A 72,089-nucleotide genomic window follows, 5' to 3' on the forward strand; every position below is an offset into this window, starting at 1 on the left:
AGGCTTCTTGCTAACTGTTCTTACAGCTTAAATTAATCCATTTCCATTCATCTATACCTTGCCACATGGCTCGTGGCTTACCGGCATCTTTACATGCTGTTTGTCATCTTGGTGGCTGGCAGTGTCTCTCTGACTCAGCCTTCCACTTCCCAGCTTTTTCCTCCTCCTTGTCCCGCCTACACTTCCTGCCTAGCCAATGGCCAATCAGTGTTTTATTTATTGACTAATCAGCAACACATTTGCCATACAGAACATCCCACAGCAGTGTATAATGCCAAAGTTCAGGGTTTATCTCAAATCCTTATTCAAGTAGTCTTTGAGACTGGATCATCTCAGCTAGCTCTCTCAAAATTGCTCTGAGCACTTTGTAGTTCAAAGCTGATCTGTAGATGATGAATAAGTATCAATAGTGTGGTGTACATATTTCAATTTTCCAAATTCTGCAAAGTGAAACACGTCCATCTGCCAGATTTCATTACTCTGAGTACCCTTTGAGTTACATCCTGCTGGTAATGGCGTTTGATTGTAGAAGGAACAAGTAGGACATTTCTTTACTATTTCTTTGGCTTGTTGCCAGGTTATGGAAAAATCCTTTTTTAAACCTTTACTATTGACACGATGTTTTTTATGAAATTCTGAGGCCTCTAGCACATTTCCTCTCAATAATTTATCAATCTCATCATTGCCTTGTGCTAGAGGGCCTGGCAGACCAGTATGGGATCGGATGTGAGTTACATATAAAGAATGACTCCTTTTTCTGAATGTATCTTGTAATTGAATAAATAGTGAAGTTAATTCTGAAGCATTGTGGATAAATTCTGCAGTCTCAATATGTAATACTACTGTTTCAGCATACTGAAAGTCAGTTACAACATTGAGAGGTTCTGAAAAATCCATTAATACCAACAGAATGGCCTACAATTCTGATTTTTGAACTGAATTATAAGGACTTTAAACCACTTTACTTAAATTTTCTGATTTGTAACCTGCCTTTCCTTGTTTGTTGGCATCTGTATAAAATGTACGAACTCCAGATATGGGTTTTTTCCTCACAATTCGAGACAAGATCCAATCAGCTCTCTTTATAAGATCAATTCTATTGCTTTTGGGATATTTGCTGTTAATTTCTCCCAAAAAAATTACTACAAGTTCTTTGCCAAGGTTCACTTTCTGTCCATAATTTTTCAATGTCCTCCTTAGTTAAAGGTATGACAATTTCTGCTGGGTCTATTCCTGCTAATTGATGAAGTCTCAATTTTCCTTTCCAAATCAAGTCAGAGATTTTTTCCACATAAGTTTTTAATTTTTTATTTGGTTTATTTGGTAAAAATATCCATTCCAATATAATATCTTCCCTTTGCATTAATATTCCTGTTGGGGAATGCCTAGAAGGTAAAATAACCAAAATGCAATCCAGCTTTGGATCAATATGATCTACGTGCCCTTTATGTACTTTCTTTTCTACCAAGGCCAATTCTTTCTCAGCTTCAGGTGATAATTCTCTTGGACTATTTAAGTCCTTGTCACCTTCTAAGGTTTTAAACAAATTATTTAGTTCATCATTTTTTACCCCAACAATAGTTCTTAGATGAGAAATGTCTCCAAATAATCTTTGAAAGTCATTAAGAGTCTGTAGTCAATTTCTCCTAATTTGCACCTTTTGAGGTCTAATTTTTTGAAGTTCTATTTTATATCCTAAATAATTAATAGAATCTCCTCTTTGTATCTTTTCAGGAGCAATTAGTAATCCCCAGCAAGGCAAAATTTTCTTTACTTCTTCAAACATTCTTTCTAAAGTATCTGCATTTGAGTCAGCTAATAAAATATCATCCATATAATGATAAATTATAGATTTAGGAAATTTTTTACGTACCACTTCTAATGGCTGTTTTACAAAGCATTGGCACAAAGTTGGGCTATTCAACATTCCCTGTGGGAGAACCCTCCATTGAAATCTTTTAACCAGTTGAGAATTATTATAAGTAGGCACTGTGAAAGCAAATCTTTCTCTGTCTTTTTCTTGTAAGGGTATTGAAAAGAAACAGTCTTTTAAATCAATAACTATGAGAGGCCATTCTTTTGGTAACAGAGTAGGCAAAGGAATTCCAGATTGTAGAGAGCCCATTGGCTGAATTACTTTGTTAATTGCTCTAAGGTCTGTTACCATTCTCCATTTACCAGATTTCTTTTTAATAACAAATACAGGAGAATTCCAAGGGCTGGTTGATTCTTCAATATGATGAGCATTTAACTGTTCTTCCACCAGCTCTTGTAAAGCCTGGAGTTTCTCTGTTGTTAAAGGCCATTGCTGAACCCATACAGGCTTGTCTGTTGACCATTTTAAAGGTAGAGCTGTTGGTGTTTTTGGAAGATTATCAGTTGTTGTGCCCTGTTCTTGTATGACATGGATGGCTGGTGAGCACTCATTAGAATAATATCTTTTAATATTTCTCTCAGAAACATGTACTAATTTATGATTTGTTTCTGAGATTGGAGGGATATTAATCTGAGTATTCCACTGTTGTAACAAGTCTCTACCCCACAGGTTCATAGCTATGTTAGCCATATATGGTTTTAATTTTCCTTTCTGTCCTTCTGGACCTATACATTCAAGCCATCTTGCACTTTGTTTCACTCGAGATAATGTCCCAATTCCTAACAGTTGTACGTTTACCTCTTGAAGAGGCCAAGTTGGATGCCAAAATTCTGGTGCAATTATGGTAATGTCAGCACCTGTGTCTACCAGACCAGACAACAAAACACCATTTATCTTTATTGTTAGCTTTGGTCTTTTTTCATTAATAGAAGTTTGCCAAAAAATTTTCTTTGTTTTTTTTCCTGTATTTCCTATTTTCTCTGTTTCATCATCTCGACTAACATGATTTATTCCAATAGACATTTGGTTATTTAATTGCTTTGAGTAGGGGTTTCCCCTACAACTGCAGGAAAGGTTTGAACTGGATTTACTGTGGGGGCCTGCCTGAGGCCCCTCTGGGAGTTTCCCAAAACTCAAGGCAGAGGATTACCCTGTCTGTCCCTTGTTGATCTACATTCGTTGGTCCAGTGTTTTCCCTTACCACACCTTCTGCATACTCCAGAAGGAAGGGGCATTCTGTTGCCAGTGTTCCTTGAAGAAACATTATTTCTAGGAATGACCTGCTTACAATCCCTTTTCAAATGTCCTTGCTTTCCACATCCAAAACATCTAACATTTCTCAAACCTTTTGAAATTGCTTTTCCTACCCACATATCATCATGGTCATAAGCCTCAACATTAACTGTGTCTCTAATCCAATCTTCCAAAGGTGCAGATCTTGCCTTTAACGGCCTGATTATTCTTTTGCATGCTGCATTTGCATTCTCAAAGGCCAAAGATTCAATTATTAACTGACTAGCCTCTGAATTCGGGACCATTTTCTGTACTGCTGAAGTCAATCTTTGTAAGAAATCTGTGAAAGATTCTTTTGGGCCCTGTATAACCTTTGTAAATGACTCAGATTTTTTTTTCCTGGTTCTTCAACTCTGCCCCATGCATTCAAAGCTGCTGTTCAACATAGAACTAGGGTTTGGACATCATATGAACATTGTGTTTGTACTGAGGCATATTGGCCTTCTCCAATAAGCTGATCCTGGCAGACTTGTATTCCATTATCCCTCCATTGTTTTTCTATATTTTTAGCCTCATTATTGAACCACATTTTCCACTGGAGATTTTGTCCGGGTTCAAGAACAGCCTGTGCCAAATCCTGCTAGTCCTTTGGTAGAATCCTATTACAAGTTGACCAGGTGTTTAACATTTGCTTTACATATGGGGAGTGCATGCCATAAGATGCTATTGCCTCCTTAAATCTTCGTAAGTCTAACATTTTAACTGGAACCCAAGTATTTTGTTCATTCTCTTCATCAGGTAGCTGCTGTATGGCTACCAGATAAATTAAGGGTGATTGTGTGAAAACTGGCTTTCTTTCTGTAACCTTATGATCCAATTTTGAAACAATTTCACTATTTATTTCTTCTGTCTGAATTTGAATTTCTCTATAATTCATTTTTACTGGTTTAACAGGTTTTTCTAAGACTGTTATCCTGGCACTTAAGTTGACTCTTTTTAAATAGTAAAATGAGGATAAGAAAAGTAATAAACTGAATAATTCGATCAATATTAATCTTTTCATATAGTTGTTCCATTGTCAGAGTGCCTAAAATTTCAAACAAAGCCCAATTTTCTTCCAATGTACACATAAAGCCCATTTTTTTAATGTAGAAAAAAATTCTCTTTTAAATAGATATGTTAATTGACTTACCAAGTCTGGGTAGAACAGTAGAATCCCAGGGAATTTCAAAACAGCCACCTGGTGTTCGAGGTGTGAATCCAGAGAGAGAGAGAGAGAGAGAGAGAGAGAGAGAGAGAGAGAGAGAGAGAGAGAGAGAAAGTGTAGCCACTTGAGCTGAGTCAAGCCTTGGCTTTACAGGCAGGGGCCCTGTTCGGCAGGGTAGGCCTGAGTTGTTTGTAGCAGTTGCAAGTAGCTCCAGCTGTGGGTCAGTCAGGCCTGGGCCCGAGCTAGGGAGCTGAGGCCGCCCAGGTTGGAAACCGGGCCTGCCGCCAAGCCAAGCCAAGCGGTTTTTAATGGATTCATGTCATGTTGGGCACCAAATGTAGATGTAACCAACCTTCTTATTAAATAAGAAACACAGAACCAATGCAAAGAAGAAAGCCAAGAGGTCAGAGCTAAGAGCTAAAACCTTACCCTTCCTCCTGCGGTGGTCCTACCTCTCCAAACCAGAGCTACCCCTGTGTTAAAGTCTTTATATAGAGTTCCTGTCCTGCCTTCTCATTGGTTGTAAACCCAACCACATGACCGCCTCGTCACAGCCTGTCTGTATAGGCCTCCAGGTTTTCCATGATTGGTATTGAGATTAAAGGCATGTGTATCCAATAATGGCTGTATCCCTGAACACACAGAGACTTATCCAGCTCTGCCTACCAAGTGCTGGGATTACAAGTGTATGCCACCACTGCCCTGCTTTCCTATGGCTTGCTAATAGCTCTGATCCCCGGGCAACTTTATTTATTAACATACAAATAACATTTTAATACAAATAAAATATCACCATAGTTATAAATTTTGTAAGTAGACTCAACAATAAAAATCCCATGGGCATCTTGATAGATACACATGAAAGATGTTTGACAATAGCCAATTTTCTTTTATGCTAAAAGTCCTAAAGAAAGTTAGAATAGAAAACACATATATTAGCATAATAGAGGCTATATATGACAGACAAAACTGTGCCAACATTATATCAAATGAAGTAAAAACTCACAGCATTAAATCAGGATCAAGACAAGGGTCTACACTCTTTCCATTCTTAGTCAATATATGACTAGAAGTCTCAGAGCCATAAGACAAGAGAAACAAATAAGTTGGATATAAATAGGAAAAGGATAAGGCAAAGTATCATTATTTGCATATGATAAGAGACCCTGAACACTCTACCAAAATACTTTTAAAACTAGTAAATAGTTTCACAAGTGGCCTCGTACAAAACTAACATGCATAAATCAGTAGCATAGTGATATTTCAATAAAAACATGCTGGCAAAGAAATCAGGGAGGGGCTTGAGAGATGACTTAGTGATTAAGAGCATGAACTGCTCTTCCAAAGGACCCCCAGTAAAAATTCCCAGCACCCAAAACACAACCATCTGTAATTTTAGTCCCAGAGGATACATGATCTCCTTCTGGCCTTCATGGGCACCAGGCATGAACATGATGCACAGATGTACATGCAAGCAAAACACTCATGCATTCAAAAAAGAGGAGGAAGATGAGAAGATGAGGAGAAAGAAAAAGGAGGAGGAAGAGGAGGAGGAGAACAAGAAGAACAAGAACAAGAAGAACAAGAGCAAGAACAAGAGGAAACAGAAGAAGCAGAGGCAGAAGCAAAAAAAGAAGAAGGAGGAGGAGGAAAAGAAGGAGAATGAGGAGGAGAGAGGAGAAGGAGAAGAAGAAGAAGAAGAAGAAGAAGAAGAAGAAGAAGAAGAAGAAGAAGAAGAAGAAGAAGAAGAAGAAAGAAAGAAGAAGCAGCAGCTATCATCAGGGGAGCAATCCAATTCACAATAGCCTTACCAAATAAAATAATATCTGAGAATAAACCCAATGAAGGAACCTAAATATCCCTGGAATTCAAACTTTAAGGCACCAAAAAAATAAATTGAGGAAGATAATATGGAAAGATCTTCCATTATCACAGATATAGAGAATTAATATTATGCAAATGGCCACCCTACTAAAATCTATCTGCAGATTTGATGCAATTACATTCAGAATTCCCACACCATTCATGATCACTGAATTTGCATGGAAAGAAAAAAGGCTAGTGTGGTGGATGGGAATGGTCCCCATAAGTTCTTATACTTGAATGCTCAGTTATCAGTTGAAACTGCTTGAGAAGTATTAGGAAGTGTGACCTTGTTAATGAAGGAGATGTGTTTCTGGGGCATGGATTTTGAGGTTTCAAAAGCTTATGCCATTTTAAAGTGTCTCTTTCTGTTTCATGCTTGTTATCTCAACATGTCAGCTCTCAGATGCTGCTCCAGCACCATGCCTGCCTGACTATATTCATGCTCCCCACCATGATGGTCATGGACTCTACTGTCCTCTAGAACCATTATCATCAAATTAAATGCTTTCTCTTATATGTTAACATGGTCATGAACTATCTTCACAGCAATAGAAAAATAATTAAGACAACCAAAGTTAGCCAAAACAATCCTGAGCAGAATCCTATAGGAATTATTACCATACCTAGCTTCAAGTTGTCCTACAAAGCATGTCCTACAAAGTAATGAAAGCAGCATGGTACTGGCAGACACATCAGTCAACAGAATACAATGGTGGTCCCAGATACAAGGCTTGAATTTTGACAAAAATACACATTGGATAAAATACACAATTTTAACAAATGGTGCTAGAAAACTTCATGTCTTCATACAGTGTAATGAAACTAAATCCTTATATCCTACTGTGCTGATTAGTTTTTGTCAACTTAACATAGTCTAGGGTTGTCTGGTAAAATGGGGTAGCAAATGAAAAAAATGCCTCTACCAGATTTGCTTATAGGCAAGTCTATAGGGCATTTTTAAAATTAATGTTTTATGTAAGAGCACTCAGGCCAATGCAGGTAGTGCCACATCTGGGCTGGTGGTAGTGGGAGGCATAATAAAACAAATTGAGCAAGTCATGATGAAGAAGCCACCAAGCAACATTCCTTCACAGCCTCTGCTTTAATTCCTGACATGCATGACTTCCATTCATGATGGACTATGATCAGGAAGTGTAAACCAGAGTAACTCTGTATTAGTCTGGGTTCTCTAGAGGAACAGAACTGATAGAATGAATACATATGGGGTTTATTAGAGAACTTACAGACTGTCATCTATAGTGGCTAGTGCAACAATTGCTATCTCCTGACAGAAAGGCCAAGAATCCCATATTTGTTCAGTCCACAAGACTGGATGTCTCAGCTGGTCTTCAATCTACATTGGGATCCTGAAGAAGTAGGTTCTAATACCACTGAATGAATGCCTCAGCAGCAGGATCGATGAACTTAACAGCAAGAGTGAGGGCAAGCAGGCAAAAAGCAAAAGCTTCCTTCTTCCATGTCATTTTACGTGAGTTGCCACCAGAAGGTCTGCCCCAGATTTTGGGTGGGTTTTAGGACTTCAAATGATCCATAAGTAGGGTGAATCTTTTCACTTCAAATAATCCAATTAAGAAAAATCTCTCACATGTATTTCCAGCTCTTTGAGTTTTAGTTGATTACAAATTTTGACAACCAAGAACCTCAACATAAGACCTGAAACTCAGAAACTGCAAGATTAAAAAATAGTCATTTCAAGATACAAGTATAACTATAGATTTTCAAATTGCTCAATAAGTAATAAAGATAATTGAAAATTACATCTCACAGAACTAAAAAGCCTCATTAATACATTATATAATAATATGGCAAAGGAAACTGTCAGTCTGGTGAAGAGACACCCTACATAACAGGAAAAATATTTGCCATCTGTACATCTGACATGATTGGCATCTAGAATATATAAATAACTCAAGAAATTAAAGAAAAAACAGACAGCCGGGCGGTGGTGGCGCACGCCTTTAATCCCAGCACTTGGGAGGCAGAGGCAGGTGGATCTTTGTGAGTTTGAGGCCAGCCTGGTCTACAGAGCGAGATCCAGGAAAGGTGCAAAGCTACACAGAGAAACCCTGTCTCAAAAAAAAAAACCCAAAAAATAAAAATTAAAATTAAAAAAAACAGACAACTTGATTTTAAAAGTGAACTATGAAACTGAACAGAGAGTGAGCATTCTCAAAATAAGAACTACAAATAGGTACTAAACATTATTAAAGTGTTCAAATGGAAATTAAAACTACTTTACAATCTATCTCACCCCAGTCAGAATGGCAATCATCAAGAAAATAAATGACATCCAATGCTGTTGAGGATGTGGGAAAGAGGAACCCTTATTCACATTTCATGCAGCCACCATGGAAATAATTGTAGAGGTTTGTCAAAACCTAAAAGTAAAACTACCAGCTGACCCTGATATGCCACTGCTGGACATACATCCAAAGGCCCCCATATGCTACTAGAGAAATACTTGAATATCCATGTTCATTGGTGCTTCATTCACAATAGCTAGATAGTCATCAATTGATGAATGCATAATGAAAATGTGGTCCAATAGGCACAATGAAATTATATTCATCTGTAAAGAAAAATGAACTTTGCAGAAAATGGATGGAACTGGAAAATATTATACTAAGCAAGGTAACCCAGACCTAGAAATTCAAATATTACATGCTTTCTCACATACACAAATCTTAGTTTTAAAATTTTAGATTTATTTCATGAATTTGAAATGTCTGCAGAGGTCAGGAAGCTAGAAAAGGCCCATGAGAGAAGGAGGAGAAGAGGTCTTAAGTAGAAAGAGGACAGAACAGATGGTATGGGGGTAAAGGTGGGAATATGAAAGTACTACTGGAAGTTAAGTTTAAGTGAAGATAAGGTGGGGACATTTGGGGGGCAGGGGGTGGTAAGGAATAGGGAGTGGGTTAACTAAAACTAAGAATTTATGAAAAAGCATCATGGAAACCACTACATTGTAAGCTAATTCTTAAAAATATAACTTAAAAAAAGTTTGAATGGCTGTACATGAATAGGTAGACAATGCTTCCTCCAAAAGATATAGGTTGTTAAATGAAAATCTCAGTATGAGACACGGGATACATCCTTAAAAGCTACTGGTGTGGGAGGCTCCAGAGCCTCCCTCCACACAGTACAGGCTATTGTCATTGCTCTTGGAATTGTCCACCATAGCTAGATGGCAAGATGCTATTGCTAAAGACACAACACACTTTGGTTACAGAACACAGAGAAATCAAAGCTGGAGCTGAACTGAGAACTTCAGGTGCTATACAGGCTGCTGAAGGAGAAAATTTATCAAAGGACTTACTTGGGGATGGAATCTACTTGCTACAATAGTAACCTAGGAAAAATATGAATGTACTGGTAAAATAGTGGCGTGATTGTTATGAAGGTAACCAACTATTCCTGGTTGTAGGTGAAGCTTGCTCCACAAAAGGGATTCATGCTTGATACTGTAAATCTGGTCAAGATGTAGTCATGGATGCTGAGGTCATAGGTCTAGGGAGGGAGATCCATTTACTACTGCTGTTTTGCTAAATGTCAAACTGTCTTTTTGGCACTTGTGTTTATAGTCATAGCATAGTGTTGCTTTCAGTCTTAGAGAAGGTTCCTGTTGAAGTGAGTACAGTCAATGCACAGATTCATAGCTGATAATAGTACTGAGAATAAGTGACTGCTGGGTGCTCAGTTTAAGAAAAAGACATTTATAGTAGTATGCCCCTCACTCAAGACTTGGGGAACATTGCAGAAAAGAGAGTAGAAAGAATATAAGAGCTGGGGGTTGTGGAGAAGTGAGGCAAAATGTTGTCTTTGAGATATAACATAGTCCTTGCACACATGAACTTACAGCAGCTATGGCTCTCTGAAAAAGACTGACACACAATCAAGACAATCTATATTCCAGCATGAATGAGAGAGGAGCTTATGAGTCTCTCTCCATTTCTAGCTAAGGAGCTCCTGGGATTTGATGGATGTTGGGAAATGGAGAATCTTTTGTCAGGGGTTTGACCACTGGTAGGTTCTTCATGAGCCAGTGATTATGACACAGGCACATGCATGTAGGAAGCACTAACAAGATTAATGGGTAATAAAAAGAAGACAAGGGAGGAAGACATGAAGGTAGGAGGAAAATGTATGGGAGGAGTTGGGAGTGAAAGAGGGTGTTTGTATTGAATGTGATCAATATGTATTGAATACATGTGTGAAACTGTCAAAGACTAAATAAAAAATATTCCATTTTTCATAAGTGCATCTCTTGGGATGGAGAGATGACTCTGTAAAGATTATATTGCTCTTCCAGAAACTTTACATTGAGTTCCCAGGACCCATGTCAGGAAATTCACAACTGCCTACAACTCCAGTTCCATCAGCTTCTATCCTCCATAGGCTCCTGCACTCATATATAATTTTAAATACAATGTTTAAAATATCTTTTTATATCTATTAAAAAATACTTTGAGAGAAAAATATCAATTAACTCACAAAGAAATGAGTACCAGAATAACATGAGATCTCTTGTGGGTAACCATAAAAAGTCATGACAGCATAAAAAAAATGTATTTCAAAGCCTAAAAATAAATTATTGCCAATCAATAATGCTATGTCCACCTAGTTTTTAAAATTTAATGAAAAATAAAATATTTCAAAACAATAACATAGGTAGTTCATAACCATGAATCCAAGATGGCAGAAAACACATAAAGAAGTACTGTAAACAGAAAAGAATAAAAGACCATCTTCATCACAAGAACACAAAAATCAATTTCATGAGAGGAATAAATGGACAAAAAAAGAGGTAGGAATTGTTATGATGTTGCGCACGGGGGAGGGGGAACCCCCAGTTGGCCAGACCAGGGTGTCCCACACATGAGGGACACATACTGGGCAAATGCAGTGGTGGTGGTAAGCAGCAGCACATCATTCACAACCCAGGTGCTGCATCCATGCAGAAATGAGTTTATATAAATGGGAAATAAAGAAAAAGATAGGGAAAGAGGGAGGCAGAAAGAAAGAAAAGGTTGGGAAAGCAGAGGTGTGCACATCTTGTGGCAAAGAAGGGGGAAGAGAGAGAGGAAGGGAGGAGTTTTTCCTTCAAATGAGGCTTTTATGTCAGGATGCAGGGAAGCCCTAAGGGGTGGGTATCCAAGGGGTGGGTCAGAATATTAACATTCCTCCATTTTGATTATTATAAATGTGAGTTGTGGATAGCAAGTGGGGGAACAAGGGCACTGAATTCTTGAAACTGCTTCAAGCTGGCAAGGGGCAAAGTGGGGACGGGGAAACTGCATGGTGGAAGATTTCAGGTGTCTGTTCCTTGAGAGGGCTAAGAGAACAGGTTGCAGCAGTGATGTTCCAGGAGCTTGTAGGGAATGGCACACTAAATGAGGAGTACAAAAGCCATAGCATCTGCTATTTCTCTGGTGGTCAGGCGGGAAGAGTGAATCTGTAAGATATGCTCAAAAAATAGGTAGGGTCAGAAATGGGCTCTGGAGATTGTTAGTTTTCATCAGACCAGATTTCTTTATACAGTGACAGAACTTTTCCCAGGAACCTGCAGGTATCTGTAAGACATCTGGAATAGATTTACATCACAGCAAAGGAGTTAAAAATCCATAGAAATTTAAGGACTCTTAATAAGCGTTTGTAGTTAATGCTGTATCAGTTTATCAAAACTTCATTTATCAATATTAAAATTTTGAACCTCCAGAGTTATATCTGAGGCCAGTCTATCCTGTACCATGAAGTCTGTGAATGAGGCATACCTGTGTGTCATTTTAATAGGAAACTTATTAATGAGCTGTCAAAGTGTTTGTAATCTTGGGATTGGGGCTGTTAAACTGATACCCTAGTCATCAAACATCATCAGATCTGAGAAAGATAAATTTAAGAAGAAGTGAGAGAGCTTTCCTAGGTAGCAATCCCAAGTCTCTCCATGCTTGTTGTTAGGGATAGAAGTCCCAAAGGCAGCACTTGTTCAGGTGATAAGCCTAGATCTGACAGATTTTTTTCTGTGAAGTAGAAATTTGGGGAAACTGACCCACCTTGACTTTGTAGTATGGGTCAATCATTCCTTTATTGTTCCACTTATTCACAGTCTGGACAGGATCTTAGCTTTTCACTGGATGGCTGGACTTGCCATAAGCTTCCAAGTTCTTCTGTGGCCATCTATCTTCTTGGAGAAAATACAGGATGCTGCCAGGAGCTGACATGTCTCTCTATCATAAATAGCTTTTGTATTAAATGCCATATTCTCAGATCTCTAACGCTGTTTGAGGACTAGGGGAACAAAATATGTTGGATGTATAAACTAAATCTGAATATATATGTTTCCCATTTTGTTACAGCTTAATAAAGTTAGCAAGGGCAGGGTGGCTTACATTCTAAAGCCTGAATAGACTTTGAGTAAGGAGAGACATTTTCAAGCCATTGGCAGCGATATTTGAATCTATCTATTACTATTTTAAGGCCCTGTAGCTATAGTTCTGACCTTCGAGTACAGCCAGAATATAATCCTGAATGATTAACATAGAAATAATTATTTCCCAAGGTCATACAATACCTCCTTTGTTCTGCATAAAGAAGGTCAAGTGTCTTATCCTGTTGCAGAACCATTTTAGCTAATAAATATCAATTGACAATATTGGGTCCAGTTTTCTGGTATACCAGTGGTCATTTGGTAGCTAATTTGTCCCCTATGTCAGGGATTCCACCATAAACCCCACCTTCTAGCCTGTCTTGGGAACAAGGAACATAGGATGACACATTCTCTTCCATAACTGCTTCAAGCTGAAATGAGGTGCAGATGGTCAGGACCCTGGCTAGTCAAAGGCAATGAGGGAACCCAGGCAATGGGGTGTTTACCAGAAGTATGCGGCTATCTGACTTAGCTGTAGAGAAAGGAAATAATTAAGTTTTGCTGGACTGGTGTCTCAAGGTTGAAGTCAGTAGCCAAAGCCTGGATGTGTCAGTCAGCCAAATGGAAGCCCACTGAAATAAATACAGACTGAGACACGGGTTAAATTTTTATAAATTTATTTGGGACCTCTTGGCCCATGGTCTTAGTAATTGGGAAAAGGAGACCAGGATCTGGAGCTCATTTGACCTCTGTGAAGTAGAACCAATGATTTCTTTTGATCCTGTGAAGTTTATATGAATTTTTATTTTATAAAAGGAAATAAAAGTTTTAAATAAATTAGTATTATCAATCAGTACTGAAATCCACATCATAAGAGAGCAGACAATGGGTATCTGCAAAACAGAAGAAGTAGAAAATATCCTGAGTTCTAGCAGAATTATAGATTTATGTTAAAAGGTATGTATAACTGGTATTTGTATCCTGAATCATTTATCAAGAGACCTAAAAACTGCTCCCAAGGAAAGGTTCAAGATCTCTCTAATGTCTTCTTGCAATATCAAAAATAAAGTACATGTCATTTTAAAAAGATTTAAAATCTCTTAAGCATTACTGTTGTTACATTATCCTGGCATAGGAGCATGCGGCCCCCCACCCACAACTGAGTCAGGAACTGACTTCCTGGTACCCTTAGTAAAGATAATGGCAAGACCATATGACCTGTCTATTTTTACCTTATTTAAGATAGTGCCTGACCACGTGACTACCCTTATCAAATATGGTGACTGACCATGTTGTCATGTGTTTTTTTTTTCTGAAACAAAATGAACAGATAAATTGTAGCAGGAATCTTAGAAGGTCTTATTAATAAAATCAAACCTGAGGCCAGTTATTGGGGTGAATGCTGGAAGATCAGAGAGACAGAACAAGCCACAGCTAACCTCACCTGGCCAGTTTCTCAGCTGATCTTGTTTCCTCAGACTGGAAACCTCTATGTCCTCATCCAGAATGAATCCCAGATGAACTGTGCTACTCAAAGCCTAAAAGCTTAACCAGCCAAAATGCTTCTAGTTCCTGGTCTTCACACCTTATATACCTTTCTGCTATCTGTCATCACTCCCTGGGATTAAAGGTTCACTTCTTGGGATTAAAGGCATGTGTCACCATGCCTGACTGTTTCCAATGTGGCCTTGAACTCACAGAGATCCAGACAAATTTCTGCCTCTGGAATTAAAGGTGTGTGGAACCACTGATTAACCTCTATGTTTAATATTGTGGCTGTTCTCTTCTCTGACCCCAGATAAGTTTATTAGCATGCACAATATTTTGGGGAACACAATACCACCACAATAAATTGAAGCATTTAAAAGTAAATTAGAAGCACATTTATGTGGCCATCTCTGGAGTCCTGGTAGTGGCAGTAGTGGTAGAGAGAAGGTAGGTGGCCAGGGGCTTGGCTCCAAGCAGTGGCAATGACAGCAACAGCAGGAAAGAGAACGATGGGAAACAAGAAACAGAAAAACAGAACAATATGAGACAAAAGCATAATAGTGAAGGCCCAGGCAGATGCAGCGGAGAGAGATAAGGAGCAGTTTTAAAGGGTGCACATGCCACAAAATGGAGTAGCAGTGAAGCCACCCCTTTCACTTGGCCGCCAGTGGGGGGGTGGGGGGGCGCTCAGGTCTGCGTGCCAAGGTCCCAAGGGTGGAACAGGTAGATGAGGTTCTGGCAACAGAGTTAAGCAACAGAGAAAAAAGATTTAAGAGATAGAATTACAAGCAAGGAGAGGAATTAGAGGCAAGGGACAAGAAAAGAACAAGGTTTACATGTCACAGAAAGGAACCTGGCAACAGGTAATGATGTAATTGTTTAGCAGAGATTGGAGGAACATGGGGGAGGGGGCAGTAAGGAAGTTCCTGGGATACGAAAGGGTAGGTGCATTTTCCACAGTGAGGTAAAAGTCCAGCTGACTGACCTCTAGCATACCAGAAGGTCAGTGAGGACCAAGGAATGGCGCAAGATAGCCAATGGATTGTTGTACCAAAGGCCATGGAATTAACTGGGCACATGTTGTCTCCATATGCCATCACATAGGGACAGGGGCCGAAGGGCTTAAAGCCCAAAAGGCAAGACATGCTGTGTGGTGCCAGCACCAGAACTTTGGGAGACAATGATAGAGAGACGAGCGAATCCTCACATGTGGGGAAATGGCCAAAAAGGAAGAGAGAAATCTTACCGATAGGTTGAAGAGTCCCCAGCGGTCCTACAGTTGGAAAAATGCTGGGCAGTAAAGGGTCCTGAAGGTTCCAGGGCCCCTATCATGTCTCAGACTGCCAGCAGGCAAGAGAAATGTATGAGGAGGGCCTCTGCTGAGTCACCAATGTTATGATATTGCATGTGAGGGACTCCTGCCTGGCCAGACCAGGGTGTCCCACTCATGAGGGACACATGCTGGGCAGATGTAGTGGCGGGTGGTGGGCGGTGGCACGTCAATCACAACCAAGGCATTGCATTTGTGCAGAAATGAATTTATTTAAGTGGGAGATAAAGAGAAAGATAGGGAAAGAAGGAGGCAGAAAGAAAGAGAAGGGAGGGGAAGCAGAGGTGTGCGTACCTCATGGGGGAAGGAGGGAAGAGAGAAGGAAGGGGTTTTTCCTTAAAATGAGGCTTTTACATCAGGACTCAGGGTGCTCCAAGGAGCAGGTTTCCAAGGGGCAGATCAGAATATTAACAGTAATGATTCCATTCTGTCCAAAACAGTAAACCAGAAATCTTCTAATACTAATAATAGAGGAGACAGAAAACAAGAACAATCAAACCAACTAGAAAAACAACTACTAAAATTATCCATCAATAACAAAGTTAAGTATAAATGGCCTCAACCACCAATAAAAAGATACAGACTAGATATGTGTATTAAAACCAAAATCAGCTATCTGTTGTTTCCAAGAAACACAGGTCACTTGCATATATTAAATCAACCATAATGAATATCTTAGTTAGCTTTAACTATAAACTTGACACAGGCTAGAGTGGCCTAAGGGGGCCTCAATTGAAGGATCACATTTCCCTGTCAGTATGTCTAGGAGGATGTCTTAACTGTTGTTTGATGTAGGAGGGTCCATCTCACTGTGGGTAGCCCATTCCTTAGACAGATGGTCCTGGGATGTATAAGAAAGCTAACTAAGCATGAGTCAGCAAGAAAAGAAGCAAGCATCATCATCCATAGTTTTTGTTCAAAAACTGCATGATTTCCTGCCCTTCCTTCCTTCAACTATGGAACATGATATGAAAGTGTAAGTCAAATAAACCTTGTCCTCTTTTGGTGTGCTTTTGGTCAGTGTTTCATCACATCAATAGAAAGGAGACTAGAAAACACATTTTCAAGTTTTTCTAGACTCTATTCTTAACATTTCCACAAAGAAACCCAAAGTAAAGGGTCTCCTACACTTTTGTTTCAACTTTTTACATTTTTTGCAGTTTGAATATAACATGCACAGGTAGTGTTTTTTAATATTATTATTTATCCTGTTTGATATTCTCTGAGATTCCTGAATCTGCATTTTCAAAAATTCTCTGCAGCTGTTACTTTAATTTTCTGTCTCTCTCTGTCTCTCAGTCTCCCCTGTCTCTCTGTCTATATCTCTCTCTGTCTCTCTCTGTCTCTCTCTCTCTCTCATTCTGGTGTTTTGGGGCACTGTTTAGTTATGTATGCATTACAACTTCTATAATTATCCCAAAGTTCTTAGGTATGCTATTACCTTTTTCATTTTTCTTTCTGTGATTCAATTCAAGTTTTCAAATATTTATCAAGCTTGTTGGTTCTTTCCTTAGGCAGGCCCAGTCTTTTAATGAGCATGAGTAGGCATGTGCCATTGCTCATCTGACATGCCGTGGCATGAGTGGAGGAGAGATGTACCCCCTCCATCCTCCTCCTATCAATGCCTGAGACTAGTGGAGGAGCTGGCCCTGGAATCATGAGAGCAGGAGGGCTATTCCTGCCCCTCTCCAGCTGCAGTACTCAGGAGAGTGTCCTGCACTTCACCTGGGTAACAGAGCAGAGCTGGCCCTGATGGTGTAGGTAATGGGAGAGCTGACCCTGAGGGAGTGAAAGCAGGAAAACTGGCCCCACCCCTCACTCATTGCTGCTAAGGATGAATTAGCCAGGGCTACACAGGGGAGCTCACCATGGAAGTGAGGACAGGAGAGAACTGGCAGACTGACCAACCCTGCAGTTACCCAGCCCAGAACCAGGGTTATGACTTGGTCCACCCCAACATCCACCCCATCTATGACCTGCTGGAGAGTGTAAAGGAGCCTGACCCATAGACCCAAAGCTGCAGGATCTCCATAACACAAGGCAACAACAGGATATTCAAGAAGAATCCCTGAGAGGGCCCAGTATTGATAGTGTAATAGAAACCAGGGGCCTTGAACCGACAGTGTGACTCTTTGCAGTAACACTTGCAGGTAAAGATATATAAACAAAGGGGTTTACTGCATGACTCACGGTGTCACACTGCAGCTTCCATGACCATGATGAGATTTTTAATTTTTTTCCTTTCTTTTTTTTTCTCTTAAATTTTGTTTTATTTTAGGGGGTGTTGCAGGGTCTAAGAGCAGATGCGATGGGATGGGGAAATGAATGGGATCAAGATGCAGGATGTGAAAGACACATAGAATAAATAAAAATAAATTAAAAAAGAATTAAAGAAAGACCCATGTTAGATTTATGATATATAGAAGATAATACATTTGTGTTGCCTTAAACTAGGAGATTTGTGATAATTTGTTATAGTAACAACAGAAAACTAATATGGCATAATGGACCTCTAACCTCTTAAGCACATCTTGAGACATATTACAAAATAATTTTTCAAACTACATCTTGTACTCCAAACAATATAACTGTTTCCAATGGGATAAATTCAGTATAAGTATAATAGTTGTTATTGTTAATTTCCCCCTGTGCCTCCACCTCATCTTTTCCAATCCAGTTCCCATGATATTGTGAGTTATAATTAATGGTTAACTGAAAGGCCACAGAATGGAAAGAAATTACACATGCGTTTTTCTCAAATTTACTGGGCCTGGGGAAGCAGAGCCATGTGATTACTTTTTTTAGTTTGACCTAGTTAATTCGCTCTTTATTGAATCCCATATTTGGGACATACAAAGTAACAACATTTCTATTTTTAAAAAGATGTTAAGTTTTTGGATTAATGAGAAACATGGGCTTAGACATTAGAACTCATACTGAAAAGATTTTTAAGGCCAAATTTAAAAGCTGTTTTCCTGGAACCATGTCTCTTTGTAGTGAGCTTTCAGTTTTGTTTTGCTAAGTATCCAATGATCCAAATGTAAGTGAATGAAACCTAGATTAAAAAGTTGCTCTGCAAGAATGATAAGCAGTCTTAACCAGTGAGCAATCTCTCAAGCCTTCTTATGTGTGGCCTTTTCTTGCCTACTTTCAGTAGTACAGGCCACTGTGACAACATGAAGAAGCGGCAGAGACATCAGAGAAAGAAGTGAGTGCTAAGACACAGGGCTAGGTGGTGGGTGGAAAGCTAAATTCCAGGCCCATAGTGTTAATGACAGCATCTTGAGAGCTGAGGATCTGCGTGGTCCCCATTGAGGAGGTCCTATATATAGACTGCACAATAGAACATCCCATCCTGTGTTTGGCTTCTGGGTTATGAGTTCTTACCTGCGTTTGGAGTATAGAGATATGGCAATTGCTACTTGATAAATGATCTGGAAGTCTATGGTCTGTCGGCAAAGACCAGAACCCTCTCCCAAGCTGGAAACCCTACCATCAGAGAATAAATTTGCTTAAGTGATCTCAAATGTGCCTTGGTTCTATTCATTCTAGCTCCCAAACACCATTCTGACAGTGGCAGATACCTTGAGTTGTACTGGCAGTGGCCACTAATTTGTGAGAGAAATCAACAGTCAGTTTCCTGCCATAAAGTAGCAGAACAGTTCAAGAGCAGCAAGGCAGGAACAAGAGAAGCAGAAAAGTATAGAGAGGCTATTAGGGAACAAAAACAAAAACAAAAAACCTTCCAACTAACACTAATCATAAGAAGCAAAGAAAGAAACTTCAATCGTTTTTCTCTAGAGTCTGAGTAAGTCCTTATGATATTTCAAAATGTCCTCCACAACTGCCCCCTCACCTCATCTAGCTCTGACCCCACTTCTAATACCCTAGCTAAGTCTGTCTACCACTGTGTGTGCTACAATCAACCTCTAGGTTTCTGCCAGGATCTACTCTGCCTGCCCATGACTCACAGGCTCCTCAAACTCTCCACACAGTCAGATCCTGAAACTCCTTCTAAAGGATCTAGTCCACGCATCAGGACAAACATCCTGCACACCAGCCCCCTATGTCGACCTGACTTCATTATGCCTAAGCTGTATCCAAACTTGAATCTCAACCCAGTCTGCAATCTTCTTCGGCCCCAAGATGCTATGTCCATATCAGACAGAGAATATATAAAAGAAATCTACATGCCCAGATCTCATCACAAGAATACGAAATATATGAAAAATCTAGTCAGTATCTCCCCAAAAGTTCCCCAAACCCATCAATCCTGTAGAACTGTTTATAAATGAGACACATTTATAAGAACAATCATTAACTTCATCAAAGAATTTAAGAAGTTTAAAGAAGACACAAAGAAACAGTGCAATAAACTTAAAGAAAAAGAAAAGGAGCATTTGATGATTTAGTGATGTCCAAGAAAACACAAACATAAGGCTGATAGAAATGACAGAAACAATCCAGAATTTGAAAATGAAATTCAATAAAGAGATAGAATCATTGAAGAGGACTCATGCTGAGATGAAGATGGAATTTAAATACCTAAACAATTCAAAGTAAAACCTTACAAGTAGAATAAATCAAGCAGAAGATAGTATATCAGGATTAGAAGATCAACAAAATAAGCAAAGAAATTTTAAAGTACACAGGAAAGGTGCTGTGGGATGTTCTGTATGGCAAATGTGTTGCTAATTAGTCAATAAATAAAACACTGATTGGCCATTGGCTAGGCAGGAAGTGTAGGCGGGACAAGGAGGAGAATAAAGCTGGGAAGTGGAAGGCTGAGTCAGAGACACTGCCAGCCGCCACGAAGAGAAACAGCATGTGAAGATGCCAGTAAGCCACGAGCCATGTGGCAAGGTATAGATTTATGGAAATGGATTAATTTAAGCTGTAAGAACAGTTAGCAAGAAGCCTGCCACGGCCATACAGTTTGAAACCAATATAAGTCTCTGTGTTTACTTGGTCGGGTTTAAGCGGCTGTGGGACTGACAGGTGAGAGAGATTTGTCCTGACTGTGGGCCAGGCAGGAAAACTCTAGCTACAAATGGCGTCCAACGTGGTGGCAAGAGTTTCCACCTAAAACCTGAGAAAAAAGATTCTAAAACGGAGCTAAAAACAGTTCCTAATTGTCTCTCTCAAATGAGCGGCAGCTGCCTGTTTGAGCTACTGGTGGGTTCCTAGAGTGCGTGCTCGACCTGCAGTATGGCGGGAATGAGGCCTCTGCAAGTGGCACATTAAGCTGCTTGGTGAATTTAGCCTTTGCTAGTACAAAACAAAAAAAGAGGTTTCTGGACTACACGCTACTTGGATAAAAGCATAGACCCACGATAACTCCCAAAGCTGGCGGAAAACTACAGTACCGCCACCATGTTGGGAAGCTGAGGTGGGCGGAGCCAGCAGCCACAGCTGCTGCAATTTAAAGCAATAGATTCACAATAAGACAGATTCAGATGTAATAGTTTACAATGTGTGTAAAATATACGTAGGCTTGAAAGAGACAAAAAAGGTGATATATACAGTATAGAAACAAATACATAGTTTTAAAAAATAAAGTCTTTTAAGAGACAGTAAAATTAGTATAAAAAATAAGCCACGTGAAGATGACTATTACACAGAGAATCTGGATTGTGTTGTCTTTGGGATTTTTAACTGCAGAAAAACATTTGATTGTAAAAGCTTTTGAGTTAAACCAATATATATATTTTAAAGATACCTTGACTTCAAAATTTGGATATAAGGATATGTTGCTTTGGAAAAGAGTCTCTTTTGTTCCCACAGAAAGCCAGAGGCTCTGGATTTGTTCCAGATTAAGATACATCAGGTTTGACCAGCCAAGACCCCCTGAAAGGTCTCTGATGACACCATGGCCCAGATGATCCAACATCCAGAATGTTTTCAAGGCAACTGGCTCAGACGATACAGCCTCATGGACTATTCCATAATCCTAAAATTTTCTTTGTTTCCCCATAAGATACAGCGCCCCCCTCCAGCAGGAAGTAGTAAGAGAAGCTACGCCCAAATTCCCAAATTATATGTAATTTTACTTTGTTAAGGTTAAAACCTTCCTTTTTGAAAAAAAAAAGGGGGGGGGTAAGTGCTGTGGGATGTTCTGTATGGCAAATGTGTTGCTAATTAGTCAATAAATAAAACACTGATTGGCCATTGGCTAGGCAGGAAGTGTAGGCGGGACAAGGAGGAGAATAAAGCTGGGAAGTGGAAGGCTGAGTCAGAGACACTGCCAGCCACCACGATGAGAAAAAGCATGTGAAGATGCCGGTAAGCCACGAGCCATGTGGCAAGGTATAGATTTATGGAAATGGATTAATTTAAGCTGTAAGAACAGTTAGCAAGAAGCCTGCCACGGCCATACAGTTTGAAACCAATATAAGTCTCTGTGTTTACTTGGTCGGGTTTAAGCGGCTGTGGGACTGACAGGTGAGAGAGATTTGTCCTGACTGTGGGCCAGGCAGGAAAACTCTACCTACAGAAAGGAACATACAATAAATGTGAAACACCATGGAAAGAACAAATCTTTGAATTATTGAATTAGATGACAGAGAAAAATCCCAGATCAGTTGTACAAACCAGATTTTTAATAAGATCACAGAAGAAAACTTTCCCAAACTAAGAAAAGAAATACCCAAACAAATATAAGAAGCATACACAACACTACATAGACAACTTCAGAAAAGAAAATCTCCATGGTTTATCACAGTTAAAATACTCAATATATAGAGAAAAGAAAGTGTATGAAAGATGCAAGATGCAAAAAAGAAAACACAAGTCATATCTAAAGGAAAACCTATCAGAAAAACAACTGACTTCTCTGTTGAAACTTTGAAACCAGAAAAACCTGGAGCAATACATTCCAAGTCAAAAAAGACCTTGACAGCAAAACTAGGCTAACATATACAGCAAAATTATCCACAGTTGCTGGATGTTTCCACAGGAAATAGCCAAATTGTAAAAATTGGATATTTCCAATTTCCACAAAATGGAAAAAACTTTACATGATATAAACATTCTAAAAATTTATATGCAACAAACCAAACAAAAAGAAAATACAGGAAGCAATATTTCAGGAGGAAGAGAGGAATGAGTGTAACATAGATTAGGGGAAAAATACAAAAGTATAATTACTAAAAGACAAAGTACCACTGAGAACACAAACAAGAACACCAAAAATCAACAGTGACTAAAATCAACATATGCATCTCAATAATAAATGTAAGTGGCTTTGATTATTCAATCAAAAAACAGAGACCAGCTGAATGGATCAAGAAACAAACTCCATCTATCTGCTCCCTAGCAGAAACACATCTTAATTTTAAAGATAGGCACCACTGTAGAGGAACAGGATGAACAAAAGCACTCCAATTAAATAGGACCAAGTAGCAAGCACTCATTGTTATTAATATCTGACAAAAGAGACTTCAATTTAAAACTGACCAGAAGAGATAAATAAGGACATTTCATTTTAATAAAGAGAAGTGTTAACTGAAAAGACATTACCATCCTGAATGAATGTATAGCAAATGTTGGTGCATTCAATTTCATATTTTAAAAAAAATGTACTCTTGGGTTTAAAGATACATATTAGCATCAAAGGATGAAACATGGTGTCTGGAAAATAATTTTATTTGTTTTTTATTAAAAATAATTTTTTTCATGCAGTATATTGTGATGATGGTTTCCCACCCCTGTACACCTCCCAGTTCCTTCATACCTCCCCTTTCATATGGATCTATACTCTTTCTATCTCTCTTAAGAAAACAAACAGGCATTTAAAATAACAATAAAATAAACTTTTTAAAAAATCAAATGTGACAAAAAAAACAACCAAATAAGAAAAGAGATCAAAGAAATAGCACAAGAAACACATATATACACAGAGAACACATTCAAATGCTCAGATATTCCACAAAAACACAAAATCAGATGCCATAATATATGCACAAACATAAGGTAGGAATAAAAAAAAAAACCTCAATTTAACATTATGAGACAAAGAATCTCCAAAGATGCTGTTGAGTTTGTGAGTTTTTTTTTTATAGTCATCTGCTGTAGGTCATCATGCTTACACTTAGGAAGGGCTTGTTTACCCAGTAAGACTACTTTGGAGAAGACTAATTTTTAATTTGCAAGTGGCTATCAAGTGGAGAGAAGAGAAAGTGGCAGATAGCCTTGGCACAGGAAAAGACTTCCTGAGCAGAACAGGCACTAAGATCGACAATTAATAAATGGAACCTCCATCTCTTGGAAGACTGCTATTTTATGGAGAGAAAATGGAGGAAGAATGGATCTGGATGAGAAAGAAGGGAGCTGGGAAGAGTGGAGGGAGGGGAAATGTGGTCAGAATATATTGTATGAAAGAAGAATCTCTTTTCAATAAAACAAAACAAAAAAATCAAATGGATCCTCATGAAACTGAGAAGTTCTGCAAAGTCAAGGGCACCATCAGTAGGACAAAACAACAACCTTCGGAATGGGAAAAGATTTCTCCAACTCCACATCTGATAGAGAGGTAATATCCAAAATATATAAAGAACTCAAGAAACTAAATATAAAAAAATAATGCAATTTAAATATGGTGGCATGTCTAAATAGAGAGTTCTCTGTAGAGGAACTCAAATAGTTGGGAAACACTTAAAGAGTTGTTCAACACCCTTAGCCATCAGGAAAATGCAAATCAAACATACTTTGAGATTCCACTTTACACCTATCAGAATGGCTAAGATCAATAACACAAGAGACAGCCCATGAGAGTGAGGATGTGGAATAAGGAGAATACTCATCCATTGATGGTGGTATTGCAGACTTGTACAACCACTATGAAAATCAATATGGTGGTTCCTCAGAAAATTGGGATTCAATCTACCTCAAGGCCTACCTATACCCTACTGTGGGATGGTCTTTATGTCAAATGTGTTGCTGATTGGTCAATAAATAAATCACTGATTGGCCCGTGGCCAGGCAGGAAGTATAGGCGGGACAAGGAGGAGAATAGAGCTGGGAAGTGGAAGGCTCAGAGGAGACACTGCCAGCCGCCATCAGGACAAGGAAGATGTAAAATACCGGTAAGCCACAAGCCACGTGGCAAGGTATAGATTAATAGAAATGGATTAATTTAAGCTGTAAGAACAGTTAGCAAGAAGCCTGCCACGGCCATACAGTTTGTAACCAATATAAGTCTCTGTGTTTACTTGATCGGGTTTGAGCGGCTTGGGACTGGCGGGTGAGAGAGATTTGTCCTGACTGTGGGCCAGGCAGGAAAACTCCAGCTACAATACCCCTCTTGGACATATACCCAAAAGACACTTCATCCAACCACAATGACACTTGCTCAGTTATGTTCATTTGCAGCCCTATTCATAATGGCCTGAAATTGGAAAAAACCTAGATGTCCCTCATTTGAAAAAAATGGATAAATAAAATGTGGTACATTGACATAATGGAATAGTACTCAGCTGTTTTAAAATGACATCATGAAATTTGCAGGCAGATAGATGAACCTAGAAAAAAATTGATCCTGAGGTACCCCAGACCTAGGAAGATGAATAAGATATATATTCACTCACTTTTATGTGTATATTAGCCATTAAATAAGTTATAACCAAGCTACAATTCATTGAACCAGGGAGTTTAGGTATGGAGAAAGGGACTAGGAGTGGGAACAAATGGATCTCCCTGGGATGGGGAAATAGAATAGATTTTATGAGTAGACTGGGGGTGCATAGGGATGTTAATGATAGGAACAGGTAAGGCAGTGGTGGTAGGGGGATAGGGTTAAGGGAGGGAAGGCAGGGAGAGACAGCTGCAATTGAAGGGCATTTGAGAGATGGTATGAAAACCTAGTACAGTGGAAACTTCCTAAAATATATGAAGGTAATCCAAATGAGGTCACCTAATGATAGGGAAGGCAGAGTTCCAACTGGACATCTCTTGTCACTGAAAGTGGCTTCTGGTACTGGGGCTGAGTTGCATTCAATTGATTGATTCAATTGTTGACCAATGGGGTCCCTTGGAAATCCTCAAAAAAAAAAAAAACCCAGGCTGTTGCTAAGACAGTGGGTTACTCTCTGCAAACTGACAGCAGGACATTGCTAAGTGTCCCACACAACTCATTGAACATGGAGAAATTGAGCTGGTGCCTACATGGAGCCTTTACCCCTGTGTTCTAGTATCTTTGGTGTGGGAAAGTGCTCTGCACGGTACCAAAATAGAACTGAAAACACCAACCCAGGCACAAAACCTTTGACCTATAATCTGTTCTGCCTTCAAGATATACTAGTGCAACAATGGCACAGAACTTTTTGGAGTAGCCAACCAATGTCTAATTAAGGCCCATTCCATGAGACAGAATTCATACCCAAACCTGCTTGTGTGACCAAGAATCAGAGACTAGATAGCCCAGTGTCCTAGGATAAAACTAAACACTGCTAGTCTAAAAAAAAGTGACAATAAAATGACTCCTAATGACAGTCTGCTATACTCATAGCTCAGTGCCTTATTCAGTCATCATCAGAGAAGTTTCCTCCTGCAGAAGGTGGGAACAGATGTCAAGACCCACAGGAAGACATTATGCAAAGAACACGCAGCTCTAAATGGAATGTCCCCGTTAAATCCCTCTCTTCAGAGCTCAGGGAACCCTGAGGAAGAAGAGACATAAAGAGCATAAGAACCAGAGGGAATGAAGGACATCAGAAGAACAAGGCCCTTTCAATCAACTAAGCAAGGCTCATATGAACTCACAAAAACTGAAACAGCAAAAGTGGGACCTACACGGGCCTGCAACAGGTTATATCTGATTCTTGTACCTACTCTTAGGGCTCTTTTTCTTCTGTTGGGTTGTCTTGTCCATCCTCAGTGTGATAGCTTTTGTTTTTATCTTACTATATTTTATTTTGTCATGTTTGGTTTTTATCTACTATATTTTATTTTTGTCATGTTTAGCTTTTGTTTTTATCTTACTATATTTTATTTTGTCATGTTTGGTTTTTATCTACTCTCCTAGAAGCCTGTTATTTTCTAATAAAAGACAAAAAGTGGGTCTATCCAGAGAGGAAGGGAATGTAGGGAGGAACTGGGAGGAGTAGAGGGAGCGGAAAACTGTAATCAGGATATATTGTATGAAAAAAGAATCTATTTTCAACCAAAGGTGGAAAATTGTTTTCTAGAAATAAAGGGATGGTTCAGTGGTTAGAGCCTCTATTGCTCTTACGGAGGACCCAGGTTGGGTTCCTAGCACTCAGATCAGGTGACTCACAACCACCTGAAACTTCAGTTCCAAGGGAGCCAATACCCTTTCTCCTTCAGCTCCAGCACATATGTCATCTACATAAGTTCATTTCCCAAAATAAAGTCTTTTAGTATGATTAAAAACATTTTTAAAATAATAACAGCAAGAGTTTCAAAATATGGAAGAGTATTGCTGGATCTACCTTAGAACCAGTTTTTTAAATTGAATGGACAAATTCATTGGCAATTCTCATTTACTAAAAAGAAATCTTTTGAAAAAGAAAAAGAATAACTAGACGTCTAAAAGTAATAAGATAAAATAAAAAACAAAATCTGAACATGAAAAAATTACAAAAACAAGCCGAAGAAAAAGCACAAGAAACACATATAGATAGAGAGTCACACATTTGAACACTCAGGAATCACATAAAAATCCCCAAACCAGCCTGGTGGTAGTGGTGCACACCTTTAATCCCAGCATTTGGGAGGCAGAACCAGGTGGGTCTCTGTGAATTTGAGGCCAGTCTGGTGTACAGAGTGAGTTCCAGGACAGCCAAGGCTACAACCCTATCTCAAAAAGCTAAAAACAGACAAAGAAAGAAAAAAACAAAATCACAAACTAGAAGCCATAATACATACGCAAAGGACATATAAAGAAGGGGGAGCAGGAAACACCCCGATTTAACATTATGAGATGATGGCTTAGGGATGGGGAATATGTGTCCATTTATCTTCTCGGCTCTAAGACCCAATCTGATACAGACCCTGTGCATGCTGTCCCAGTCTCTGAGTTCATATACATGCCTATTATGTCTCAAAGACCTTAATTCCTTGGTGACCTCCATCTACTCTGGCTCTTACACTATTTCCACCTCCTCTTCCACAAAGTTCCCCAGGCCCTGAGGAAAAGTATTTGATGGAGTCATCCCTTTCAGGACTGAATGCTCCAAAGTTTCTCACTCTCTACATACTGTCTAGCTCTGGGTCTGTAATTGTTCCCATCTGCTGCAGAAGGAGGCTTCTCCAATGATGGAAGAGCAATGCACAGATATATAGGTATAGAAGAATGTCATTGTGAGTTATTTTGTTGCTACATTTCTTCAGTGGAATAGTTGTATTTGGCTTTTCCTTAGGTCCCTAGCTTAATCTTGTCTCAGGTTCTTGACCACTCAAGTAGTATTAGGTATGGGTTTGATCTCAGAAAGTGGGCCTTAATTCACACAGATATTAGTTAGTTACACCCATAAGCTTTATGCCACTATTGTACATGTGTATCTTACAGGCAAGTCATTCTAGGTTGGTGTTTATCATTCTCTTTTGGTAGTGTGCAGAATGCCTGCCATTAACATGAATATTAACCCATAGGGGTAAAGATTCTAGGTAGGCATCAGCTTGACCTCTCTGTGCTCACTAAGTTGTGTTTGCATTATCTTCAGCAATAGCACCTTATCATCACTTTGTGGACAGACACCAATAATAGCCTTGGAAATAGCCCAAGTTGTTAAGGGTTCCCATGGGACTCCTTTGGCAAACAACTTGATTAGATGCAACCCATTCCCAGTACTGGGAGGTCCTTTGGTGATGAGAGATGGTCAGTTAGGGCACTGTCTCCCCCATTATTTGGCAACTTCATTTATATCAACTTCATATATGTATATATTGTAGAAAGTTTCTACTGTATTGGGTTTTCATATGACCCCTCAAATGGCCCTTAGTTTTAGCTGTCTCTCCCCATATTCCCTCCCTCATCTCTTCTTTCCTCCACACACCTATGGACTAGATCTTCCCATTCTAGTTCATTCCACACTCATCCATAACTTTCTATTCTATTTCTACTTCCTAAGGTCCTCATCCCATGCCCCTTACCATCTACATAACCTCTATAGTTTTATGGATGCTGCTTGCTTAGCAACAACTTAGCCTTTAACATTCACATGTAATTGAACAGAAATTATATTTGTCTTTCTCAGTCTGGGATACCTCACTCAGAATGTGTTGCATTCATTTACTTATGAATTTTATGATTTCATTTTTTATCAACTGAGTAATATTCCATTCTGTAATTGTACCACAATTTCTTTATTCATTCATCCACTGATGGGCACCTTGGTTGTTTCCCATTTCTGACTGTTATGAATAGAGCAGCAATGAATTTGGATGAGCAAGAGTCTCTGTAGTAAGATGAAGCATCCTTTGTTATATGCCCAAGAGGCATATAGCTATATCTAGAGGTAGATCAATTCTGATCTTTCTGTTCAGCCACTATACTTATTCTCATAGTGGCTGTACAAATATTCATTCCCACCAGCAATGGAAGAGTGTTCCCCTTACTTCATATCCTTGACACCATGAGCTGGCTTTTTTTTTTTTTAATCTTAGCCATTCTTATTGGTGCAAGATGAAATCTGATAGTAGTTTTGATTTGCATTTTCCTGATAGCTAAGGATTATGCCTATTTCTTTAAGAGCTTCTCAGCCATTTGAGTTTCCTCTGTAGAGAATTCTCTGCTTAAAACTTTATCCAAATTTTAAATGGATTATTTGTGTTCTTGATGTCTATTTTTTAGTTCTTTATTATATATTTTGTTCTTTATATATTTTGGATATTAGGCCTCTATCAGGTGTATAGTTGGTAAAAAATCTTTTCCATTTTGTAGGCTGCCACTCTGTTCAAATGATTGTATTGTTTGCCACACAGAAGGTTTTCAGTTTCATGAAGTCCCATTTTTAAATGATGTTCTTAGGGCCCATGCTATCAGTGTTCTGTTCAGAAAGCCTTTTCTTGTGCCAATGAATGAAAGACAATTCCCACTTTCTCTTTTGTCATATAGAGTGTACCTGCACTTATATTGAGGTCTCTGATCCATTTCAATTTGAGTTTTGTGCAGGGTGATAAGTATGGATCTATTTGTATTCTTCTACATGCAGCCATTTAGTTTAACCAGCACCATTTGGTGAAAATGCTGTATTTTTCACCAGTGCATACTTTTGGCTTCTTTATAAAAAATAAGGTGTCTATAGGTTTGTGGACTTATATCTGGGTCTTCAATTCTATTTTACTGATCACCATGTCTGCTTTTGTGCCAATGCCATTGTAGTTTTATTACTATAACTCTATAGTATAATTTGACCTCAGGGATGGTGGTATTTCCAACAATTCTTTTATCATTCACAATTGTTTCAGCTATCTTAGGTTTTTGTGTTTCTATATGAAGCCAAAACTTGTCCTTTGAATTTCTGTGAAGGATTGTGTTGGAATTTTGATGGAGACTGCATTGAATCTATCAGTTCATTTTTGTAGGATGGTCATTTTTACTATGTTAATTCTACCAATGCAAGAACATGGGAGATCTTCCCATATTTTGATAACTTCTTCACTTTCTTTCTTCAATGTCTTAATGGTTTTATCATACAAATCTTTCACTTGTTTGGTTAAAGTTACCCCAATATGTTTTATATTTGAGGTTACTGTGAAAGTATCATTTCCCTGATTTCTTTCTCAGAGCCATTTGTCTTTTGTATATAGGAAGGCTAACAATTTTTGTGTGTTAGTTTTGTATCCTGTTCGTTTGATAACTGTCAACATCAATGTTCTCAATCCCCAAGAAAAAGATGCAGACTAAGAAAATAAATTATATAAAAAAACAGGATTCATCCATTTCCTGCATCCAAGGAACACACCTTAATATTAATAATAGATGTCATCTTAGAGTAAAAAGATGCAAGAATGTATTACAGGCAGATTTGCACCTATAGTCCCTCAGAGTTTGTAGACACTTGTCAATGACCTTCCAGCTCTTAGAGTCTCTATTGAAAAGTGTCATTCTGAAAGATCTGCCTTTATATATTGTTTGGTCTTTTTCTCTCACAGATTTTAATATTCTTTCTTTGCTCTGTACGTTTAGTGTTTGGGTTATTTTGTGCCAAGGGGAATTTCTTTTCTGATCCAGTTTATTTGATGTTCTGTATGCTCCTTGTACCTTAATAGCTATCTCCTTCTTTATGTTGACAAAATTTCTTCTATGATTTTGCTGAAAATATTTTCTGTACCTTTATTATTATTTTCTTGGTATTCATAGCTTTTGTCTTATCATAGTGTCCCCAATTTCCTACATATTTTGTGCCTGATATTTTTAGATTAAACATTTTCTTTGACCTAGATATCCAATTCTTCTGTCTTGTCTTCAAGTCTGAGATTCTTTCTTCCATCTTTTGTATTCTGCTGCTGAGGCTTGCCTCTGAGGCTCCTTTTTGAGTTTCTAAATTTTTTATTTCCAGATCTCCCTCATTTTGGGTTTTCTTTATTGATTCTGTTTTCACTTGGAAGTCTTGAACTGTTTTCTTAATTTCATTCTGTGGTTTGTTTGTGTTTTCGTAGAGTTCATTAGTGGATTTACTCATTTCTTGTCTAAGGACCTCTAGCTTATTCACAGAGGCTATTTTGTAGTCTTTGTCCTGTGCTTCAGCAATATTGCTTTACTCAGGGCCCACTGCAGTGGGGGTTCTGGGCTTTAGTGGAGACATTGTCCTGGCTGTTTTGATTGTGTTCTTATGCTGGTGTTTAAGCATCTGGATTGGGGATGATTGTAATTCTAGGTGATGATATCTGGTCTTGTCTTTATTGGGTGGGTGTTCAATTCCTTCATTTCTGCTGTCCTTTCTAGTACTTAGAGGAGTGTGGTGGCTTTGAGTTACCTGGTAGGAAATGCTTCTGAGACCCTGCCAGGTGTGGCCACTATGGGTTCTGGGTAGAATGTGTTTCTTGGTATTAAGAACTGACCCTTAGGGATGGAGATGGGCTTAGGTGGGGGTGAGGAGTTCCATAGGATGGAGGAAAGCAGGATATGCCACCAGGATTTGCTTAGTTTCCTGGGATTGGAGGCAGAGAGTAATAGGAAGATACAGTCTATAAGCTGGGGATGAATGAGACTGGGACATTGGGTTTTGAAAAGAGGAGGAACAGTGAAGATCCAAATATCACCTACTTCCTTCCCTGGCCTATCTGTTTCCCTGGCAGTTGTGGCTTGCTGGTTCCTAGGGAGTGCCTAGGGATGTTTTCTGCTAAGACAAATCAATGGGAGTGGTCAGGGAGGCTGTAGGAGAAGCTCAGCATGATCTGCTGGAAATGGAGGCAGAGAGAGAGAGAGATCTGCTACAAGGGCTGGGATCAGACTGGGACATTGGATTTGGAGGAGAAGGAGAGTGAAGGTTTGAAATAGTGAAGATCGCCTACCTACTTCTCTGGTCAGCCTCTTCAGTTTTTTTTTCTTTAGTGTTTCAATGCATTGATTTTAGAGGTCTTTTACTTACTTAGGTTTATTACAAAGTGGGCTTTTTTTTTTGAGGTTACTGAGAATGAATTATTCCCCCAACTTCTTTCTTATTATATTTGTCACTGGTATATAGGAAGGCTACTGATTTATTTTATTTTATTTTATAATTAATTTATTTTTACATATCAGCCATGGATTCCCCTGTCCTCCCTCCTCCCACCCCCCAGCCTTCCCTCCCAATCCTCCCCCCATTCCCACCTCCTCCAAGGCAAGGTCTCCCCTGGGGATTAAGCTCAGCCTGGTAGATTCAACTGAGGCAGGTCCAGTCCCCTCCTCCCTGCACCAAGGCTGATCAAAGTGTCTCAGCATAGGCCCTAGGTTCCATAAAGCCAGTTCATGCACTAAGGACAGATCCTGGTCCCACTGCCTGGGGGCTTCCTAAATAGTTCAAGCTAATCAACTGCCTCACTTATCCAGAGGCCCTGATCCAGTTCCATGGGGTCTCTTCAGCTATTGGTTCATAGTTCATGTGTTTCCACTAGTTTGGCTAGTAGTCCCTGTGCTTTTTTCAATCATGGTCTCAATATCTCTTGCTCATATAATCCCTCCTCTTTCTCATCGATTGGACTCCTGGAATTCCACCTGGGGCTTGGCTGTGGAACTCTGCATCTGCTTCCATCAGTAACTGAATGAGAGTTCTATCATGACAGTTAGGGTGTTCAGCCATCAGATCACCAGGATAGGTCAGTTTGGGCTTTCTCTCGACCATTGCCAGTAGTCTTTTGTGGAGGTATCTCTGTGGATTTCTAGGGACCTCTCTAGCATTCTGCTTCTTCCTATTCCCATGGGGTCTTCATTTATCATGGTATCTCTTTCCTTATTCTCCCACTCTGTTCCTGATCCAGCTGGGACCACCCGCTCCCCTAAGCTCTCTTTCCCCCGACCCTTGCCCTCCATTACCACTCCCACCTCATGTCCAGGTTGCTTATGTAGATCTCATCCATTTCTCTATCATTGGGTGATCCCTGTGTCTTTCTTAGGGTCCTCTTTACTAGGTAGCTTCCCTGGAGTTGTGAGTTGCAGTCTGGTTATCCTTTGCTTTACATCTAGTATCCACTTATGAGTGAGTACATACCATGTTTGTCTTTCTGAGTCTGGGTTACCTCACTCAGGATGATTTTTTCTAGTTCCATCCATTTGCTAGCAAACCTCATAATTTCATTGTTTTTCTCTGCTGAGTAGTATTCCATTGTGTATGTGTACCACATTTTATTTATCCATTCTTCAGTTGAAGGGCATCTAGGTTGTTTCCAGGTTCTGGCTATTACAAATAATGCTGATATGAACATAGCTGAGCAAGTGCCCTTGTGGTATGTTTGAGCATTCCTTGGGTATATGCCCAAGAGTGGTATAGCTGGATCTTGGGGGAGATTGATTCTCAATTTTCTAAGAAAGCGCCATATTGATTTCCAAAGTGGTTGTACAAGGTTTGCATTTCCACCAACAATGTAGGAGTGTTTCCCTTGCTCCACATCCTCTCCAGCATAAGTTGTCTTCAGTGTTTTTGATCTTAGCCATTCTTAGCCAGGTGTAAGATGGTATCTCAGAGTCATTTTGATTTGCATTTCCCTGATGACTAAGGTGCGAGGCATTTACCCACCACCCCCACAGCTCCCCAGAGTTTTCTTGAGTGTGAGCAGCAGGAAATATTAGATAGAAGGATTTAGATTGTGGAGATAAACAGATAGAAAATACAGGATAGCCTTGAGAGGGCCTGGAACCTATTCCAATGGGCCCTGACTGTCTCTGCCCCAGGGTATTTATAGAGATGCCAAGGAGTGGAGCAAAAGACCTCCCCCCAGCACAGCCAAGTGCAGACCATCTCAGACACCTGCACTCAGGCCCATGGTCCTAATCATCCTCTATGCGGACCTGCTGGGTAAAGCCACAAGGAACCTGAAAACAGGCTCCCACAGGGCCCCCTTTCTTAATATATAAAAAATAACTCATTATTAATAGCTTACAATAATCTCCATAGCTGTTATACCTCCCAGTATGGGAGTAGAGGATGATATAGATGGCATTTCTTTTTTGAATTAGGTCCAAGGTGAATACAGCAGTTTTGGCTGCATCAAGCCCTCTTTAAACCAAAAACTCTTGAGGCAACTACAAACTTAAAGAACCCTTAGCTTCACCATTACCTTTAACAGGTTAACATAAATATTGCTATACATAGTCACAATTCTCCCAATCTTACAACACAAAGCAAACTCTTAACAGAACCATTTGAATTAACATAAATGGTGCTATATATAGTTAACAATTTTCTCAGCCTTACAACTTTAACTCTTAATAGAATCATTTGAATTTTGTTGCTAATAGAACATAGGAAAAACTTCGATGTATTCACTTCAAACTTAAATATTTCCTTAACTCCACAAAACCAGGGTGTATTAATATCAATAGGTTAAATATAATTTCTGCAAACATAATTCAACCTCATAACTCCTCCTTTTCTTTATAATTTTTTAAACAAAATCTCAAACCTAGTTAGAGGAACCCAAACTTATACAATTCCTACAAACCCATATTGAAAAGCAATATTCTCAATCTAACCATTAACACACTTTGAAAACTTTTAGCAAAACATCCAAAAGAAGTTTCATAATAAAACTCTTTACACTTTAAATTTTAGTATACTCATTTGCATTTCTTACTAACAAAACATAACATTAATCCATTCAAATAACAAGAAAATAGTTTTTAAATTAAATAGACTAAGGAATATTAATTCTCCTTTTTCTTTATAATTTTTTAAGCAAAGTCTCAAGTCTAGTTAGGAAATCCAAACTTTTCCGTTTAAGCAGTTCCATTTGTAACACAAAACCAGTTCTATAAGTAATTCCATTTTTACATAAACAGTTCCATAAAACAATTCATGAATCACCAGTTAATAAAGCACATATGCATACAAAAAACTATATCTTGATTCTAGGTAGAAATAAATTTCTTCCTTTAAACAGTTCCATTTTTAACACAACTAATTCCAGAAAACAGTTCCTAGGTCATTACCATAAGTAAATTCAAAATTGTCCCATTGAAATGAAATCACTATTGTTCATTTCATTAAGTCCCAAAATTCAAATAAATTCTGGTACGAGCCTTCCAAATATGAAGAAATCCATAACAAAAATCTTTGTAGTTTTCTTTTTTAAGTTCAATAAAGTTCAAAAAAGTAAATGCTGGTATCAGACTTCCAAATATGAAGAGACATTTTACAACCAAAACTTTTTGCAGTTAACAATTTTAGTTCAAACAAGCATCTCTGCAACTTTCATTCTCAAGTCAGAGACCTTCTTAGTTACAGTAATATTTTAAACTGCACCATTTTTGCTGTTAGCTCAGGTTTTTCTGTGTTGCGTTGATTTTCCATGTATCTCAGCTGCAGATGCCTTATGCTGGCTCTGTGTGTCCGCCATTCTTAGCTTCTTAGCAGCTTCTGGAGCTTTTGAAACCATTCAGACTGCCTATTTGCAGTCTACTAGGACACTACCTTCTGTGTCTCATGTTCCTTCACCATATACATTAAGAATAGACTCACACTTAACATTTACACTTTGTTACAAACTCACATATAACATATCTTGCAAAGCATTTAGACTCACATTCAACATTTATATTTTTTTTGCAAACTCACATATAACATTAACATCTACTTATTTATACTTCTTAAGAAAACTATAGAAGTACTTTAGCAAATATATTTCTTATTTACTTCTTATATACTCCTTATATTCATTGCATACTCTTATTTCTTATTTAAACTTACATTTACAACTAGCATCTTTACTTCTTACAAGCTTATTACTACATGTCTTAAAACTACCTTAGATACTTCTTAGAAGCTTATATTCTTTTTTTTTTTTTTTTTTTTTTTTTTTTTGGTTTTTCGAGACAGGGTTTCTCCGTGTAGCTTTGCGCCTTTCCTGGAACTCACTTGGTAGCGCAGGCTGGCCTCGAACTCACAGAGATCCACCTGGCTCTGCCTCCCGAGTGCTGGGAGTAAAGGCGTGCGCCACCACCGCCCGGCAGAAGCTTATATTCTTTTTTTTTTTTTTTTTTTTTTTTTTTTTTTTGGTTTTTCGAGACAGGGTTTCTCTGTGTAGCTTTGCGCCTTTCCTGGAACTCACTTGGTAGCCCAGGCTGGCCTCGAACTCACAGCGATCCGCCTGGCTCTGCCTCCCGAGTGCTGGGATTAAAGGTGTGCGCCACCACCGCCCGGCGAAGCTTATATTCTTAAAGGAACTCTATAGATCTATTTTACAAACTTATATAGGGCTACCATTAGCATATATCTAGCTTAGCAAACACCTAAGGATTTCTTAACACAGATCTAACAAGACAGAATAATTTCTACAAACTCACATATCTTATTTTCATCTTTTTCTACTTCTTACTCTTAATTATTATCACGATCTCTTTTAGAAATATTCTCTTAACTAGCGAGGAAGTACATACGTCATTTCTAAAGTTTAGAGTTTATAGTGTGGTTTAGTGAGTGTTGTCATTATAGAGTTGTGATACTTGTTGCTAGGGGACTGTAACATTCTTGGGACAAAGCCACACCCCAAAGTTGCCAAGTTCTCTCAGCCATTCTGGAACCAGCAGAGATGCACTGTCAGCGGTAAATGGTTTTTAACTAGAGGCTGTTCCTTCACCCAAATTCATAACAGCTCCCCTAAGTGCTTCAATTCAGACAAATGTTTCTATTACAGCTGTACTTTTAGTTTGTTCTACAAAAAAACTTCACTTCACACTGAGGGTGAAATTACCATATAACTGCTATAAAGCTCTTCTCAAAATACTGCACAGCTATTAGGTGATATGAAGTATTTTTCTAAAGGCGCTAGTAAAGCCAAAAGCAGCACAGCTCCTAACTATTTCCTCACTGTTTCCATTAACCAGTGAAAAAAAACCTCAGAAACACTAATTGAGCTACTTTCATTCTAGTTCCTTTATAGGAATGTCATTGGAGCTGACTTTCCTCAGTTCCACGTTCCTTACCAGACACTCAGTAACCATGGAGCTTCATTCTCCTCTTGTGAAAAAACACAAACATATCCTCGACCCCATATTAACACAAGATCAGGATCCTGAGCAGGGATCTTTCCATCTCACTTGAGCAAAAGTCACTTGGGTGTCACTGTGTCAAAATCTGCAGCAGGCCTGGACTTCCCTTCTGGACCAGAGATGAGTGTCCAGGCTCAGCCTAGACCCCATCCCTGGGCACCAGCCACTCAGGGGAACACCTGCCCAACTTGGCCCCAGGTTCTGGCCACTGGGCAGGTTCCCTTCTAGCCCTACCAGGAAGGCTCCCCTTCTCCAAGACCCCTGGCAGACCCTGCAATCTCCACGCTGCTGTGGGGTGTTCTGTATGGCAAATGTGTTGCTAATTAGTCAATAAATAAAACACTGATTGGCCATTGGCTAGGTAGGAAGTGTAGGCAGGACAAGGAGGAGAATAAAGCTGGGAAGTGGAAGGCTGAGTCAGAGAGACACTGCCAGTTGCCAAGATGACAAACAGCATGTGAAGATGCCGGTAAGCCACGAGCCATGTGGCAAGGTATAGATTAATGGAAATGGATTAATTTAAGATATAAGAACAGTTAGCAAGAAGCCTGCCACGGCCATACAGTTTGTAAGCAATATAAGTCTCTGTGTTTACTTGGTTGGGTCTGAGTGGCTGTGGGACTGGCAGGTGAGAGAGGTTTGCCCTGACCATGGGCCAGGCAGGAAAACTCTAGCTACACCACGCCATGCCCCCACACCCATCTACCCGAGAGCCAGCCACTTCCTGAGACTTAGAGACTGGCCCCCAGCTCCCACCCTGCCCCCAGACTTCCCTTCTGGACAAGAGGTGAGTGTATGGACTCAGCCTAGATCCCATCCCTGGGCACCAGCCACTCTGGGGAAGACCTGCCCAACTTGGTCCCAGGTTCTGGCCACTGGGTAGGCTCCCTTCTAGCCCATCACTGACACCAGCCACTACAGGGAACCCTGCCCAACTTGGCCCCAGGTTCTGGCCACTGGGCAGGTTCCCTTCTAGCCTTACTGGGAAGGCTCCCCTTCTCCAAGACCCCCAGCAGACCCTGCAAACTCCAAGCCCTGCCCCCACGCCCATCTGCCCAAGACCCCAGCCACTTCCTGAGACTTAGAGACCTGCCCCCAGTTCCCATCCTGCCCCTGGTCTTCCCTTCTGAATAAAAGAGCACCCATCCTGCCCTGGACTTCCTGTCTGGACAAGACCTCCCATCCTGCCCCAGACTTCCCGTCTGGAAAAGTGTTTCCATCCTGCCCTGGAGTTCCCATTTGGACAAGAGAGCTCCCATCTGGACAAAGAGAGAGAGGCTTCCTGAATCTGTCAGCTCTGTCTGAACCAAGTGCGCTGATAAGACGAAGAACAAACCACAGGCAATGGGCAGACATCTAGGCAGAAGTACATACAACAAAATGAAGAGCAATACAGAATCACCAGAAATTAGTCCTCCTCCAACATCAAGACCTGAACATCAAAAATTGGAAGAAGCAGAAGAAAACAGCCTTATGAATAACATCATGAAGAAGGTAGAGGCTTATATAGAGGAAAAGACAAAAAATGGGAAGAATGCTATAAAAGGAAAGGACAAATAAAGTAGAAGAAAACAATAAAGTCCTGGAAGAAAACAATAAAGCCCTGCAAGAAAATCATGAAAAAGCAATGAAATAAATGAATGAAACAGTCCAAGACCTGAAAAGGGAAATAGAAAAAATGAAGAAGACACAAACAGAGGGAATGCTGGAAATAGAAAATCTGAGAAAAAGATCAGGAACTTCAGATGCAAGTATAACCAACAGAATGCAAGAGATGGAAGAGAGGATCTCTGGAATTGAAGATACGGTAGGAGAAATAGATTCATCAGGAAAGAAAACACTAAAGCCAACAAAGTCATAACCAAAAATGTCCAAGAAATTTGGGATACCATGAAAAGACCAAACCTATGAATAATAGGGATAGAAGAAGAAGAATACCAACTCAAAGGCACAGAAAATATTTTCAACAAGATCATAGAAGAAAACTTTCCCAACTTAAAGAAGGAAATGACTATAAAGATACAAGAAGCCTATAGAGCACCAAAAAGACTAGACACCCCCAAAAAAGTCCCCTCGCCACATAATAATTAAACAATTAAACATACAGAATAAAGAAAGAATATTAAGAGCAGTAAAGGAAAAAGGCCAAGTGACTTATAAAGGCAAACCCATCAGAATAACACCTGATTTCTCAATGGAGACTTTGAAGTCCAGAAGAACCTGGACAGATGTAATGCAGACATTAAGAGACCATGGATTGAAGCCTAGACTAACATACCCAGCAAAACTTTCAATCATCATAGACGGAGTAAACAAGACATTCCAAGACAAAGCCAGATTTAAACAATACTTATCCACAAACCTAGCCCTACAGAAAGCATTAGAAGGAAAATTCCAACCTAAGGAAGTCAGATACACCCATGAAAACACAGGCAATAGATAAAACCACAGCAGTAAACCCCAAAGAAGAGAAGTACACACACACTAACACAAAAAAATAACAGGAATGAACAATCACTGATCATTAATATCCCTTAATATCAATGGACTTAATTCACCTATAAAAAGACATAGGCTTACAGAATGGATACAAAAGCAGGACCCATCTTTCTGTTGCATACAAGAAACACACCTCAAATTCAAAGATAGACACTACCTAAGAATAAAAGGCTGAGAAAAGACTTTCCAATCAAATGGTCTTAAGAAACAAGCGGGTGTAGCCACCCTGATATCCAGCAAGATAGACTTCAAACTATAATCAATCAAAAGAGATCAAGAAGGCCATTACATACTCATCACAGGAAAGATCCACCAAGATGAAATTTCAATTCTGAATATTTATGGGTCAAACACAATGGCACCCATTGATGTAAAAGAAACATTATTAATATTAAACCACATATAAAACCCCATACATTTATACTGGGAGACTTCACCACCCCACTTTCACCACTGGACAGATCTCCCAAATCGAAACTTAACAGAGAAATAAAGGACTTAACTGATGTCATGACTTAAATGGACTTAATCATATTACAGAACATTCCATCCTAACAAAAATGAATATACCTTCTTCTCAGTACCCCATGGAACCTTCTCTAAAATCGACCACATACTTGGCCACAAAGCAAATCTCAACAGATACAAAACAATTGGAATAACCTCCTGCTTTCTATCAGACCACCATGGTTTAAAGTTAAATTTCAACAACAAAAACTACAAAAACCCTACAATCTCATGGAAACTGAATAATGTTCAACTGAATCACCAATGGGTTCAGGAAGAAATAAAGAAAGAAATTAAAGACTTCCTAGAGAAAAACAAAAATGAAGACACCACATACCCAAACTTATGGGACACTATGAAAGCAGTGCTAAGAGGGAAATTCATAGCACTAAATGCCCACATAAAGAAGTTGGAGAAATCTCACACTAGTGACTTAACAGCACACCTGAAAGCTCTAGAACAAGAAAAAGCAAAGTCTCCCAGGAGAAATAGATGCCAGGAAATTATCAAAGTGAGAGCTGAAATCAATAAAATAGAAACAAAGAGAACAATACAAAAAATTAATGAAACAAAGAGTTGGTTCTTTGAGAAAATCAACAAGACAGACAAGCCCTTATCCAAACTAACCAAAAGACAGAGAGAGAGCATCCAAATCAACAAAATCAGAAATGAAAAGGGGGACATAACAACAGACATTGAGGAAATCCAGAGAATCATCAGGTCATACTTCAAAAACCTCTACTCTACAAAACTGGAAAATCTGAAAGAAATGAATAATTTTCTGGATAGGTACCACATACCTAAGTTAAATCAAGACCAGATAAACTATTTAAATAGTCCAATAACCCCTAAGGAAATAGAAACAGTCATTAAAAGGCTCCCAATCAAACAAAGCCCAGGACCAGATGGTTTCAGTGCAGAATTCTACCAGATCTTCAAAGAAGAGTTAATACCAATACTCTCTAAATTGTTCCACACAATAGAAACAGAAGGAGCATTACCAAACTCCTTCTATGAGGCTACAATTACCCTGATTCCTAAACCAAACAAGGATACAACAAAGAAAGAGAATTACAGACCGATCTCCCTCATGAACTTTGATGCAAAAATACTCAATAAAATACTGGCAAACAGACTCCAAGAACACATCAAAACAATTATCCACCATGATCAAGTGGGCTTCTTCCCAGGGATGCAAGGGTGGTTCAACATACGAAAGTCCGTCAATGTAATACACCATATAAACAAACTCAAAGAAGAAAACCCCCATGATCATCTCACTAGATGCAGAAAAAGCATTTGACAAAATCCAACACCCCTTCATGATTAAAGGTCTTGGAGCAATCAGGAATACAGGGAACATAACTAAACATAATAAAAGCAATTTATAGCAAGCCAACAGCCAACATCAAATTAAATGGAGAGAAACTCAAAGCAATTCCACTAAAATCAGGAAGGAGGCAAGGCTGTCCACTCTCCCCATACTTATTCAATATAGTACTTGAAGTTCTAGCCAGAGCAATAAGACAACATAACGAGATTAAGGGGATACAAATTGGATAGGAAGAAGTCAAGCTTTCCCTATTTGCAGATGACATGATAGTATACTTGAGTGACCCCAAAGATTCAACCAAGGAACTGATACAGCTTATAAACACCTTCAGGAACATAGCAGGATACAAGATCAACTCAAAAAAATCAGTAGCCCTCCTATATACAATTGACAAACAGGCTGAGAAGGAAATCAGAGATACATCACCCTTTACAATAGCCACAAATGACATAAAATACCTTGGGGTAACAATAACTAAGCAAGTGAAGGACCTATATGACAAGAACTTTAAGTCCCTGAAAAAAGAAATTGAAGAAGATGTCAGAAAATGGAAAGATTTCCCATGCTCATGGATAGGCAGGACTAATATAGTAAAAATGGCAATTTTACCAAGAGCAATCTACAGATTCAATGCAATCCCCATCAAAATACCAACACAATTCTTCACAGACCTCAAAAGAATAATACTCAACTTCATATGGAAAAACAAAAAACCCAGGATAGCCAAAAGAATCTTGTACAATAAAACAACCTCTGGAGGCATCATGATCCCTGACTTCAAGCTCTATTATAGAGCTACAGTAATAAAAACAGCTTGGTACTGGCATAAAAACTGACATGTGGACCAATGGAATCGAATTGAAGACCCTGACATTAATCCACACACCTATGAACATATAATTTTTGACAAAGAAGCCAAAAGTGTACAATGGAAAAAAAAGCATCTTCAACAAATGGTGCTGGCATAACTGGATATCAACATGTAAAAGGCTGGAAATAGATCCATATCTATCACTGTGCAGAAAACTTAAGTCCAAGTGGATCAAAGACCTCAACATAAATCCAGCTACTCTGAACCTGCTAGAAGAGAAAGTAGGAAGTATTCTTGAATGCATTGGCATAGGAGATCACTTCCTAAATATAACACCAGTAGCACAGACACTGAGAGAAACAATCAATCAATGAGACCTCTTGAAACTGAGAAGCTTTTGTAGAGCAAAGGATATGGTCAACAAGGCAAAGTAACAGTATACAGAATGGGAAAAGGTCTTCACCAACCCCACATCTGACAGAGGACTGATATCCAGAATGTATAAGGAACTCAAGAAATTAGACATCAAAATGCCCAACAGTCCAATTAAGAAATGGGCTGTAGAGCTAAACAGAGAATTCTCAACAGAGGAAACTCAAATGGCTGAAAGACATTTAAGGAATTGCTCAACATCCCTAATTATCAGGGAAATGCAAATCAAAACAACTCTCAGATACCACCTTACGCCTGTCAGAATAGCTAAGATAAAAAACACTGAAGACACCTTATGCTGGAGAGGATGTGGAGCTAGGGGAACTCTCCTCCACTACTGGTGGAAATGCAAGCGTGTACAACCACTTTGGAAATCAATATGCACTTTCTTAGAAAATTGAGAATCAATCTCCCCCAAGGTCCAGCTATACCACTCTTGGGCATATACCCAAGGAATGCTCAATCATACCACAAGAGCACTTGCTCAACTATGTTCATATCAGCACTGTTTGTAATAGCCAGAACCTGGAAACAACCTAGATGCCCTTCAACTGAAGAATGGATAAATAAAATGTGGTACACATACACAATGGAATACTACTCAGCAGAGAAAAACAATGACATCATGAGGTTTGCTGGCAAATGGATGGATCTAAAAAAAATCATCCTGAGTGAGGTAACCCAGACTCATAAGACAAACATGGTACGTACTCAATCATAGGAGGATACTAGATGTGGAACAAGGGTGACTGGACTGCTACTCACATCACCAGGGAGGCTACCTGGAAAACAGGACCCCAAGAAAAACACGGGGATCACCCAATGATGGAGAAATTGATGAGATCTACATGTACAGCCTGGACATGAGTGGGGGTAATGAAGGGCAAGGGTCGAGGGAAAGAGAGCTTGGGGAAGCAGGAGATCCCAGCTGGATCAAGAACAGAGAGGGAGAAGAAGAAATAGGAGACCATGGTAAATGAAGACCACATGAGAACAGGAAGAAGCAAAACGCTAGAGAGGCCCACAGAAATCCACAAATATACCCCCACAATAGACTGCTGGCAACGGTCGAGAGACAGCCTGAACTGACCTACTCTGATGATGGGATGGCCAAACACCCTACTTGTCGGGCTAGAAAGCCCATCCAATGACTGAATGAACTGGATGCAGAGATCCACGGCTAGGCCCCGGGTGGAGCTCCAGGAGTCCAATTAGCAAGAAAGAGGAGGGTTTATATGAGCAAGAATTGTTGAAGCCAAGTTTGGATAAAGCACAGGGACAAATAGCCAAATGAATGGAAACACATGAACTATGAACCAATGACTGAGGGGATCAGGCCCTCTGAATGGGTGAGATAGTCGATTGGCTTGATCTGTTTGGGAGGCATCCAAGCAGTGGGACCAGGTCCTGTGCTCATTGCATGAGTTCGCTGTTTGATACCTGGGGCTTATACAGGGTTGCTTGGCTCGGCCTGGGAGGAGGGGACTGGACCTGCCTGGACTGAGTCTACCAGGTTGATCTTAGTCCTCAGGGGAGGCTTTGCCCTGGGGGAGGTGGGAATGGGTGGTAGTCTGGGGGGAAGGGGAGGTGTGCGGGAGTGGGGAGAACAAGGGAATCCGTGGCTGATATGTAGAACTGAATTGTATTGTAAAATAAAATTAAATTAAATTAAAAAAAATCTGCAGCAGACTGCTCACGGACATCCATATTCAAAAAGTTCAGAACAAAAAGAGCACGACTTAATGCATTATGTGGTAATTGAAGGTAAATTTTTTCCTTTTTATTTTTTATTTTTTGAAGTTGTATTTTAAGACTGCTATGAACCCTTTCTACAATAATTTGTCCCCAAGGATTATAAGGAATACCTGTTTTATGTATGATTTCCCATTGGGTACAAAATTGTTGACATGCCTTACTACTATATCCAGAACCATTATCAGTTTTAATAATTTTTGGTATACCCATATATGAAGAACACTTCAAGCAGTGCATAATTACATGTTTTGTAGTTTCCCCAGATTGTGCACTAGCCATTAAAAATCCTGAATAAGTGTCAATGGTCACATGTACATTTTTAATTTGCCAAATTCTGCAATATGAGTAACATCCATTTGCCACAGATGATTAGGAAGAAGACCTCGAGGGTTTACCCCTAAGTGAGGGACAGGAAAATATTTTGGACATACCCCACATTAACTATTTGACGAGCTGCTTCTTTGGTAAGATTGAATTGCTTCCTTAAACTTTTGCCATTTTAATGATGAAGAGCATGTGACTGTTGAGCCATTTCCACTTGGGATAATGCTACTAATCTTTGTTAACTTATCAGCCATTGCATTACCCTCAGCTAAAGGACCAGGAAGATTGGAGTGAGCTCTAATATGGCCCACAAAGCATGGCAGCTTTCTTTGGTGAATAGCAGCTTGAATTTGTTGAAACATTCTGACTTGATTGTTGTTAGTTTCAATATTTTCATCAAAACTGTTACTATTCAAAGGAGTCAAGAACATAGATGTTCTTTCATGAAACATATCCTTCATTAGCTTACTCTGAGAAAAAGCATTTTCAGGATTTAGTATTTTCACTTCATTAGCTTTAACTCATGATGTTATCATTATTAGCAGCTGTAATATTTAGCATTGATTTCTTATAAGGAACTTTCAGGTGAAGCAGTACTTGAGTAAGACTGCTAGATTTTCTGAAGTTTGTTTCCCATCTATAAAGCAGTCATTTCTTTTTGAATGCCTGTTTCCTTGTCGCCTTATTAAATTTGCAAAGGAATTACTCATTGCAGGCAGTTTGTTCAACAGGCAAAGAACTCTTAATTTCAACGTAAGTTTCTTCATATCTAAGACAACATTCAGTGTATAAACTGCTTTCTCTTGCTTTCTTAAGGATTTTAAAGTGGCTTGTTTGCTCTTAAAGGTAGCTTTTTGTCTGATCTGAGTTCTCAAGAGGCAAGATTAAGCTTTCTAGCATTGCTTTGAGAAGAAACTTCATTCTGAGCTGAAAAGTTTTTGGACAGTATCACCATCTTTAGCTGAAATACTACATTTCCCAGAATGCATTTCTCTTTATCAGCTCACTGTTCAGAGCTAATTTATGGACTCCATTTCCCATAGTTCTTTTTGGGTCCTGGAGTCAACCTCCAGTTCTCTTTTAATGGACTTGCTTTAGAAGTTTTTGCTTTTGCAACAAGAGATTTGAACCAAGAGTTTTAAGTTTTCAATTATGGGACATTGAGAGATTTCTATTTTCTCCTCAGCTGGCTTTAACAGGTGTGTCTCTCCTTCATTTGACACTGGCCCCAGATCAGAACTGCACCTGCCTTGTTAGCGTGCATTGAGGCTGGCATTCATAATAGCAGCTTTTCTCAGGGCTTGTGTTTGCCTTAGCCAGTCAGTGAAAAACAAAAACATTTGCAATAGAGCTTTTCCATAGCTCCTTCAGAGATTTTCTCCCACTGATCTTTATCTCATTTTGCTTGTTCCTTTTCTCCCAGATGCAGAGCTTCAGATATCTCTGGCTGCTGCTCTGTTCCTCTGCTAGCTGCCTTTGGAGGTAGGGGCTTCCCCCCCAAAAAAAAAAATCTGCCTCAAACTCAAGCAGCTTTGTCGAGTCATGCATTTTCTGGGGGAGGAATCTGTCCCTTCTCCGTTTCTTCAGAGAGTCAGTTCCCAGCTTGGTCTCAGTTTATCCCCTGTGCTCCAGAAACACTGCGATGGCAGCTTTCCCTGCTACTGAAGGTAGGGGCTTTTTGTCCATTTCTGTTTTTAGGGTCTGTGGAGTTTGTGTTCATAAATCAAGCTTCTGCTTTTCTAACAGGGGAGGTTCTTGCCATCTCTAAACTCCCATTAGGACAGGTGTTTAGCCTCATCAGGCCTTCACCTGGCCCAGTCCCCCAGTGGGTTGTGTTTGCTTGTCTGGGTGCTCAAGGATAGAGCTTATCACCTGAAGTAATCACCCCTTAGGGCTACACCCCAGGAGAAAGACCAACTTTCCCCAAAACTTTTGAACTTTAAACTTTTTGGCTTTTTACACCCCCATTTTTGCCTCAGGGAGAAATCACTTTCTCCTGCTGCTTGGACTTAGTATTTCAGCTGTCCCCAGGTCAAACGCTTCCATAGGAAACTTTTTCTTCTCAATAAGCTCCAAAAAAAGCTTTTTTTTACTACCCATAAAGCTCAAAGAAAAAATTTTCCCCAGTTTGGGTTCATAGCCCCCAAAGTTAGAAAACTGAAGAGTTTTTCTGCCTAGTTGCCTTACTTATTTTTTCTACATGATCTTACACTTCTAAGTTTTTCCTACACTATATTACTACCCTATACCTTATACTTATTTTTCAAAGATAGAAATTGAGAAAGGGATAGAAGATAGAATATTTTGACAGAAGAGAATTTTGCGCTGCAGCATCAGACATCTTTCCAGTCTGTTTTTCCTTTTCTCTCGAAGATAAAACACCTGGCCCTCAATAACATATAATATATATGTATGTATGTATGTGTGTGTGTGTGTGTGTGTGTGTGTGTGTGTGTGTATTCCATAACACTGGCATGCCACTTTCCACTGGCAGGGCTGACTCACACTTTTACCAAAAACTCTGTATTAAAACTATTATTTCCCTTTTTCTTTAGTCCCTATTCCTATGTCTTTAGTCCCTGTTCATTTGTCTTTAGTCACCCCTTTTGTCTTTAGTCACCCCTTTTGTTTTCAGTCTCCCCTTTTGTCTTTAGTCCTCCCCCATTTTTTTAGATCCTTTTTTTTTCTTTTTCTTTTTTCGTTAGTCCCTGTTCATGGCGCCATTCTGTGGGGCATTTACCCACCAACCCTACAGCTCCCCAGAGTTTTCTTGAGTGTGAGCAGCAGGAAATATTAGATAGAAGGATTTAGATTGTGGAGATAAACAGATAGAAAATACAGGATAGCCTCGAGAGGGCCTGGAACCTATTCCAATGAGCCCTGTCTCTTCCCCAGGGTATTTATAGAGACACCAAGGAGTGAAGCAAAAGACCTCCCCCCTGCACAGCAAAGTGCAGACCATCTCAGACACCTGCACTCAGGCTCGAGGTCCTAATCATCCTCTATGCAGACCTGTTGTGTAAAGCCACGAGGAACCTGAAAATGGGCTCCCACACTAAGGATGTTGAGCAATTCCTTAAAATGTCTTTCAGCCATTTGAGATTCTTTTGTTCAGAATTCTCTGTTTAGCTCTATAGTCCATTTCTTTATTGGACTGTTGGTTATTTTGATGTCTAATTTCTTGAGTTCTTTATATATTCTGGATATCAGCCCTCTGTCAGATCTGGGGTTGGTGAAGACTTTTCCCATTCTGTAGGTTGTCGCTTTGTCTTGTTGACTGTGTCCTTTGCCCTACAAGAGCTTCTCAGTTTCAAGAGGTAACATTTATTAATTGTTTCTCTCAGTGTCTGTGCTACTGGGGTTATATTTAGGAAGTGATCTCCTGTGCCAATGCATTCAAGACTACTTCCTACTTTCTCTTCTAGCAGGTTCAGAGTAACTGGATTTATGTTGAGGTCTTTGATCCACTTGGACTTGAGTTTTGTACATGGCAACAGATATGGATCTATTTGCAGCCTTTTACATGTTGACATCCAGTTATTCTAGCACCATTTGTTGAAGATGCTTTCTTTTTTCCATGGTACAGTGTTGGCTTCTTTGTCGAAAATATGTTCATAGGTATGTGGATTAATGTCAGGGTCTTCAATTTGATTCCATTGGTCCACATGTCAGTACCAACCTGTTTTTATTACTGTAGCTCTATAGAAGAGCTTGAGGTCAGGGATCGTGATGCCTCCAGAGGTTGTTTTATTGTACAAGATTCTTTTGGCTACCCTGGGTTTTTTGTTTTTCCATATGAGGTTGAGTATTGTTCTTTTGAGGTCTGTGAAGAATTGTGTTGGTCTTTTGATGGGGATTACATTGAATTTATAGATTGCTTTTGGTAAGATTGCCATTTTTACTATGATAATCCTACCTATTCATGAGCATGGGAGATCTTTCCATTTTCTGACATCTTCTTCAATTTCTTTTTTCAGGGACTTAAAGCTCTTGTCATACAGGACCTTCACTTGTTTAGTTAGAGTTACCCCAAGGTATTTTATATTATTTATGGCTATTGTAAAGGGTGATGTATCTCTGATTTCCTTCTCAGCCTATTTGCCATTTGTATGTAGGAGGGCTACTGATTTTTCCGAGTTAATCTTGTATCCTGCTATGCTGCTGAAGGTGTTTATAAACTGTATGAGTTCCTTGGTCAATTTTTTGGGGTCACTTACGTATACTATCATGTCATCTGCAAATAGAGAAAGCATGACTTCTTCCTTTCCAATTTGTATCCCCTTGGATACATTTGTATGTTGTCTTATTGCTCTGGCTAGAACTTCAAGTACTATATTGAATAAGTATGGGGAGAGCAAACAGCCTTGTCTTGTTCCTGATTTTAGAGGAATCGCTATGAGTTTCTCTCCATTTAATTTGATGTTGGCTGTTAGCTTTCTGTAAATTGCCTTTATTATGCTTAGGTATGTTTCCTGTATTCCTGATTGCTCCAAGACCTTTATCATGAAGGGGTGTTGGATTTTGTCAAATGCCTTTTCAGCATCTAGTGAGATGATCATGTGGGTTTTTTCTTTGAGTTTGTTTATATGGTGTATTACATTGACAGACTTTCATATGTTAAACCACCCTTGCATCTCTGGGATGACGCCTACTTGATCATGGTGGATAATTGTTTTGATGTGTTCTTGGAGTCTGTTTGCCAATATTTTATTGAGTATTTTGCACCAATATTCATGAAGGAGATTGGTCTGTAGTTCTCTTTCTTTGTTGCATCTTTGTTTGGCTTGGGAATCAGGGTAATTGCAGCCTCATAGAAGGAGTTTGGTATTGTTCCTTCTGTTTCTATTGTGTGGAACAATTTAAAGAGTATTGATATTAGTTCTTCTTTGATGATCTGCTAGAATTCTGTGTTGAATCCATCTGGTCCTGGGCTTTGTTTGATTGGGAGAAATTTAATGACTGTTTTTATTTCCTTAGGGGTTATTGGACTATTTAAATAGTTTATCTGGTCTTGATTTAACTTAGGTATGTGGTACCTATCCAGAAAGCTATCCATTTCTTTTAGGTTTTCCAGTTTTGTGGAGTAGAGGTTTTTGAAGTATGACCTGATGATTCTCTGGATTTCCTCAATGTCTGTTGTTATGTCCCCCTTTTCATTTCTGATTTTGTTGATTTGGATGCTCTCTCTCTCTGTCTTTTGGTTAGTTTGGATAAGGGCTTGTCTATCTTGTTGATTTTCTCAAAGAACCAACTCTTTGTTTCATTGATTTTTTGTATTGTTCTCTTTGTTTCTATTTTATTGATTTCAGCTCTCACTTTGATAATTTCCTGGCATCTATTTTTCCTGGGAGACTTTGCTTCTTCTTGTTCTAGACCTTTCAGGTGTGCTGTTAAGTCACTAGTGTGAGATTTCTCCAACTTCTTTATGTGGGTATTTAGTGCTATGAATTTCCCTCTTAGCACTGCTTTCATAGTGTCCCATAAGTTTGGGTATGTGGTGTATTCATTTTCATTGATCTCTAGGAAGTCTTTAATTTCTTTCTTTGTTTCTTCCTTAACCCATTGGTGATTCAGTTGAACATTATTCAGTTTCCATGAGATTGTAGGTTTTCTGTAGTTTTTGTTGTTGTTGAAATCTAACTTTAAACTGTGGTGGTCTGATAGAATACAGGAGGTTATTCCAATTGTTTTGTATCTGTTGAGATTTGCTTTGTGGCCAAGTATGTGGTCGATTTTAGAGAAGGTTCCATGGGGTGCTGAGAAGAAGGTATATTCATTTTTGTTAGGATGGAATGTTCTGTAGATATGATTAAGTCCATTTGAGTCATAACATCAGTTAAGTCCTTTATTTCTCTGTTAAGTTTCGATTTGGGAGATCTGTCCAGTGGTGAAAGTGGGGTGTTAAAGTCTCCCACTATAAATGTGTGGGGTTTTATATGTGGTTTAAGCTTTAATAATGTTTCTTTTACATAAATGGGTGCCCTTGTGTTTGGGGCATAAATGTTCATAATTAAAACTTCATCTTGGATCTTTCCTGTGATGAGTATTTAATAGCCTTCTTGATCTCTTTTGATTGATCTTAGTTTGAAGTCTATTTTGCTGGATATTAGGATGGCTACACTTGCTTGCTTCTTAAGACCATTTGATTGGAAAGACTTTTCCCAGCCTTTTAGTCTGAAGTAGTGTCTATCTTTGAATTTGAGGTGTGTTTCTTGTATGCAGCAGAAAGATGGGTCCTGCTTTCATATCCATTCTGTTAGCCTGTGTCTTTTTATAGGTGAATTAAGTCCATTGATATTAAGGGATATTAATGACCAATGATTGTTCATTCCTGTTATCTTTTGGTGGTAGTATGTGTGTACTTCTCTTCTTTGGGGTTTACTGCTGTGGGGTTATCTGTTTTCCTGTGTTTTCATGGGTGTATCTGACTTCCTTAGGTTGGAATTTTTCTTCTAGTGCTTTCTATAGGACTGGGTTTGTGGATAAGCATTGTTTAAATCTGCTTTTGTCTTGGAATGTCTCATTCACTCTGTCTATGATGATTGAAAGTTTTGCTGGGTATATTAGTCTAGGCTGGCATCCATGGTCTCTTAGTGTCTGCATTGCATCTGTCCAGGTCCTTCTGGACTTCAAAGTCTCCATTGAGAAATCAGGTGTTATTCTGATGGGGTTGCCTTTATAAGTCACTTGGCCTTTTTCCTTTACTGCTCTTAATATTCTTTCTTTATTTTGTATGTTTAGTTGTTTAATTATTATGTGGCGAGGTGACTTTTGGGGGTGTCTAGTCTGTTTGGTGTTCTGTAGGCTTCTAGTATCTTCATAGTCATTTCCTTCTTTAAGTTGGGAAAGTTTTCTTCTATGATCTTGTTGAATATATTTTCTGTGCCCTTGAGTTGGTACTCTTCTCCTTCCTCTATCCCTATTATTCATAGGTTTGGTCTTTTCATGGTGTCCCAGATTTCTTGGACATTTTGTGTTATGACTTTTTTGGCTTTGGAATTTTCTTTGATGAATCCATTTCCTCTATTGTATCCTCTACACCAGAGATCCTCTCTTCCATCTCTTGTATTCTGTTGGTTATGCTTGCATCTGTGTTTCCTGATCATTTACTCAGATTTTCTATTTCCAGCATTCCCTCTGTTTGTGTCTTCTTCATTGTTTCTATTTCCCTTTTCATGTCTTGAACTGTTTCCTTCACCTGTTTCATTGGTTTTTCATGGTTTTCTTTAAAGGATTTATTGCTTTCTTCCAATTTTTTATTTGTCTTTTTCTCTATTTCTTTATAGATTTCTTCCCATTTTTTCTTTGACTTTTTCTCAATTTCGTTATTGATTTCCTTCACTTTTTTGTTCATCTTTTTCTCAATTTCATTTTTTATTTTTTCTTGAAAGGACTCTAGCATCTTCATGATGTTATTCTTAAGGTTGCTTTCTTCTCCTTCTTCAGCTTTGTGATGTTCAGGTCTTGCTGTTTGAGGAGGGCTAGGTTCTGATGATGTTATATTGCCCTTTATGTTGTTGTATGTACTTCTGCCTTGATGTCTGCCCATCTCTCATCTAATAGGTATAAGTGGTGCCTGTGTCTGAGGGAGCTGTTGTTGGTCCACTTTGTGCTTGTTGTGTCTGTGTCTCAGGGGGCCCTTGTGGGTCTAATCTTAGCTCTTGGTCTGATTGAAGCAGGCAGCTTCTGTGTCTCAGGGAGCTGCTCTTGGGTCAACCAAAGCTAGTTGATTCTGTGACTCATGGATTCATTCATGGCCTTATCAGGGCTCTTGGTCCAGTCAGAGTTGACAGATTCTGTGTTTCAGGAAGCCTTTCTTGGTCCAATGAGAGGTGGCAGATTCTACTTCTCAGAAAGCCACTCTTGGTCTAATGAGGGCTGGCAGATTCTCTCTCTCCTGAGGTTACTCTTGTTCTAATGACAGCTCTTTGTCCAATGAGAGCTTTCTCTCTAGGCCCAATGAGAGCTCTCTCTCTCTCTCTCTCTCTCTCTCTCTCTCTCTCTCTCTCTCTCTCTCAGCCAGATGAGAGCTGGGGGTTGGTTTCCAAGCCTCAGGAAGTGGTGGAGGTCTTGGGCAGATGGGTGTGGGGGCATGGCATGTAGATTGCAGGGTCCACTGGGGGGCCTTGGAGAAGGGGAACCTTCCCACAGGAGCCCTACAAGCTGGCTGGCAACTGGGACCAAGTTGGGCGGCTGTTCCCCAGGAAAGGCTGGGGTCCAGGAATGGGTCCTAGGGGCAGGCCTCTCTGGGTATGAACAGAGTCACTCACCTCTAGGGCTACAGATTTTTTAAGTTAACTTGTATCCAACCACATTGATGAAAGTCTATATGAGCTCTAAATTTTTTCTTGTAGAATTCCTGAGGTCTTTTATATGCAGCATCATAAAATCTGCAAATAAGGATAGTTTGATGAGGGAGTGGAGGACGTGCTGATTAGAGGTGGGGAAGTAGCAGAAGAAGTCCTGAGAGAATGTGTGCTTTTGATGTGAGCACAGCCATGTCAAAGACCCCAAGGCTTCATATCCATGGGAATGGCAAAGCTTCCCCCAGGTCCATGTGTGGAGGTTTATATGTGTAGAAAACATTGTCTAATCTTCCTCCTCCCTTTACAAACTGAAACTATTTCCTATAGAGACCTCCTGTAAGGGTCCAAAGAAATGCTGAAGGAGACCCCAGACTCAAATAGTATGTAAAAGCAAAGAGCATTTATCAATATTCCAGCATGCATGTGGGGTTGACACCTGTACAAAATGGCAGTGACTCCAAGAGGAGCAGGCAGGCTCCTTTTAAGCACAGCTAAGGGGAGTTTCAGGGACAGTTAGGTCATCGCATACATAATTGGTTCAGCAAGCAGCTGCTGCACTGGTATACTTTTCATTGGCTGAGGTTTAATCTTATCATTTTTGGACATACTTGCACAAGCTTGAGCAAGTCTGGACATGACTCAGAAGGGGGCTGCTAGATTTGTCCCTGACACATTGTGAGGCTGACTTAGACTTACGTTTGTTCTTTCCCTCATCCCTGAATGTAAGTGTATTGAGGATAAATGTCCCTTTGTTGGGAGACACCTGTTTTTCCCTTCTTAAAGAACTGAAACCTAAATTCATTTGTGAGAGTGGGAGAGTTTAGCCCCTTCACCCCAACTGAGATTAGCTTGTATCTGCCTTCTTGTTGAGCTACATACAATAAGCCTACATCCTAGTTTAGCTGTATACAACAGACTTCCTCTTCAGTTCTGATATATAAAATAAAAGTGCTGAGTTCCCTGGCTGCTGCTCATCTCCATCAGAGCACACTTCTCACTTGATGCCAGCTTTTCTGGATATGTATCTGTCTTTCTTTATTTCCTATCACCCCAATTAGGTCAATCCCTAAGCCATGTAGATAATGGCACTTTGACTTTTTTCTATTTTTAACAATTTTCATTCCCCTCTCCTGTTAGATTACTCTAGCTATTTCAAGCATTATATTCACTAAGAGTGGAGAAAATGAACACCCTTGACTTGATGCTTTTCTTGATAGATATGCTTTGAGTTTTTCCTCTATTTAGTATAATTTTGTCTATATATTTGTCATATATAGATTTTATTGTTTTGAAACATGTTCCTTCTATTCCTAGTATATTCAGAAATTTAGCATGAAAGGATGTTGGATTTTATTACAAGACTTCTCTACATCTCATGAGATTATGCCATTTCTGTCCTTGAGTGCATTTATGGGTTATATTACATGCAGTACTTTGTCCCTGAATATCTGGTAAACCATATTAATGCATCCCTGAATTTGGTTTGCAAGTATTTTATTGAGAAGTTTTGCATCTATGTTATGGTGGTTTGAAAGAAAATGGCCCCTAAAAGGGGTGGTAATATTGGGAGTTATGGCTTTGCTGGAGTGCATGTGGTCTTGTTGGAGGAAGTATGTCACTGTGGAGTTGGGCTTTGAGGTCTCATATATGCTCAAGGAACACCCAGTATCTCAGTTCACTTTCTGTTGCCTTTGGATCAAGATGTAGAATTCTCCAGCACCATTTCTGCCTGCACATAGCTATGCTCTCAGCAACCATGTTCCCTGCCATGATGATAATGAACTAAACCTCTGAAACTACAACCCACCAACTCAATTAAATGTTTTCCTCTATAAGAGGTACCATGGTCATGGTGTCTCTTCACAGCAATAGAAACACTAAGACATATGTTCACATTAGTTTATAATCTTTATTGTTATTTTATCTAGTTTGGGTGTCATTAAAAAGAGCTTTGTAGGATTAGTTCTTCAATTTATGGCATAGTTTGAGAAAGATCTATGTTACTTCTTTGATGGATTGGTAGTATTCTGACTTTAATCTATCCAGGTACAGACTTGTTTTGGTTTGGAGGATTTTAAAATATTCGTGAATCTTGGTGCTTGTTAGAGATCTGTTTAAATTGCTTATCTCATCTTTGCTAGGGCATATGTACTTAGAAATTCTTCTATTTCTTTTAGATTTTTAAATTCAGTAGAATATAGTTTTTAAGGTATAGCTAAATATTTTCTAAATTTCACTGACATCTGTTGTTCTGACTCCATTTTCACATGCAATTTTATTAATTTGCATCTTCTCATTCATTTGGTTCATTTGGCTAAGTTTTTCAATCTTTGTAGATGAATTTCTAAATGATCTTATTAAATAAAAAACATGGAGCCAAATATAGGGGTGAAAGCCTTAGAGAAAGATCAGGGAAATAGGGAAAGCCATCAGCAAACCTTACCTCACCAACTCTGCAGCTTCCAAATGTGAGTTACTTCCCATCTACCCACGCCTTTATTGCCTTGCTGTTCTGCCCTCTCATTAGCTCTTAGCCCAGCTACCTCACTTCCTCTTCCTAAACAGTTCTGTCACTTTCTGTTTGTCTGTATAGACCGCCAGGTCTCTATGTGTCACCACACTTGGCTCTGTTCCCTAGTGTGGCCTTGAACACACAGAGATTCTGTCTGCTAAGGAATGGGATTAAGGGCATGTGCTACTGCTGCCTGACTTCTTTGTTTACTTAAAATGGCTTGCTATTTCCTCTGATCTCTAGGCAAACTTTATTTATTAAAGCACAAATAAAAATATCACCACAAATCTTATCTTTTCTAACAACCCATATTTCATTTCATACTTCTTTTTATTTTTATTTTTAATTTCATTAGTTTTTCCCTTAATTATTTCTTTCTCCTCATCACTTTTGGATTTGTTTTTGTTTCTTCAAGACCTTAGGATGCATTGTTTTGGGGTTTACCTGAGATTTCTCTGATATTTTATTATTATTTTATGGGGAGGGCATATGTGCCATAGTGCACATATGGAGGTCAGAAGACAACTTTGTGGAGTCAGTTCTTTCCTTCTACCTTTATATAGGTTCTGGGGAGTGAACTCAGGTTGTCAAGATTAAATAGCAAATTTTTTATTTGCTGAGCCATTTCACCTGATTTTTTAATATAGGCACTAGAAGCTTCTAAACTTCCTTGTTAGTATTTGTTGCATTAACTTTTCTTAGAAAGATGCAAACAAAAGCCTATTCATCTTAGATGGGGACCAATAAGAACCAAAGGACAGTTTTGTTATGGGGGTCCACGAAAGATGACCACTCTAGCACAGTTTACAGCCAATTATTCTTTACTCCAGCTGACTGGGACTACACTCAAATATTTGGACCTAAGATTAGTAACAAGTGTCCAGAGGACAGGGTTTTTGAAGGCAGAAACCATGTCCTGGCATCTTTGTTAGAAGTTACAGGGGAGCTCCATATAAACAAGCAATTTAACAGAAGCTAAGTTAAGCAGTTAGTTGGAGGAGGTTCTGATCACACAGGCAGTTTAACAGAAGCTAAATTAAGTTAGCTGGGGCATCTTGACCTTGAGTTGCTAGAATAGAGTTGAGTAATTTTCCATAGGATTTTACATCAAGGAGACTTGTAGTCAAACTTGAAATGGCATCAGCAAGAATACAAAATGGAGGAACCTCTGCACTATCTTGCCTTGTCATGGTTTCGCCAAAGTCCAATTTGGTGAGAGCAATGAGTTTTTTTGGACTTCCTTGAAGACCACAGGTAAAGGGTTATTTACAGGACTGTGGATGACCCCCAAACAACTGCATAATTTCAAAGTCCCACTCCATCATGGATACTGACCTCATAGAAGCAACCTCATGAAGTTTCACTTTCAATTAACTTTAAACTGTTCATGTACACTGGCATCTCCCAAGATTCCTTGCAGCTTGGGGTTAGGGGGTATGGAAAAACAATAATTTGAATCTTAAGTTAGTGTCCTCTGATACTTCTTTCTTCTACTTACTAGGGAGTGCTAATTGTCATCATAATAGACCTGACCAGCTCTATATTGTTCTGCTTCAGTTGCCATGATGACTGTGGTGAAGTCCAAGATGGCATCTTGTTATAACTGTAACAACAGTGTTTTCATTATGTCCCATAAGTTTTATTAATCATACAGTTTTCTCTTTCATGTGTTTCTAGGAATTTTGTGATTTTCTTCTGGATTTCTTCAATGCCTCATTCATTTTTCAGTAGTGCTACCATCAACGGGTTCATTTATTTACTAATAAAATAATTAAAAGGCGTGAAGAATCTTGAGCCTGACAGGTAGCAACTGAGAAATCACAAACAGGAGTAGACAGAAAGGCTTTTATTAGAGGTGAGAAAATACATATGGTGGACACACAGACACTCCACAAAGCAGAGGGAGGATATAGGAAGCAGAAACCAGCTTCTTCTTAAGAGCTGGGAGTCATGCTCCCTTTTTTAGGGCTGGTCAGTATCAGTGAAAAACAGAATGACTGACTGGTCCACAACAATTATGTAATCATAATCTAATCCAGCCTTGAATTTGTTGAGTGAGTCTATCAGCCATGGTCCTATTGGCAAGAGACAAAGCCTTTGTTTTAAGCTGCCAGGATTTTATCTCAGATCAAGAGGATGAGGAAGAAGTCATCTTGGAGGTTCACCATCTTTACTATACTCATAGCCCTTCTCCCTATTTGTCTGCCTACTAGGGAATCTGTCCAATTCTTGGTTTCTTATTGGTGTGTTTCTTGATCTCCATGACTGTGTATTTTATGCAACTTTCTTGTTATCAATTTCTAGCTTTATCCCATTGTATCAGTAGAGTACAAGATGTTATTTTAGTTTTATCATTTGCTGATTATTGCCCTGTGTATTTTACAAGTTTTATAGGGTGTGTTAGGGTTTCTGTTGCTAACACCATGACTAAGGCAACTCATATAAAGGAAAGCATTTAATTGGGACTGGCTTGCAGTTTGGAGGTTTACTCCATTGTCATCATTGCAGGAAACATTGTGGAATACAGGAAGACATGGTACTGCAGAGGTAGCTGAGAGTTCTACATCCAGATTTGCAGACATCAGGAGGAAAGAGTGAACCACTGGGCCTGGATTGAGCATTTGAGACCTCAAAGGCCACCTCCAGTGACATACTTCCTCCAATAATGCCACACCTACTCCAACAAGGCAACACCTCCTAATAGTGGCTCCCTAGGAGCCAATGGAGGCTGTTTTCTTTCAAACCATCACAGGGTGTTAGAAGAATGTAAATTCTGTAGCATTTGGATATACGTTCTGGATGTTTGATAAATGCATTTGCTCTGTGATATTATTTAACTCAGACATTTTATAAGTGATGGTGCAGTAAAACTACCAAACTAGACCACTCTGTGAACAGAAAGAAAGATTTAATGGGGAGCAAACTGCCAAGGCTACATCTCAAGGGCCATGAAGAGAAAGGAGCAAAATGGTGGAAAGGCAGATTTTATAAGACAGTCAGCAGGGTGGGGATCTGAACTTATATAGGCTGTTCAGATTGATCTGGAACTAGGTTTCCTGGCCTGAGGTGGTTGACCTTCCTCTCTGTCTCTGTCTCTCCTCTCTCTCTGTCTCTCTCTCTGTCTCTCTCTCTGTCTCTCTCTGTCTCTCTGTCTCTGTCTCTCTCTGTGTCTCTCTGTCTCTCTGTCTCTCTCTCTCTCTCTCTCTCTCTCTCTCTCTCTCTCTCTCTCTCTCTCTGTGTGTGTGTGTGTGTGTGTGTGTGTGTGTGTGTGTGTGTGTGTGTGTGTACTCTGACCTCAAAAGCAGAGGCCTTCCACCATTTTATCACAACTTAGTCAACCATACCAAGGTTCAGGTTCAGTCTAAGGACACCCAAGACTGGCAGACTATTCTGGACATGAGGGAGGCAGGGATCCTCTGGCTTTGCCTATCTTCCAGGTCACTGAAATTGAGAATGCCCAATACAGCATCTGGCCACCCATTTCTGGCTACTTTCTGGTTGTAAGTGATGATTTGTTACCAGAAACTTGCCTTGCCTTTATCTTGCCTAAAACAGGGTCCAAGATTTCCATTGCTACACACCTTTGGCTTTCTTACAACAAACTTCAAGGCATTAACACACCGGTTAAATGAGGTCTGGACCCAGAATAATTTGGATAATACATCTGATTTTGAAAGTCTCGATGACTCAGATGACTTCATAAGACAGAATGGCAGAAGATCTGACTTAGTTTTCACCTTCAAGGTTCTATCTTCACTCCTGTGCTCTGCCTTATTCTTCCATTTCTGCACTTCAGGTTTTACCAGCTCAAATTTCTAAAAACTACTTCCCCAAATTTGCTCTCTCAGATCCTAATCAGGCTGATAAGACCCCTCCCTATCAAAACCAGAACACGTTATATGTTGTCTGCAAATTTTCTGGTGCTGTTTAAGTCAGATGGAATTTGTTGAAGGTCTGGATGGGATTTGTGCCTCCCATTCAAGAATCATCTGTTTGTCTTCCAAATCCCTGTCCTGGTCAGGCTGGACCCTTGACTCTGTGACACGGAAAAGGACAGCAAAACAGCACAATGCTTTCCCTTTTCTGGAAATGGACTGATAACATTCCTTAGAAAATTACTCCTCTGAAACTCAGAGAAACACTGTGTTGTGCTTCTAACTGCTGTATTAGCTACTTACACACTCAGCTTCCTTACGCTGAGACCATAAAATTCCTTCTGTTTCTTTATTTTGCTATTTGAGACCTATCTTTCTAGGCCATATGTATTACCTCCTTCTATACCAATATTAACCTACCTAACTAAAGTATCTGCAAAATGGTCAATTCCTTAAGAATTTATGCCCTTATGGGTGTGGTGATATATTGTGTCCCCCAATATATTGTGTACCCTAATAAAGATTATCTGAGGATCAGAGGAAAAAGTCAGCCACTACATTAAACAAAGAAGTCAGGCAATGAGTACACGGCTTTTATCTTAGCATTTGGGAGGCAGAGATCCATCCAGATCTCTCTGAGTTCAAGGCCAAACTGGGAATAGAGCCAGGTATAGTGACACATGCCTTTAATTCCAACACTAGTTAACCATAGAGGTCTGTACAGACAGACAAAAAGTGACAGAGCTGGGCAGGAAGAGGAAATGATGTAGCTGGGTAGAGAGAGGAAGTGGGGTGGCAGGGACAGAAAGGCATATAGGTGTGGGTATACAGAAAGTAGGGCTCCTTGGCTGAGAATTTCCAAGTGGTAAGAACATGACTGGCTTCTTTCTGTTTTTCTGATCTTTCAGTTTTTACACCAATATCTGGCTCAGGGTTTTTATTAACAAGATTGTTTAGCAATTCATCTTAGATATGGGGTATGGGATCATTTTACCATGTGATTGAATTCATCTTGAACAGAAAACAACCATGTGATTTGCTGCCATCTTGACTGGGGACCTCATCAAGATGGGAGCAACCATGTGGCTTGGTCACCATCTTTGCTAATGACATAAAGAAGGCAAATGCCATGTGACTTCACCACTACTTTGGTTGATGTCACCATATGACATAAGCCAAAATGGCAGCACTCATAAAAATTTCCACTCAGTGATACCACTGAGTCCTCTGGGAATGATCATACCCCTTTTATTTTAGACTAAGGAGAAAATATTAGGCCTACAAAGTATCTATGTTATAATTCTAATGTTTTGTTTTAATGTTGATATACTTACTGGGCTTCTAAGGAGACTCTAATGATTTTCCTGGCTATGAGTCTTAAACATTGGCATACCAATAAGGAGACTTAACACCTTGAGATTCACAGATCCTACCAGTGACACAAAGGATAAATTACCAAGTCCTAGGACAAGCTGCTACTAGTGTGAAGCTGCTATGGCAGGTTCTGCTGGGTCTCAATGACTCCTGTTTCTGCCTGGTGTCTCCAGGCCCATTTTCCTCTAACTGAGATAAAATGTTCTTGCCTTCTTAATACTCCTTAGTTCCACATGTGTCTGCTTTTGTTTCTGCCCAATCTAACAGCATGTTTAAAAAAATATCTTTATGTTGCCCTGCCCCTAGGTCCCATCTCTGGGCACCAGTCATTGCGGGGAAGACCTGCCCAACTTGGTCCCAGTTTCTGGCCATCAAATGGACCCTCGGGAAGGTTCCCCTTTTCCAAGACCCCCGGCAGACCCTGCAATCTCCACGCCCTTCCCCCACACTCATCCTCCCGAGACCCCAGCCATTTCCAGAGACTTAGAGACCAGGCCCCAGCTCCCATCCAGCCCTGAACTCCCATCTGGACCAGAGGTGAGTGCCTGGGGTCATACCCAGGGAGGCCTGCCCCTAGGTCCCATCCATGGGCACCAGCCATTCCGGGGAAGACCTGCCGAACTTGGCCCCAGGTTATGGCCATGGGGCGGGACCAAACCCCTGAAGGTTCCCCTCCTCCAAGATGCCCCTGGCAGACCCTACAATCTCCATGCCCTGCTCCTACACCCATCTGCCAAGACCCTCCTCCACTTCCTGAGACTCAGAGACCAGCCCCCAGCTCCCATCCTGCCCGGAGCTCCCATCTGGACCAGTGGTGAGTGCCTGGGGGCATACCCAAAGAGACCTGCCCCTAGGTCCCATCCATGGGCACCAGCCATTCTGGGAAAGACCTGGCCAACTTGGCCCCAGGTTCTGGCCATCGGGCAGGACCCCCCTCCCAAAGGTTCCCCTTCTCCAAGACCCCCCCAGCAGACCTTGCAATCTTGAAACCCTGCCCCCACACCCATTTGCCGGAGACCCTAGCCACTGCCTAAGATTCAGAGACCAGCCCCCAGCTCCCATCTGGCTCAGAGCTTCCATCTGGACAAGAGATAGGCTTCCTGAATCTGTCAGCTCTATCTGGACCAAGAACACTGATAAGACCAAGAACAAACCCATGAGGAGATGGGCAGATGTCAAGGCAGAAGTATATACAACAAAATATAGAAAAATATAGCATCACTAGAACCTAGGCCTCCTCCAAAAGCTAGACCTGAACATCACAAAATGTAAGAAGCAGAAGAAAGCAACCTTATGAATAACATCATGAAGATGCTAGAGGCTTAAAAAGAAGAAGTCAAAAATGAAATGGAGGAATAGACGAACAAAAAATGGGAAGAACGCTATTAAAAAAACTAGAGGAAAGGACAAATAAAGCAGAAGAAAACAATAAATATTTGAAAGAAAATCATGAAAAAGCAATGAAACAGATGAGGGAAACAGTCCAAGACATGAAAATGGAAATAGAAAAAATGAAGAAGACACAAACAGAGGGAATGCTGGAAATAGAAAATCTGAGTAAATGAACAGGAACTTCAGATGCAAGTATAACCAACAGAATGCAAGAGATGGAGAGAGGATCTCTGTCGTTGAAGATATGGTAGAAGAAATAGATTCATCAGTCAAAGAAAACACGAAAGACAACAAAGTCATGACCCAAAATGTCCAAGAAACTTGGGACAGCATGAAAAGATCAAATCTATGAATAATAGGGATAGAGGAAGGAGAAGAATACCAGTTCAAAGCCACAGGAAATAAATTCAACAAGATCATAGAAGAAAACTTTCCCACCTTAAAGAAGGAAATGACTATGAAGATACTAGAAGCCTACAGAACACCAAACAGACTAGACACCCCCCAAAAAGTCCCCTTGCCACATAATAATTAAACAACTAAACATACAGAATAAAGAAAGAATATTAAGAGCAGCAAAGGAAAAAGACCAACTAACTTATAAAGGCAAACCCATCAGAATAACAGCCAATTTCTCAATTGAGACTGAAAGCAAGAAGGACCTGGACAGATGTAATGCAGACACTAAGAGACCATGGATGACAGCCTAGACTAATATACCCAGCAAAACTTTCAATCATCATAGAGAGAGTGAATGAGACATTCCAAGACAAAGCCAGATTTAATCAATACTTATCCACGAACCTAGCCCTACAGAAAGCACTAGAAGGAAAATTCCAACTTAAGGAAGTCAGATACACCCTTGAAAACACAGGCAATAGATAATACCACAGCAGTAAACCCCAAAGAAGAGAAGTACACGCATACTACCACCAAAAAAATAACAGGAATGAACAACCACTGGTCATTAATATCCCTTAATATCAATGGACTTAATTCACCTATAAAAAGACACAGGATAACAGAATGGATATGAAAACAGGAACCATTTTTCTGCTACATACAAGAAACATTCCTCAACTTCAAAGATAGATACTACCTCAGAGTAAAAGGCTGGGAAAAGTCTTTCCAATCAAATGGTCTTAAGAAGCAAGCAAGTGTAGCCATCCTAATATCCAGCAAAATAGACTTCAAACTAAGATCAATCAAAAGAGATCAAGAAGGCTATTACATACTCATCACAGGAAAGATCCAAGATGAAGTTTTAATTATGAACATTTATGCCCCAAACACAAGGGCACCCATTTATGTAAAAGAAACATTACTAAAGCTTAAATCACATATCAAACCCCACACATTAATAATGGGAGACTTTAGCACCCCACTTTCACCACTGGACAGATCTCCCAAATCAAAACTTAACAGAGAAATAAAGGACTTAACTGATGTTATGACTCAAATGGACTTAATCATATCTACAGAACATTCCATCCTAACAAAAATGAATATACCTTCTTCTCAGCACCCCATGGAACCTTCTCTAAAATCGACCACATACTTGGCCACAAAGCAAATCTCAACAGATACAAAACAATTGGAATAACCTCCTGCTTTCTATCAGACCACCATGGTTTAAAGTTAGATTTCAACAACAACAAAAACTACAGAAAACCTACAATCTCATGGAAACTGAATAATGTTCAACTGAATCACCAATAGGTTAAGGAAGAAATAAAGAAAGAAATTAAAGACTTCCTAGAGATCAATGAAAATGAATACACCACATACCCAAACTTATGGGACACTATGAAAGCAGTGCTAAGAGGGAAATTCATAGCACTAAATACCCACATAAAGAAGTTGGAGAAATCTCACACTAGTGACTTAACAGCATACCTGAAAGCTCTAGAACAAAAAGGAGCAAAGTCATCCAGGAAGAATACATGCCAGCAAATTATCAAAGTGAGAGCTGAAATCAATAAAATAGAAACAAAGAGAACAATACAAAAAAATAATGAAACAAAGAGTTGGTTCTTTGAGAAAATCAACAACATAGACAAGTCCTTATCCAAACTAACCAAAAGACACAGAGAGAGCATCCAAATTAACAAAATCAAAAACAAAAAGGGGGACATAACAACAGACATTGAGGAAATCCAGAGAATAATCAGGTCATACTTCAAAAACCTCTACTCTACAAAACTGGAAAATCTGAAATAAATGGATAATTTTCTGGATAGGAACCACATACCTAAGTTAAATCAAGACCAGATAAACTATTTAAAAAGTCCAATAACACCTAAGGAAATAGAATCAGTCATTAAAAGTCTCCCAACCAAAAAAAGCCCAGGACCAGATGGTTTCAGTGTAGAATTCTACCAGATCTTCAAAGAAGAGTTAATATCAATACTCTCTAAGTTGTTCCACACAATAGAAACAGAAGGAGCATTACCAAACTCCTTCTATGAGGCTACAATTACCCTGATTCCTAAACCAAACAAGGATACAACAAAGAAAGAGAATTACAGACCGATCTCCCTCATGAACTTTGATGCAAAAATACTCAATAAAATACTGGCAAACAGACTCCAAGAACACATCAAAACAATTATCCACCATGATCAGGTAGGCTTCATCCCAGGGATGCAAGGGTGGTTCAACATACAAAAGTCCATCAATGTATTACACCATATAAACAAACTCAAAGAAAAAAAACACATGATGATCTCACTAGATGCAGAAAAAGCATTTGACAAAATCCAACACCCCTTCATGATAAAGGTTCGAGAGAGATCAGGAATACAGGGAACATACCTAAACATAATAAAGGCAATTTACAGAAAGCTGATAGCCAACATCAAATTAAATGGAGAGAAACTCAAAGCAATTCCGCTAAAATCAGGAACAAGACAAGGCTGTTCGCTCTCCCCATACTTATTCAATATAGTACTTGAAGTTCTAGCCAGAGCAATAAGACAACATAAGGAGATTAAGGGCATACAAATTGGAAAGGAAGAAGTCAAGCTTTCCCTATTTGCAGATGACATGATAGTATACATGAGTGACCCCAAAAATTCAACCAAGGAACTGATACAGCTTATGAACACCTTCAGCAACATAGCAGGACACAAGATCAAGTCAAAAAAATCAGTAGCCCTCCTATATACAGTTGACAAACAGGCTGAGAAGGAAATCAGAGATACATCACCCTTTACAATAGCCACAAATGATATAAAATACCTTGGGGTAAAGTTAACTAAGCAAGTGAAGGGCCTATATGACAAGAACTTTAAGTCCCTGAAAAAAGAAATTGAAGAAGATGTCAGAAAATGGAAAGATCTCCCATGCTCATGGATAGGCAGGACTGATATAGTAAAAATGGCAATCTTACCAAAAGCAATCTCCACATTCCATGCAATCCCCATCAAAATACCAACACAATTCTTTACAGACCTGGAAAAAACAATGCTCAACTTCATATGGAAAAACAAAAAACCTAGGATAGCCAAAAGAATCCTGTACAATAAAACAACCTCTGGAAGCATCACAATCTCTGACCTCAAGCTCTACTATAGAGCTACAGTAATAAAAACAGCTTGGTACTGGCATAAAAACTGACATGTGGATCAATGGAATCAAATTGAAGACCCTGGCATTAATCCACACACCTATGCACATATAATTTTTGACAAAGAAGCCAAAACTGTACCATGGAAAAAAGAAAGCATCTTCAACAAATGGTGTTACATAACTGGATGTCAATGTGTAGAAGGCTGCAAATATATCCATATCTGTCACTGTACATAAAACTTAAGTCCAAGTGGATCAAAGACCTCAACATAAATATAGGTACTCTGAACCTGATAGAAGTGAAAGTAGGTAGTATTCTTGAATGCATTGGCATAGGAGATCACTTCCTAAATATTACCCCAGTAGCACAGACACTGAGAGAAATCAATCAATGAGACCTCTTGAAACTGAGAAGCTTTTGTAGAGCAAAGGATATGATCAACAAGACAAAGCAACAGCCTACAGAATGGGAAAAGATCTTCACCAACCCTATATCTGAGAGAGGGCTGATATCCAGAATATATAAGGAACTCAAGAAATTAGACATCAAAATGCCCAACAGTCCAATTAAGTAATGGGCTGTAGAACTAAACAGAGAATTCTCAACAGAGGAAACTCAAATGGCTGAAAGACATTTAAGGAATTGCTCAATATCCCTAATTATCAGGGAAATGCAAATCAAAACAACTCTCAGATACCACCTTACGCCTGTCAGAATGGCTAAGATCACAAACACTGAAGACACCTTATGCTGGAGAGGATGTGGAGCTAGGGGAACTCTCCTCCACTGCTGGTGGGAATGAAAGCTTGTACAACCACTTTGGAAATCAATATGGTACTTTCTTAGAAAATTGGGAATCAATCTCCCCCAAGACCCAGCTATACCACTCTTGGGCATATACCCAAGAAATGCTCAATCATACCACAAGAGCACTTGCTCAGCTATGTTCATATCAGCATTGTTTGTAATAGCCAGAACCTGGAAACAACCTAGATGCCCTTCAACTGAAGAATGGATAAATAAAATGTGGTACATATACACAATGGAGTACTACTCAGCAGAGAAAAACAATGACATCATAAGGTTTGCAGGCAAATGGATGGATCTAGAAAAAATCATCCTGAGTGAGGTAACCCAGACGCAGAAAGACAAACATGGTATGTACTCACTCATAGGAGCATAGTAGATGTAAAACAAAGATGATTAGACTGCTACTCACATCACCAGGGAGGCTACCTGGAAAACAGGACCCCAAGAAAGACACAGGGATCACCCAATGACAGAGAAATGGATGAGATCTACATGAACAACCTGGACGTGAGTGGGGGTAATGAAGGGCAAGGTTCAAGGGAAAGAGAGCTTAGAGGAGTGGGAGATCCTAGCTGGATCAAGAACAGAGAGGGAGAACAAGGAATGAGAGACCATGATAAGTGAAGACCACATGGGAATAGGAAGAAGCAAAGTGCTAGAGAGGTCCCCAGAAATCCACAAAATACCTCCAGACTACTGGCAATGGTTGAGAAAAAGCCCGAACTGACCTACTCTGGTGATAGGATGCGGCTCCAGGTGGAGCTCCAGGAGTCCAATTGGCGAGAAAGAGGAGGGATTCTGTGAGCGAGAATTGTTGAGACCATGATTGGAAAAAGCACAGGGACAAATAGCCAAACTAATGGAAACACATGAACTATGAACACATAGCTGAGGAGCCCCCAACTGGATCGGGCCCTCTGGATAAGTGAGACAGTTGATTAGCTTGAACTGTTTAGGAGGCACCCAAGCAGTGGGAATAAGACCTGTCCTTAGTGCATGAGCTGGCTGTTTGGCACCTGGGGCTTATTCAGGGACACTTTGCTCAGCCTGGGAGGAGGGGACTGGAACTGCCTGGACTGAATCTACCAGGTTGAGCTGAATCCCCAGGGGAGTCTTTGCCCTGGAGGAGATGGGAATGGAGGTTCGGGTGGGGGGAATGAGGGGGGAGAGTGGGAGTAGGGTTGCAGGAGGGGGGAGGACGGGGTGTATCTTGGCTGATATATAAAATTAAATGAAATTATAAAATTTTAAAAAAATTTAAATATTTTTAATATCTGTGTTAAATTTCCCTTGCACAAGGAAAACTATAAAAATATAATCCCAATAAACAATGATGTTCAAAATCTTTATTTATTAAAATATGTCTTATGTATGATTACATATATATACTGTCTCTTTATATGTAATTATAATTTATTTTTATACTATGTACATAGTATCAAATTGACTCATAAGTAAATGCTCATGTAAACTAAAGTTGTTAATTTAGCCCAATTTAATTTTGTTCATATTAACTAAAAATTAAAAAATAATACTGGTAATGGATAATTGTTCTGAATCTTTCTTTGAAACAATTGACATGAGCTTTTAATTTTAAAAACAGAAATCTGCTTTTAAGGACAAGACATAGATAATCATACAATTCTGGTCAAAGTGTTATCTTCTTGATACTTATCCCAAATCTGGTTCTACACATGGTCCCTATAATTTGAGGGTAAAATTAATTTTAAGAGATTATTACTTGATGTCCCTGGTCCGTGCTGTCACTGAGGGGCCATGTGTGTGTCAGTGGTTTTGATGCTGCTGGAAGCTGGGTTGATGCCTTTGTTACCACCTAAGGCCATGTGGATGTTCATGGCCTGTGTTGCATCCTGAAGCTATGTTGATGCCTGTAAGCTATGCTGCAGCTGAGAGCCAGGCTAATGGGAAGGGCTTGCACTGCCACCTCAGGTAATGTTGATGTCGGAGGTCCAGACTCTTTCCAGAGGCCTTGTCTGGGTCTGTGGTATATTGCAGCTGGAGGCCTTGTCTGTGGTCTGTGCTGTCACCAGAAACCATGTGGAAGCCCATGATCTGTGCTCCCACTGACTGCAAAGATCAAGGAAGCTACTTTTGCAGTGTTATCGATGACTGCAGATGCACAAGTTAGGAAGAGGGACATGGAAGGATTCTGTGACAATCCCTAATGCTCCCCTTCCCATAGTGACAGCCTAAACAGGAAGTCTTATAAAGTGTGATAAGCATGCTGAAGTATAGTTCTCCACAATTAATGGCTTCGGATGGGGGTGTGGGAGGGGAGGACTCAGTTCTATTTAAGGGGCAGTCCACTGAGAGTTTGATAACACAAATTGGACTTGGGTTTTTTTTCTATTTTTTTATTTTAATTTTTTCATGGGGTAGGTTGCTGTTGGATGGTCTATATGTCAAGTGTGTTGCTGATTGGTCAATAAATAAATCACTGATTGGCCAGTGGCCAGGCAGGAAGTATAGGCAGGACTAACAGAGAGGAGAATAAAGCTGGGAAGGCTGAGTCAGAGACACTGCCAGCCGCCATGATGATAAACAGCATGTGAAGATGCCAGTAAGCCACGAGCCATGTGGCAAGGTATAGATTAATGGAAATGGATTAATTTAAGCTGTAAGAACAGTTAGCAAGAAGCCTGCCACAGCCATACAGTTTGTAACCAATGTGTCTCTGTGTTTACTTGGTCGGGTCTGAGTGGCTGTGGGACTGGCAGGTGAGAGAGATTTGACCTGACTGTGGGCAAGGCAGGAAAACTCTAGCTACAAATGGTGCCCAATGTGTTGGCAAGAGTTTCCACCTAAAACCTGAGAAAAGATTCTAAAATGGAGCTAAAAACAGCTTCCTAATTGTCTCTATCAAATGAGCGGCAGCTGCCTGTTTGAGCTACTGGTGGGTTCCTAGCATGTGCGCTTGACCTGCTGTATGGCGGGAATGAGGCTTCTGCAAATGGCACATTAAGCTGCGTGATGGATTTAGCCTTTGCTATACAAAACAAAAAAGAGGTTTCTGGGCTACACGCTGCTTGGATAAAAGCATAGACCCATGATAGCTCCCAGAGCTGGCAGTAAACGTACCACCACCATGTTGAGAAGCTGAGGTGGGCGGAGCCAGCAGCCACAGCTGCTGCAGTTTAAAGCAATAGATTCATAATAAGACAGATTCAGATGTAATAGTTTACAATGTGTGTAAAATATATGTAGGCTTGAAAGAGACAAAAAAGGTGATATATACAGTTATATAAACAAATACATAGTTTTAAAAAATAAAGTCTTTAAAGAGACAGTAAAATTAATATAAAAAATAAGCCACATAAAGATGAATATTACACAGAGAATCTGGATTGTGTTGTCTTTGGAATTTTTAACTGCAGAAAAATATTTGATCGTAAAAGATGTTGAGTTAAACCAATATGTATATTTTAAAGATAACTTGACTTCAAAATTTGGATGTAAAGATGTGTTGCTTTGGAAAGGAGACTCTGCTTTTGTTCCCACAGAAAGTCAGAGGCTATGGATTTGTTCCAGATTAAGATACATCAGGTTTGACCAGCCAAGACCCCCTGAAATGTTTCCGATGACACCATGGCCCAGATGATCCAACATCCAGAATGGTTTGAAGGCAACTGGCTCAGACAATACAGCCTCATGGACTATTCCATAATCCTAAAATTTTCTTTGTGTCCCCATAAGATATAGCGCCCCCCTCCAGCAGGAAGTAGTAAGAGAAGCTACGCCCAAATTCCCAAATTATATGTAATTTTACTTTGTTAAGGTTAAAACCTTCCTTTTTGAAAAAAGAAAGAAAAGGGGAAGTGCTGTGGGATGGTCTGTGTGTCAAGTGTGTTGCTGATTGGTCAATAAATAAATCACTGATTGGCCAGTGGCCAGGCAGGAAGTATAGGCAGGACTAACAGAGAGGAGAATAAAGCTGGGAAGGCTGAGTCAGAGACACTGCCAGCCGCCATGATGATAAACAGCATGTGAAGATGCCGGTAAGCCACGAGCCATGTGGCAAGGTATAGATTAATGGAAATGGATTAATTTAAGCTGTAAGAACAGTTAGCAAGAAGCCTGCCATGGCCATCCAGTTTGTAACCAATATAAGTCTCTGTGTTTACTTGGTCAGGTCTGAGCAGCTGTGGGACCGGCAGTTGAGAGAGATTTGTCCTGACTGTGGGCCAGGCAGGAAACTCTAGCTACAGTACGTCATGAGGGTTGGGAGGGCACACTTGGAAGGACTGGAAAGTGAGTGTGATCAGGGTGTATGATGTAAAATTCCAATAAAATCAGTAAAAATATTATGTTAAAAAATAGAGATCATTACCCCCATTCCAGAATATGTTTCTCCTATTGGACAACTCTCCTCCTTTTAGATAAGAATAACTTATGCCTCATGATATAAAGCAAAATTTTTATAAAAAGATGGAAAATGTTTTAGTAAAAAAGCATTTACAGCCGGGCGGTGGTGGCACATGCCTTTAATCCCAGCACTCGGGAGGCAGAGGCAGGTGGATCTCTGTGAGTTCGAGGCCAGCCTGGGCTACTAAGTGAGTTCCAGGAAAGGCACAAAGCTACACAGAGAAACCCTGTCTCGACAAACTAATTGGGTCAGTATTTCCAGAATGGTAGAAAAATTAGAAAGGTTTTGCAGGTTATGAAGGTCTGAGTAAGTAATTTAAGGCATATAGTGGGTGAGATTAAGAAATGACATATATGGTATTAAAGTTTCTAAAATCAACAATTATAAAAACATATGTCAAATCAAACTTAGAAATATCTGGCTATTAAAATATTATACAGTATTTTAAAGTACCAGACTCATGTAACTGCCCTTCTGGGTGTCTAATAACCATACTTGGAAGCTATTCTAGTGTTGTCAGAGGTACTAAAAGCAGAATATTTTCCTCTAATCCTCCAAGGTCAATGAGGTCCCAGGGGACTGTGGCCATCTCTAGTAATGTTCTGTACCTGTGGAAAGTCACCTGTTCTCTTGTTCTCAGAGGCCGTGGAGACACCACTCAGTGAATTCTAATCAAAATCCAGTCTACTAGGAGGAACGTCAACACACATGAAAGATTTCCTCAAGCTTCCAGGGAGCCATAGTCAGGCCAAGCAAGGCTATGTCTTATTCTCACATAGAGGAACAACAGGTAAAGAAAGGCTGCAGAAGCCAGGGTTCCTCACAAGCCCAAGTGACCCCCAAGGACCAGATCCTCAATTGGTCTTGACAGTACAAAAACAACAATTAATTTTGGCTACCTATATATTCTTAAATACTCAGCAAGAAATTATAAACAACATAAGTATGTTTCTTTAACAGTTCAAGGGACAGCAGTCTTTAGACACTTTACTTATCCACGTGAAATGCTATTTGGATAATGATTTGTCACTAATGATTCTCTTCTTGAATACACCACACACACACACACACACACACACACACACACACACACACACACACAGAGACATTTTACTTATCCACATGAAATGCTATTTGGATAATGATTTGTCACTAATGATTCTCTTCCTGAAT

Source organism: Peromyscus californicus, unplaced genomic scaffold, assembly GCF_007827085.1.
Source record: "Peromyscus californicus insignis strain IS unplaced genomic scaffold, ASM782708v3 Scaffold_16__1_contigs__length_79575227, whole genome shotgun sequence".
Classification (NCBI taxonomy): Eukaryota; Metazoa; Chordata; class Mammalia; order Rodentia; family Cricetidae; genus Peromyscus; species Peromyscus californicus.